The sequence below is a fragment of the Asterias rubens genome, chromosome 5 (assembly GCF_902459465.1).
Source record: "Asterias rubens chromosome 5, eAstRub1.3, whole genome shotgun sequence".
Lineage (NCBI taxonomy): Eukaryota > Metazoa > Echinodermata > Asteroidea > Forcipulatida > Asteriidae > Asterias > Asterias rubens.
This window is the reverse complement of record NC_047066.1, coordinates 21,507,475-21,579,563: the sequence shown is the minus strand read 5'-3', so window position 1 is coordinate 21,579,563 and position 72,089 is coordinate 21,507,475. Positions and strand designations below refer to the sequence as shown.

The window sequence follows — 72,089 nt, the reverse complement described above, 5'->3', positions numbered from 1 at the left end:
ACCATATATAATATTATTGTGTTATAATAACACTAATTCCTGTAAATATAATTACATTGGTGTTTGTTTAACACCCTAATGATGTTTATTTTGACTCTTTCTCGGTTCTCTATATTATGTGACAAACACCCATGAGTTCAATTTTAACACCGGTTTTTCCCAGTCTTTTTGAATGTAAATACTACACCATTAAATTGGGGTAACCTATTCATATATCATACGCACAGTATAGGATCCTATAAATAAATAGTGTAGTAAATATTTGTTGCAATTGTAAAATGAATACCTCTGTTTTGGGTGGTTTACTTAACTCATCTAGATTAAGTAAAAAATTACGAATAACTGTAAAACTTGAAACATCGTAGGTGCGTGAATGCATCTTGACATTTGACATTTGACATATTGATGAATATTGTACGCAATGTTATAAATTGAAGGTATGTACGTTTGGCGATCAGCACTCCTAAAATAAATGGCAATACAAACTGACTTAGAAAGTACAACAGCTCTCGATATAGTATGAAGAATTTGGAGAATCTTTTCAATTTGATGTGATTTTTTCTTAACCCCGGAATTTTGAATCTGATAAAGACTGTTCGTCGATACGTTTCTCAGACTGACCTGTGTATTCATATTAGAGAGTATTCATCTTGCGTGGACAAAATCGCTCCGGTCTTAGGCCATCTAAAAAAGAAAAAACGACAACTTTTTGAAATGAAACTTTCAAATTTCTGTTTTATTGTATATATTTTATTTTTAAGATTAAACCAAGCGAATGGTTCTATACCAAAGGTATGTCGGCTCCAGAAAGTTTATTTGCTGGTTTAAGGTGCATAATAAACTTGGTTATATAATATAGCCTTTCGCAAATACCCGCAATTTTTTTTGTATTGATAGAATTTTAATTGTTATGAACAGGATTAGTAAGGATAAAAACAGCATTGCTTAGTTTTATTAGCGTTCGTTTAGCTTCCCTGTGTCTACCCCGCGGTGCTCACTCGGGTGAGCCCCTGACAAGAGCTAAACGAACGACCACTAACCGCTCTCGTAGTGACGTCATGCACCTGGGGCCAGCCCCAAGTGACCCACTCCACAAGCAGGGCACGGGGGGGGGGGGGCTGACCCGGGTGAGCCCCGGAATGACGTCAAAGCTATTCGAACGGGTTGACACAGGGAAGCTAAATGAACACACCCACTGACTTCTACCTCTACTTCAACAGTTTTTTTTTCTTTTTTTAAAGCCAGCATCATAGACATAGGGACTTGTGGTGCTTCCAATAGTGGACATTGGGAACCAGTAGTGTTAACATAGATGCAGATTGATAAGGTGCAAACAAAAATCCTTGTATTAATTCTCGTGAATTGCCTCCTTGAACATCTCCACTTGGAGCAGCCACAAGGCTTAAGGACAAATTGTTCACTGTGTAGGGTTGGCCAACCCCCTTTTACTTCTACTCCAACTGTTTTTTCTTTTTTTTTATCAGACCATGTTTATCTAGATAAGGGACTTATGTGTGGCGCTTCCAATAGCGGACAATGGTGTCATCCAATAGTGTTAACATACATGCCAATTGATTAGGTGCAAAAAAACAATAAAAATCCTTGTATTAATTCTCTTTAATTGCCTCCTTGAACATCTCCACTTTGAACAGCTTAATGGCTTTCTAGGAAGTGCACCACCAATGCTTATGATCTACTAGTTACCCGCGGGGGTTTATAAACGCGAAGGAATACCACTATTGTATAAAAAAAAAAACCAATTATAAAACCATCTCTAGGGACTGGTACAGTGTGAGAAGCAATTGAAGTTTCACGGGCTAGCACTCTGTGTCGTTTTCACTTAGACATCAGCCACCATATACACCACCTAACACACCCAATTACACGGCTGCCATGGTCTTCACTTTGCCGTTCCATTTTACATGCATAATTAGTTTGTGTAGCACACGAAGTGCAATACTGTGGCTGTATGAATGTTGTGACAATTTATTAGTTAAAGACTTCAATGGCATATAGAGCTATTTGAATACTGATTGATGTACTACATGTGACAGATTGTAATTCTTAGCCAAACGGCTCTAAAACACTTCAGTTCGTGAAAACGAAGATTTTTTTTCCGCATGCCATATTCAATTTGTATCCATGCAAACGCAATAAAACAAATCTTATACTGATCAATTTGTATCCACGCAAACGCAATAAAACAAATGTTATACTGATCAATTTGTATCCATGCGAACGCAATAAAACAAATCTTATACTGATCAATTTGTATCCATGCAAACGCAATAAAACAAATCTTATACTGATCAATTTGTATCCATGTAAAAAATAGTTAATGGAGCCTTCGAGAAAGACTCTGCTAGGGTCGAAACGTCAGGCCATTAACTATTTGTTTGCATTTATACTCTCGGTCCATTTGGTTGGTAAGTTGTTTGCAACAGCTAATTCTATTTTCCCAATTTGTATCCAATCAAATACACGCAATAAAGCCATCTTAATATATACACGTGTGTATTATTTTGAGTGGTCTTCCGTTGACATAAAGCTTCATATTCCATACACTCCTGGGACCAATTTCATAGAGCTGCTTAAGCAAAATATTTTGCTTAAGCAAATAAATCCTTGCTTAGTAAAATCAGATTACCGGCCAAGACTCCGATCAATTGTTATGCTAAGTGAACAACAGTTAAATACCAGTCACAGGGAATGTATATGTCATGAAATTTTGGCCAGTAGCATGTGTAAAACAAGGGAGCTATTTTCGCGCTTAAGCAAATTTTTTGCTTAAGCAGCTCTATGAAATTGGCCCCTTGTCATAACTCATTGGACCCTGACGTTCAAATATTTATAATTTGACTCGTAAAAGGTGATCTCTGGCCTGATACTTTACGGTGGCAAACGAAGGCGATTGCCTACATGCCCCCTGGTCATTGCCTCTGTGCCCTTGAAATGTTTAAGTAGAAATTTGATGCCCCAAGGAAAAAATACCTTGGTGCCCTTACCATTTCAAAAACGAAGCAACATGCATGTAATATTACTAAATCATTCTACAACCGAAACCATTGCCTGTAAGATACCACATTAATTTGTCATTTTGGACCATAACTCGTTATAATTTTTAGCACATTAACATTTTTGTTGGCCTTGACTTGTAATAGAAAATACTCAAATTAATTTCCCCGTTCATTACCAGAGATAATGACATAAAATGTCCATATCCGTCATTAAGATTTTTCCGGCAATTTAATAGAAACAAAACATAAACGTTTATGGGTCTTGTGGCCGAGTGGTTTTAGAGTATCGAATCGAAGTGCTGGTGATTAAGTCACCGGGGTGGGGGCTCGAATCCCATAATGACGCATGTGTCCTCGAACAAGATAGTTCACTATGATAGTTTCTCTTTACCTTTTATAGGGGTATACAAAAGCACTAAAACAGGTTACTTCTTTTCAGCACTAAAATAAGTAGCCTCCCAGACTCCAACTCTACTGAAAACTGGATATTACAACTATGTACTAGTTTGTATTACATTGATACCTCACCATGCAATATCTTAAAAACCATAATAGAAGACAATGCACATGTCAATATACATTGTCAATCTCTTCCGAACAACTGTTCGATATTTCGCTAACCATAACAATAAATTGTAATATGCACAAAACAATTGATGACCGTCAAACTAAATTTTGTCCACCGACCATTTGAAGTTTACAGAGTCATACAGAGTGACAATATTGCTGAATTCAATCAGGGACTTATGATGGCATGGAGCCATTAGACTTGATGGATTACTGTAGGACACTTGTTCGGATATTGCCAAATGGCTTAAAATAAATTGTTTTGTGGCTGTGAGGACAGACGTAATTTTGCATGAAATGTGACAAGCACGACAACAAGCTTACGACCACAATCACCTTCACAGCGGGGTCGTTTATTGCAGTAATTGGCTAGGGGGGCGATTTCACAAAGATAGTCCTAGAGTTAGGACGAGTTAGTATAGGACAAGTAACTCCTCTTAACTCGTGGTAAGTCTATACTCGTGATATACTGTTATCTCTTTTTCAATTCATCCTGATGCGATACACTAGCTCACCTTACCAACAAACATATTCAAAATTGTAAAATAATTATTTAAAGTCCCTATCAAACAGAAAACAAATTATATACTATATTTTCTGAAGATAACTTCATTTCCCATTGTAATTTGGGGTTAGGTTTGCGGTTTGACTTTTTCTCTTTATTGAGTGTATTGATATCAATACTTTGATTAGTTAAACTAAATAAATTAAACCCAAAACATGTTTGTCAAGTAAAAGGTTTTGAATTCAGAGGTTTAGATGGACCATCGCGTGATGTCTCATTAAAAAAACAAATAATATTTCCGAGAAGTGTTGTGTACAAAGCAGGTCACGGGAAAAAATGCATACTATGGAATGCCTAAAACATCATCAGAATGACTTCTACATGTCCAGCTGTTGTGATGGTGTATTTTTACAGTCTGACATACTACACGCGATGAGTTGTACATCAGTTGCTTCTCTTTTTGTATTAAGTGTTTACGTTCACGGATCATAGAATCAAACATGATTATTTTTAATGATGACAGCACCAGACTTCATTATGTTCCGTAATGATTACCATTGGTACAGTGTCAATTTCTCTTCGGGAACATTGGTATAGTTTTTTTATTATACAGATGTCAAGACAGCGGAACACTTTCTATTTTTGTGTTTTTTAGCCGGGCATTTTTTTAATGATTTCTTTTTACATTATCTCAAGTGTCAAGTCCATGTGTAAACGAAACGCGTCAAGTTTGGCAAAAATGCCTGTAAGCGAGCTTGAACGTGAGCCAATTTGTTTGACTTCTACAAAAAAAAAAAAAGTCGAGTGATATGTTATTCAACTTTAAAAGCATCTTTTTAACCTCATTTCACAACAAGCGTCGCTTTTATAACACAAAGTGCCACCGAAGCAGTGTTTCCCTTTAACTAAAATATGAAATTGAATTGAGTTGAACCGGATTGAAGTTTGTTGATCTGGAAGATGAGACCATCCGGTTTGGGTCCGAGGTGTAGGTCATGACTAATTGAACCGATCATGATCAAATAGCAAACAAAACATCTTCAATAAATACACACATCTTTGAGCTTTTGGTTGGCGGGATTGCAATCAGTGTCACTGTAGATCCATCAGTCAAGCTAGTCAATAGACTTGACTCAAGTCCCAATCCCGTGCCATCGCTGCTTCTGCAATAACTACATGTTGACGATGGGGCGCACTTGTGTGTGACTGCTGGCGCGTTACATGTGTTTGGGACCTCCCACTAGAAAGGGACTTGAATCAAGTCTAGCCATTCGTAAGGCCTAGTTCTGGTCAAGACTGCTACTAGCGTCCAGCAATACTCCTAATGGTACGGGGCAATTACACGGGGGATTGGCTTGATTGATATGTATGTCATCCTGTGATGCTCACAGAGCATCAATGTCTCTGCTACTAGCGTCCAGCAATACTTCTAAGGGTACGGGGCAATTACACGGGGGATTGGCTTGATTGATATTTATGTCATCCTGTGATGCTGACAGAGCATCAATGTCTCTTCGGTACCTCGTGTGGAGTAATATTCTTGTAATGGTTATATTTAAACAGATGCAATACTGACCACTCATCTGCTCAGAACTAAGGTCCTTTAGTGCAATTTGTGTATAGATTTCGTAACGCTGCTTTTGTATATCATTGAGACCTTGGTAAATGGGTTTTATTGACCAAGAGTGGTCTTCAAACTTTTTGTTTGGCAAAAAGAAACATCATTTTCTAAGTAATAATCGTTTGTTTACGATTTTCATATGTAATGACCTTTTGGCCGTTACATATAGGCCTGAAATTACCACCAAGGACCATTATCTTAGTAAACGCACTTTGTTATATAGGCCTATCATTTAAAAAAAATGCTTTAAAAGAACCCAATGTTTTCTTTTAAGAAACCAGTGTGAGTAGATGTGAAGCATTAGAGTGTATAGATCATAACAATACCAATTTAAAACAGTTATTTCAATAACACAAGTTACTGACTACAGTCTTTTGTATGCAATGCTTTCGTTTAAAGCTGGAAGACATGCTGCAATATCTAATAAATACGACCAAATAAAATGTTCACATGTTAGTTTTAATGTATATCATCTGCATATAGACTAAAACAACCGAACAATAAAAAAGAAACAATGGTACTCCGCCTTTAAACATGGTCTGGCAAACAATACCGTCAGGGTACCAGTGTATATTTAAAACAACAACGGTGCTCATTTGAATAAATAGAATAAAATGCTTTCATCTGCAACGAAGGTCTGACTAAATCAAGAGAATGATATCAAATTGTGTTACTCGGGATAGCCATTCTTTCACGAGGAAACACACTTATTTCATGTTAAAAACATGTTATTTTGACATCATTATATGTTGTTATGGACTATTGATTTGTTTATATCACTCATTAACATCATCTCGGGAGATTAGCTGTGTTTTGATTTGTTGTCTTCCTGTATTATAGATGTATATTTTAGGACCTCCGGACTGTGTAAGCTAACCCCGTTCTGGTATAAGTATATCCTCGCTTGGTGTATCCCAACATTAAAAATAACAAACCTGTGAACATTTGGGCTCAATATTAGTCATCGATGTTGCAAAAGAATAATGCAAGAAAACCACCCTTGCTGCATAGAATTACATAATTAAAACAGCGTCATTTCTAATAGCAATGTTATAGAATCAACACCTCTCCTGCTAGTGCTATTTACCTAGTAAGTCTTTATTTTATGGGGAATTATTACCAAAGGTATGTCTTTTTCAACATTATAGTCTGTACATATTAAACATTAAACTCTGTACATGTACGCATTATCAACGTATGCCTGCACAAATTAATTTCCTAAGCCGTTGTTGTTATATTAAGCTAAAACGCAACGTACCCATTTTAAAGATGATTGCTTGGCCGTGCGTGTTTGTGTATACCCCTAGAGAATGAAAATTAATAATACAGCACTTCTATAAAATCACAATAACATCAGCGCTTATAGCTGCGTGCAAAACTCCCGATAGAGCATTTTGATGTAAACATTGATATTAAAATAATCAAGGCCGGTAACTTGATTCCATCGATATATAAAAGCCTTTTGATTGAAGGTACGATCGTACTTTGCTAATGACCACGAAAAATGTGTTATTTCCATCCGGAAACCCTACACACATCAAACAGCAAAATAACATAATTATGATCAGGAAACGAGGTCGAGGAATTGTTTGTGTCAAATTTATTTTTTACAAGGGAAGGTTCTAATGTTACCATCTCTATATAAATTTGTGTGTATATCTGTGAACACTTATTTTCAATCTCCCAATGTTATGTAAAAATTGAGTAATTTAATTCCGAATTCATCATAAATGCATTTAATATACCACTACCAATGTTATTACCATATGGGGGGGGGGGGGACTTCTGGAAAAGATAAGACTGTTACAAACGTTAGAGTATGGATACATTTGAATTGTGATGTGTGTTGGGGGGGGGGGCTGTCTATGTCTGCATCCGACGGGGTATATCTCCTGACCCAATTACCTGTTCAATGTTTTGTTACCGAATTCTCTATAAATCGTTCAGACATAATACTGGTCCTGAGGGAGGAGGCTTTAGCAAATGAAGACCTATTATTGCATTTCATGCAATCCATTTTGTGTGACTGATTGTTGTCTATCGTGAAATGTGCATAGCGCCCTCTCTTGAGTTTGTTTATGAATTGTAGGAATTCGACTCTGCGAAGACTATCTTGAGACGTAGCGATGTCGCTGATTTGTAGCACTGTGCATTCATTTTACACCCTCTAGTTTTCATTACATGCCAACAACTTGTTAGACTTGATGACAAGTCGTTAGGCGCTGCCAAATTGTCTGCCGTTCATGCAACAGTCACAGTACGATTACACACATACTGCAGGGATCGAGGGTGTGTATCGTCCCCCGTAGCTACACCGCGCTGTAACTACACACCGCGCTTAACAATTACCGTCTTGACTTGAAGACTAACAACTTGTGCAAATGTCATCACATTGGTTGTAAGGGAAGGTACGTTGTAATCATGACAATACAAACTTGTGGTTAGAAGCCCCAAGCAGCTTCGATAGAATAAAGCATTTTGAGAAACATTTCACTTCGAAGTAATGTGGTTGTTAACAAGTTTTTATGCCCCAAAATTTAAAGTCAGGTACCGCTTCTCAGATTGGGTTTTTTAAGGGATTATTCTTCTCGCGTGGACATTCGCTTCCGATTTTCGGCGATATCTCTAAAACGTTGAAATCTGAATTTAACACCATGTAAGTTTTGTTATTATATAGGATTCATAGAACGGTTGCAAAAACAAAGGTCTTTATTTTGCCTTTAAACAGCCATATAAATCGGCCCTGCAGCCGATTTCACGAAACGCTAGGATTAATCCTATCTCGAGTTAGGACGAGTAACTCGTCCTCACTTTTATAGGATTAATCTAAAGGTCTGCATGCTGCAGTGCAGGGTTGGGACTCGTCCTAAGTTCTTAGATTAATCTTAAGTCAGGAAGAGTTTGGGGAAATCGACGGCTGGTCATCACTTAATGCATCTGGTACATTACACGATACATTTAAAACACAAAAAGGCACACTTTCAAATTTATCTCCAATCAAAAAATCCATTCCCATGTTTTGATTACACCCAAGACACTCCGTTATACAAACATGATCAAGACAGCTTTTAAGCACGCACAGCTTTCAAGGTATATTATTGATTTTGCTTCCTTCCCGTTAATTTTGTTTTCAAACAAAGTGTCCCCCAGTCGGAAGTAGCGGTCAGTTGCATTCAAATTGTGATTGATGAATATTCGTTTCCGACGAGTGCAGCTTTCACAACTTTGATTAATTTTTTTTTCTTTTTCTGCTTGACTATAAAAAGCATGTCTTTATTCATCGATTTTATAATACAGGTTTTTGTACAAAGCAAATGTTGTCCCGTTTTGGACAGAGCAATTATTGTCCCCAAAACGTAAAATTAATTACTTCTTACAATAACTCACCATGGGTCACCATGAGGACAATATATATATGTTCCCTTCAGGGGGACAAATTTCGTTGAAATTCTAACCCAATACAATTTGATGAACAGCGCCCTCTCATTGTCTCAAAATGTCTTCTCCGGCTTCGTCCTACGCTGGTAATGGAGGGACGGAGCCTTATGTCAAGTCCAAGGTTAAAACGGCATTGGCAAAACGCATTGATTGGGTTGGCCTTTGCGTGCAATTTATTAGAAGGTTGTCATACAATATCTCAAAAATCAAAACGAAAACGAGTTTGTTGTGATGCAACATTGACAAACTCAACATTCGGTAACTTTCGGCAACTTTTACGGAGAAAAAAACACGTTCTTTATACCGGCAAAAGTTTTTCAATAGAGGGCGCACCAAAAATGATTTTGACTGCTTACGCACGCGTAAAATGTTTTAGATTGCGACTTCGGAGAGAGAGAGAGCATACTTGCCAGGTTAATATGTACATCGTTTACTCGGTGTGTGCGAGGCTCAGATATACGTAAACAGTTTAACCTGGTAAGTCTGCTGCCACCTAGCGTTCCAAATCTCCCATTACGAAGCTCGAAATCTTCGAAACCGTTGCACTCCACCCCTGATTCATATCATAATTCAGACATATATCATCATATTAGCCCCATATCATCAGTCAATTCTGCTGTACTAACCCATGTCTTTTTCTGACGAAAGATCCTATTTGTTCTCGTTAGACTGAAAACCTATGGGAATAGCAACTAATGCAAGAAAAGTGAACCATCGTTTTTCAAATTTGTAAAAAATTTTTAATCAACTTTTACCACAATATATTTACGTATATACACGTAGTTCAAAAATATTTACGTTTAAATTACAGTTATAGATTCTTTATAGTGTTAAATACAATTAACTACTAGGTTAATTATGTCTTTTGTAAAAAAAAATATATAGTTACTTTTTTTAACTGAAAATTAAGTTTGATGTTTTTTTTACAATAACAAACTGATTTATTGTTAAAGTTGTTATTTCTTGTTTTAAGATACGGTACGTTTACAACTTGACAAATATATAATTATATCATATAAAATGAAATTGAAACCATAAAAGACCATGATTATATTTTGATCCGATTTCAAGAAATAAAGTGCACGTACTGTACTGCGATATACTCCTACAGACAGACCAATAGTTAAATTAAAAATCATCTAATAGTCGCAGTCATTATCAATGACTTGCTGGCCGTAGATATCCAGTGGCGTCATTCCTTTGTCATAATCGGTATCCACACTTTTTAATGCAATAATACATCAGCGTACGTCAATGGGCATGAACAGTGGAGTGGGTTTCCAATATTGTAATGAAAGTGAGCAAGATCGAAAATCACACACAAGGGAGCATGTTTTCCTTTTTGCAACTTTTACTGCATTTGCGTCAAAGGAGATTGCCTTCTCGAGCTAGTGTCTCTCGAGACTGCGCACACTCTGAAAACTTCAGGGGCAGAATTTAATTACCTTTTAAGGTTTAAACATTGAATGTGTTCACTCACTATTTTCAAACATTTAGTTTTTGAATATTTTGGTGCTATACTTTCAAGTTGTTTTCCGAACACAAACTAGTGAGCTTTACCTCATCCGCAGGTTAACAGTATAGTGCAGTGGCTAAAACGTATAAGGTAATTCACTGCACGCAATGTATAGAATAACAAAAACGAGCTTACAAGTCACTGTTCGTTGATCTTAAAAAGGGCTTCAGCAATCTTCAGGATCACTGTGTTTGGGTTTACAGGAGAGCGTGTGGGTAACTTGTTGTGAAGCCGACCAAAAGCACACATGTGATTTGGTTCAAAATACTTCCATTCCAGCAAAACAAATTGTAAATTAATTCGTTTAATGTCACTCAGGCCTGATGACTTCTTTCACACTGTAGACATCTTGGCAGCTGTATGCCCTGTCAAGGTATTCCAACCTTATGGGGATACTTGGAAACCGCGGTACAACATTCGTATGGCGTCAAATATTCCCACAGCAAGATAACTACAACTATACTTCCTCATTTTAAATATAATACTAATACAAAAGTAAAGTGTGCAGACATTTCAAGCTTCAATAGACCGTATTGAATATGACGTCACGCGGCTCAAATATCTGACCTACAAGATGGCGTCTGTGCGTGTGCACGCGTTTGGACGCGCACACGGTTCGCCCTTCAAGATGGCGACTTTTCATAGCAAAAAGGGGCTATTCAATACGGTCTGTTAACATTCTAGGGGTCAATCCATTTCTGTGTCAGTTTGACAGAGTGTCCGGTCAATACACTTGACAGGGATTCCGGGTCATACTGACCTAGAAACGGATCAGCCCGTGGGACTTGGAATCAAGAGTAACTTTAATTTGTAGAGCATAAGTTGTGGTAATGCCGACAGATCTCCTAAACCAGCTGCAGGCCTGCCTGAGACCCGAAAGTCTACAATTCACATTTATATTGATAGTTACTCTCATACCAATACACTGACATTAAAGGCAGTGGACACTATTGGTACTTACTGAAAAATAATTGTTATTATAAAAACTTACTTGGTAACAAGCAATGCAGAGCTGTTGATAGTATAAAACATTGTGAGAAACGGCTCCCTTTGAAGTAACGTAGTTTTCGAGAAAGAAGTAACTTTCCATTGAATATTTGAATTTGATTTCGAGACCTCAGAGTTTGATTTTGAGGTCCCAAAATCAAGCATCCGAAAGCACACAACTTCGTGTGACACGGGTGTTTTTTCTTACATTAATATCTCGCAACTTCGACGACAAATTGAGTTCAAATTTTTACAGGTTTATTTTGTGCATATGTTGAGATGCACCAACTGAGAAGACTAGTCTTTGACAATTACCAATAGTGTCCACCGCTTTAAGTGAAATAATGTGACAAATAAATATTAAGCATGCAAGCATAAAATCAGAAGTAGAACCCGCACTTTTATGTTGCCCGACCTATCATTTACAAACTTCGTCATGATCAATAGTAAAAATAAAAACAATAAAAAACGATATATAAATTGTAAATGAATTCGCAAGATCAAAACAAATTTGTTACTCATTTTCTCAAAATAAATACAGTATTTGAAGCAAAAATATTTCAAGGGAAGTTTCCACCGTGATTATCTTTACAGCACGTGCAAATATGTAAAGTATGTAGGGTGTTTTGAATCTAAGCGATGTTTGGCGCACCCTCTTTTGTGCAGTTTCAAGATATACAATATACATCAAGTCATGTCACACGAGGAAATTTATAGGCAATCAATTCCAGGCAATCTCGCAGAAGAGAACCCATTCACACTTCAATGTTCACATAGTTGTTTTTCTATAGAATCGTAAGACATTGTGTGCAAGCAATGACTCATGTGCTACCGAAGCGTTCCTGCAGGATGCACTCCAGTCGATTGCCTCCAAGTTGCCTGTAAAAGTTGCCTCGTGTGGCAAGGGCCCAATTTCAAATAGGCCTACGCAGAAAATACTGATTGAAAAATTTATGTGCAGAGCAAAAATTAAGTGGGACACCAGCCACAACAAAGTAAACTGAATGTAATTTTGGCTGGTAACCCGTTTCTGTTAAGCAGAATTGTTCCATGTATAGGGTATTTAGTTACAATTATATACACTTACCCTATTTCTTAGCAAGTTTTCGTGCTTACAGGCTTTATGAAATTCGGCCAAGGCCCCTTATACATTGTACATACATCTATCAGTGCCTTGGACCAGCCAGTGACATTGTGTTCATCAAACTGTTACAGTTTATGTGTAAAGGATGAGTTCTTGTTATCTGACTTTTTGCTGCCGTTAATGACAGCGAGAGTAGAGCTGTCTAGCCTGGGTCTCCCACTGGTATCAGCACAACAGAATGCATCACGGAACGCCTGCCGGTAATGGGAACTTGTTGCGTTATAGATGAATGGATTGATGGCAGAGTTCACGAAGAGCAACCCGTGACTGATGACCAACATCCCGGCCAGAGACTCGTAGATCTCTATCAATTCGACACCTCCCAGATGACTGATGATGAATGCTATAGAGATACCGACGAACGGCGTGTTACACAGGAAGAACATGATCCCGTTAGCTATCAACATCTTGGAGACCTGGTTGCGTACCTGTTGCGCTCGCACCGGTAGAGAGGCTGGCTTATCCCCCTTGACGCTCAAAGCTGGGCGGTTGCTTAAGCGCCGGATGATCCCAACATACATGAAACTGTTTGCAATGAACGCACTGATGAATGGGATGGACTCGGTTAAATTAGCGATGTATAACCCATACGGCGCTATGGGGAAGCAGTAGCCAACAGTGACCGGTAAATTGGCGTATTTGGCGTCCTTTGGCCACTTGACGCAATGAAGTTGAAGGTTAAGGTAACGAAGCATGACCACACCACTTAGAATTAAGGACAGGAGCCAGCTACAGATGACGAGTTTCACTGCCCGGCCCTTTGTGTTCACTGACCGGTGCTTGAGCGGGCGACAGATTGAAAAGTACCGCTCAGCTGAGACTAGAGTTACAAGAGCCAGCGAAGCGTAGTAGGTGATGTATTGCCCGATAAACGAGCCGATACATCCCAAGGTCTGTGCCGTGCCGTAGTGACTCCTAACCGGCTGTGAAAAGTAAAACGAGTAGCATGTCACAGAGATAACGATGAATGCAATATCTGCCACTGCCAAGTTCGCTAAGATTAAATTTGTCGTGTTACGCATGTACGGCACTCGGACCAGTACGTAAAAGAAAGACACATTTCCAAGTGTTCCTATCACGAGAATAATGTACAGAATGGGTAGCATGAGATCCTTCAAAGACTCGCTGACAACATAGTTATCGGCTTGTTTTTTATTTTCAGTGAAGTCAAAGTACGGGTCAACGGGGATACACTTTCCGGGGGAGTCGGTGAAGTCCGTTGTTGAACCGTAGTCGGTGACGATACTTGGCCCGTCGACGAGCTCCGTTGTCCAGCCGTAGTCGGTGATATTGGGCCCGCCGAACCCCATTGTCGCTGTAACTGGATCCATCACGGTGGTACCAACTGCACCGTTCAGCACCAAGTTCCCTGATGTAGGTACCCACTTTTACGTGCCCAAACAGAATAGTATCCACCACAAACTTGTTACCGTACAGCTCTTGCAAGTTTGGCCGAAATTTGACGCTGGACGCTGTGTTCACTACAATGTCCAAAGAGTTTGTATTGCCATTGGACAATCTACTGACACTAGCGTGAAGCTCATCCTTTGTCATTCAGTTGTCATGTCTACCCTTTTCTCCACTCGGCTTTCCTTTTATATGGTAGGATGTTCAGGCTTCTTTTTAGTTTGTACTAATACCAACACACGTGTGGCTGCGTAGTCGTCGTTGCGAGTGTGTGCACACAGCTGAAGTTACAGCACTGAACTCTACGCAGTGACGTAGCTATAAATCGGTGACTTGCTATCTCATAAAGATAGCATGGGCTTGATACTCCACGTGTGTTCCTTTCATTTCACATCGCCAATAATTGTTTCTCATTGCCTTGTAGTCTACCGATGGTAATTTCAAAAACAATATCAAGTCACGATGTTGTTTTCGCAACAATTTCATTTTATGACACAGCAAAATTTACGGTATTAGATTCCTCATTATTATTAAGTTCTGATTTGTCCATTCCGTTCGGGTGTAACTGATTGATAATGTTACATTACTGTGATTTATCAGCACAGATGGATCTGTATCAGCCTAATATAGATACAGGTTAGTCTAGTCGCAGATATCACAATTCTGTAGTACGCACAATCATAAGAGTGTGTTTCAAATGCAATATCTGCATTTCACACACACACACCACCCTGCTTGCTCATTTAATTTATCTTTTGGATATTGCCCTGTGCTTGTCTCTACCCCTCCACTTGACCTCGACCTGATACTTATTAGTGCCCTTAACCTTAACACTATCAATTTGCTGATCCAACACTCGATGTTTGTACTAAATGAATACAAAGTTGTTGAGTCAATCTTTGTGCCGAAACAGCAGCCGAAACCACTGTAAATGTAACTTGTCAAGGGGACAGTGGTGTGACTAGACAAGTTCATTTTGGGGAAGTTGGGAAATACAAGGGCATGCGAGACATAGGGTGCGTTCGTCTAGCTTCCCTGGGTCGACCCCGGTGTGTGGCAGGTTTTTTCCCCCAGGACAATTGTGTGCAGATAATTACCCACGTTCGTCCTGGAAAAAAAAACCGCCACACACCGGGGTCGACCCAGGGAAGCTAGACGAACGCACCCATTAAGTTAGTAATTTCGCTAAAAGAATATGTCATTCAGTGTGCACGTTTGACCTCATGGGGGGGGGGTAAAATGTGGGGACAGGGCTCTATAAGGGGGTGGGCTGTTTTAAACTGCCTTTTTGGTACTACGTGTGTATATACTTGAGAAACATTTCCTGGGGAATTTCCTGGGATATTTTGTAGAAATGTTTACACTTAAGTTGCTGGCAAAACTCATAGCCATTTCATGAGAAAAAGCTGTCCCTACTTTGGAGTGAGTTACGTGAGATCAGGGAACATCATAATTATTGCGTTGTCAATTCGTCCTACCCATGGGAATTTACTGGGGTTACAATTCTGTGACTTGACTCGTTAGTGTACGGAAGGCTTAAAGGAAACCAACCACATTGCTTTAACTAGCACTGTCCCGCTTTCTCCAAAAACAAGAAACCTGAACACGTGAATACTTTTCGTTTTGAAATCAGTTACCTGTAATTTGCCACGCGTGATTAGACATGGTCAATTAATAAGAACGCACCTTCTTAATTCACAAGCTGTGGACTAAAAGTAGGTGACTGTCCTTACCTGTCAATGCGCAAAATGAAAACCCGGTTGAATATTGAACGCAATCGATCGATCCCGCTTTACTTGGAAACCGTATTATTTGTGTTCATTTTACGCGGCACGGAAGGGCAGATGACAGATGACTCCATTCCAATGTCCAAAATTTGTCACTGTAATTTACTATGGACACCAACACAAAATAAAATAAAATTGTAAATTAATGGTTAATTTTCTTGAACTTCGCAGCCGGCCCAGCTGTTGAGTTTAAAATCTACGTGTTCGGAATCCTAGTATTTCTATCATAATGCGTAGCGTGTTTACGATATCGATTTGAAGTATGCAGATTATTAAACTGTGTTTCACTTGGATTTTCCCTCGTCACAAATTATACAAATATTATTTATTTTCCACTAATTTGAACTGGATCAGACAGGCTGGCTGTCAGCCCCACCTTTCCCGCCTCACACGCGATGAGTGGAAAGGATATGAAGAAAACCTTTCCACAATACCTACGATGAACTTACCGTTACTTTAACGTTCAGTGAGATTTACGCGCTCAATGCTAATGAAGTGGCACACAGGGGTGTGAAAACTGAAGACTTGACTGACTCGAAGTCACATTCAACATTTATATTTACTTATATATATTACGGTTTATGTCCCAAAACGCAAATTATTTATACGTAAGTATTTGCGTATTGGGCACAACTGAATACTTACGTTGATACGTAATTTTCACGACACGAGCACTAATCGCAGATATGGGCGTTTATGTTGACGTGCATATTTGCGATTCTGGGCAAAAATAGTTACGTAGTTATTCACGTGAATTTAATGATATTCGAGTGTCCCTTTAGGGCCACCATAGGTTGATTTTAAATATTATGGACAAAACAGCTTTGCGTGTTTACTTTACCTTGTACCCCTGAACTAGTTTTGAAATTGAAAGAGTAATAGGTTCGGAGATCTTTATTTTGGACATTTCAAAAGCTGCTCAAATATTACAAAACGAAGAGTAAGGCCTTTTGTAAAAGAGTAGGGATCGTTTTCCTGCTTCGTAGCATTTCATATTGAGTATTATTACAAACTATTAATTTATCCTGTCTGAAATGATATGAGGGCTCATCGCTTTAATACCCCAATAAAAGAACCTTCTCCTTTGACAGCCCCCCCTGCTTCACATTTATAAAGGGGTTTTCCAGTGGAACCACTCTTCCAAAAGTAATCAACTCGATCAATTATTATTATTATTTATTCAGCCCAAGATAATAATTGAAGGAAAACATACCCTCATAATGTCACAAAACTAATTAAAAACTGTATAATGGTGTTTGTTGGAGAGCCGTTTGATTGGTTTTAAGTGAAGTCAGCAAATGGTTGACATTTTGATGATACAATTAAATTGTATAGGCTTCAAGTTATTGCTTTTCAGTATATCAGTTGAAGTCACGATGATGTTTCTTCTATAGACTAAATTAACGGCAGGATACATTTCTTTTGCTTTTAGAACCCCTTCTATTGCAGTACTTTATAGTATCAACAGCTCTCCCGCGTATTATCCTCCCTTTAGTACTATAGATTGTCTCATTATCAAACTCCCTGGTGTACATTTTATTGAATGCCTACTATGGCATTTTTGGTCCTGACCCCTCTGTGCTACTTCATGCCCCTCTTCGAAGCGACAATCTTACCAACGACCAGCGACAATCTTACCAACGGCCAGGAAGACATAACTCTGTCGGTTGATGATTACTTAAATCCGGGCGTGTATTCTATGAAGAAATTGACCCAGCATTTCCATCAATCCATTATCACTATAAACACTGCTAAACATACATAGTTTAACTGTCGCAATAACTCTTATAAGTTAATGTGGCTTTTGACCTACCTATAGCCTTGGTTGAGACCTCCGTATCTCAGTGTCCGCATACTTCTTTGATAATGATTCCTGGAAAAGTTTCATGTACATGTACAAGTTAATCCGTATTGCACATCAATCACTCAAAACGGAATTTCTTATTGATAAATGTTTACAAAGGGAAGCCATTCCAAGTTAGCTTAAGCTTCTTCGAATTAAAACATTACATGTGTTCCGGTGCTTGTTCGAGGTCAGTTAATTAAGTTAACATGCAACAACGATCAATAATTGCAATTGATTTTAAGCGCTGTTAATCGATGTGTTAATTCAACCTCGAATCAGTCATGAACCGTATACAGACCCTGAGTTTGGTTATTAAGCTCTGGGTTTAACACTCCTGAGAAAGGTTGAGTGCTTGGCATCGAATCAATTCTCCCCTAATTAAAAAAAACAAAAACAAAACGAAAGTGATGAAGGAGAGTACTTGACTGTTTTTGGAAAGTTAATTAAGTAATTGTCTTCCTCCGTGTTGTTGGGCCGTAGTAAAGTACGTTCTTCGGAAACCCGCAGAAACAGTCATAGCCTTTCGCTCGTCCCCCCAGCGTCCCAAAGGCGATGGGATGGTCAAACGTATCATGCACGCTCATTGGTTAATGCTCATTCCCATCATGCATCACACTTACACTGCCACCATAGGGTGCGTTCGTTTAGCTTCCTTTGGGTCTACCCCGCGGTGCTCACGAAGGTGAGCCCCTGACAAGAGCTAATCGAACGACCACTCACCGCTCTCGTAGTGACGTCGTTTACCTGGGGACAACCCCTAAGTGACCCACTCCACAAGAAGGGCACTGGGGGCTGACTTGGGTGAGCCCCTGTAATGACGTCAAAAGCTAATCGAACGCACCGGGGCAGACCGGGGATTACCCATGTCAGCTAAACGAACGCACCCGTTATTTCTATGCACTGCACGCATGACATACTTCCTGAACAAGAATCTGTGCAAGCTGATTAGCCCATCCCAGCGGTCCTGGATAGACTGGCCGCTGGGGTGGGGCCAAGCGAACTGTAGCCGTAGCCGTATAACTGTAACCATTACCGTAGCCGTTTATTACATCAAACATAACAAACGTAACCTACTCTGTGTTGCAGTCACTCTTGTGGACACTCTTCTGTTCTGTACACTGCATAGAAAACACTGTGTGGACATACGTAAGTCCACATAGTGTTTCAAATCCCTACAATATGTGGACCTCTTTTGTTCTGATATCCACACTTCGTATGTAGCTTTGAAACATAACACGATAATTATGTACAACAAGTCCACAAAGTGATTCAAACCCATATTATGTGGACCTGTTTTGTTCTTGGGTCCACACTTTGTATCGAGTAGCATTAACACAGCAAATACGACACTCGAGTGGGTGGTCAATGAGTCCAATTAATCATCCACAAGCTATCCATTTTGATATTAGGGCTCAGAACTGGGTCAGCTCTAACCCGGAGTTTTTTTAGTTTAGCAATAAACAGGAACATGCTCGTGTGTGATTCTTTTATCTCGCGGCAAGAAAATTATCTCAAAATGAGCAAATTGTCTTGGACAAAATAAATGTTTTTCTGCGAGTTGATTACGACCAAGAGGTTTTGTTCTAGTATAGTACTAGTAGTGTAAATTGTGTATATTATAGGTAATTCTATAAGTACCGTATTTACTTTCTAGAATTACACTTTCGTAGAATTACTTTATCACGTAAATGAAGGACGGGGGTTTCCGTTGCAGTGCCAACATCCCTTAAAGGAAAGCTTTAAATCTTGTTCGTATGAATTAGTTCTTAAGTCCATGCTGGGATTAACTTTGAGTGTTGTAGTTTTGCAACAACGGTAACCATGGCGGCGGTGGAAAGATGCTACTTTCCTTGAATACGCCTTGGGTCTGGATCAACTAAGCCTTTAATAAAAACAGCCCTCGGTACGGTCCTTCGATCCATCTGATGTACTTCAACGAACTACAAATCTAGCATTCCATTCCAACCTTTCATGGAAACTATACAGCACATACCCGCCTATGGGTTGATACATCATGCACCGATGATATTAAAACTTTCGGAACGGCAAGCTGTGTGTACATCTGATACGAGTAAGTGTATCTATTTCCAAATGACAAACAATTAAGCAGGGGGCTGAATCTATATGACAATTTTTAAGGCATACGAAAAAGACGGTCATGTATTGGAACAACTTGCATTTATATGTCATCCCCAATATGTGGGAAAGGATATCCCTCCACATCATGTCCACACACTTTAACACAATATTTTCCTCTTGCACTAAACTACCCCTATGGAAGTCATATTCTTTAACACTAGGCCTACTGCAAAAACTGTAGTGTTAATTTTACACCGTGGGTGTTGTCCATATCACTTTATAGATACCAAAAGGAAATACAATTTACACCTTAGGGTGTTAAAATAACACACATTTCTGCAACAACTGTTACATTGGTGTAATATTAACACCAGCCTAATCTTCGGTAATCTATTGGTCAACACTTCGTGTCATTTTTAACACCCCATTTTTCGCTGTATAAAAAAACACTGTGTGATAATGTCCATACAGTGTTTCAAGTCCCAACATTCTGTGGACGTGTACTGTATATACACAGATCCACCTTAAAACAGCATTAAAAGAAGGGAGTACGCCATACCCTATATATCGAACACCGAGTATTGATTTAGCATCGCCCTATGGACTTGCCAAGCTTTGAGAACCAGTCTATACACATTACCAATGTGAAGTTTATATTGAAAGGTTTGTCTCTCTCTAATGTAGAAAGTCTGAGGATCTTAAGTGTGAAAATCCATCAGTGAGGAACATTTCTAACAGATTGATCAGAGCGTCCATACATATTACCTTTTCATTTGGTGTGGCATACACGTATTTCCCTTGCATTGACTCAAGTAGCACATTGACGCTGAATGGTTTTACCCGCCAAAGGAGATATCAGACGATAGAACGCCTTGTTGAATGCCAACTAAAATCCGGTTAAAACTTCCCTGCGAATACGAAGTGAATTTGGGTGACGCAACGCGTCCGTTTCCCTTTGTAACGCAGTGGAATTCGCTTAAAACGAAGCATTCCAAGTCTATGAAAACGTAAAGATTAGATATTTTGGTCAGTGATTCAATGATTTAGAATTGGACCTGATACACACCCCTGATATCATGGTAGTCACACACCAGGAATCCCCACAGGCATTTCCTGGAAATCCGTTGTTGAATGTATTTACGGTATTAGTGCTAATATAACTTGATTTATTGGTAATATAAATTTGTTCAAGGGGTCGGGTCTAGCCCTGGCGGCCTTACACTTTCGTTTGTATCTGTGTACAGAGGAAGGGTCCTATGTAGGGCTAGGGTCGGGTCGTGGATCGCATCCCATTGAGTAGGGTGCCATCATGGTAAGACATGTTCTGTAAGAGAGATTGGGATCGTGAATCGAATCCCATCCCATTGGACTTAGTGGTAAGACATAATATTTTCATTCGAATGGAGGGGTCGTGGTTCGAGTCCCATCTCAGTAGTATGCCACTACTGGATTAAGTGGTGAGACATCTGATCTAAATAGAACAGAGTCGTGGTTTGAATCCCACCGCCTAGTAGAATGCCACTGGATTTAGTGGTGAAACGAATTTTTGTTTAGAGTGTCGTTGTGGTGGCCGTGGGTTCGAATCCCACTAGTTTTCTATCTGATATCTTTATACTTCTCACAGCCGATATAACAACTTAAAGCATATAACAATGAGCATCTGCTGCGAGAGGAGTGGGGCTATTTAAACTAGTTCCAACATTTCTGAGTATGATTTCTTGACATCACGTCGTGATGTAGGGCTATTTCCTTTATCCTTTTGCCTCGTTCCAAACATAGCAAAAACTGCCTGTGTTGTATTTGAAAGCCCGAAGGTTTATAACCTCCTCGTGAAACGGCAACGTTTACGCAAATACACGTGTGTCTTCTCATGTTTTCGTAATAAAGCCGTGAACGACGTGGTTAAACACTTCATAAAGTACGCCTGCCGATGTTTTGTATTAGATTATCCATCTTCCGTGTCTGTCTCTAAGTGGTTGACACAGTGCTTTCAGTAAAAGCAATCTCACAACGAGATACCCCTTTTAGCGTCCTTCGTTGAGAAAAAGGTACTTTGGTCGATAGTAGACGACATGTTACTGGAGTGCAACTCATTTTTTGGCCCTTTCGAAACCCCGACTTCGGCTTTGGATTCATTTCAGGTTAGCTTGACCCCGCGGTTGTTTTGACAATATTGCGCGTGCTTTGCGTACGCACTCAGGGCTGCTGACGAAAGATTGGAGCCTGAAGTCGAATCCAAAGCCAAAGCCGTGGTTTCGAAAAGGGCCTCTGAATCCGAAAGCCCAAGACAGTTCATTATAGTTCTTGGTACTGGCAGTATATAGAGTAGTTTGGCTTGAAGTGGCCGTCTGGCATGCGAGTTGAGCAATGTCTCATACAAAACAGTATGTGTTTTAATGGGAGCCTCAAGCACAAAAACAACCATCTAATTCTATCGCCATGCTGTGACCTAGGTCTAAGGAGAATAATGTCAACACAAACCCAAAGGTAAACCCATGCAGTATTGGTCAGGTATAAGGACTAAACACCCAAATCCAAATGCAAGGTTCCGGTCCGGGAAGTGGACGGCATGCAGGGAAGAAACCTCTAGGTCAACCTAGCGTGTATTTTTTAATACGCATGTCGCCTAAAGTGCTCATTGGGTGCGTTCCTTTAGCTTCCCTGTGTCGACCCCGGTCTGCCCCGGTGCGTTCGGAAAGCTTTGATGTCATTCCAGGGGCTCACCCGGGTCAGCCCCCAGTGCCCTGCTCGTGGAGTGTGTCACTTGTGGGTGACTCGAGGTGCATGTCGTTACCACGATAAGCGAGTGTGACCGTTTAGCTCTTGTCAGGGGCTCACCCGAGTGAGCAGCACCGCGGGGTAGACCCTGGGAAGCTAATCGAACGCACCCAATATAAAAACAAGTATAGAGTGGAAATGAGATGGGGCAGTTGATTGGGAAATGCAAATGGGCCATGGTCTGTAGTTGCTCTCTCTCCCTGTTGCACAAAAACACTCCAAATTGGAAATTTTTTTCTCCTTTCACAATTATTATGATTGGTGGAACTTCATTAAAAGCAGGACACTCATCAGCGTTCCAATCATCTTCAGTAATGAACCATTATAGTCTTGTTATGCTTACATAACTATAATGGGTTTTTATTCATAACTGAATTTTCATTACAGTAGTCACTCAGGAACTACGATGAATAACACGTATTGGGAGTAGAGTGAATTAGGCCTCTGTCATTATTAACCTTCAAGGACTCTTGCTAACTTAGTTTCATCTAATTTTACAAACGGTCCTTCCATAAAAATATATATTACAGGCTTTTGGAAGTTCCGAGTCTCGAAGGAAAACGAAAGCAGACAATTTTTTCTCGTTTTTAAATAGCTGTTTTACCCTTGGCCAAACGGTAGTTTGCTACACATTGTACTAATAAATACATTGCAGTACGTGGTATGCCCAAAGTCAAATGCACTGAGTTAGACTTTTCCGAAAGCAGTTATATTATTGGATTATCAAAAATACTGTTGTGAAAACCAAGCCATAAAAGTTTAACGTGTTTAGTTTGTTCCACATGAACGTTGGTCACTCTTTTCTACCTTCATTTGAGTGAAATAGTGGGTTTGATTAAATACAAAGAAGACGACTGAAATAGTTGTCCTCTTATACATAGGCTCCCTAAAGCGGACGTGTGTTGCTGTTTTGAAAGAAATCAAGCTCTTATAATGCCAGTAAGTGGTGACTTGAATGTTTTTCTTGTTAACTGGCGTTTTTTTCATTTATTTGTAGACCTAAATACTTTAGGTGTCCTGCTTATTATTGTCAAAATTCAATCACAATAAGTAAAACTTTACCTATTTTCATTTCGCATCCACAACTCACCTCAGTCTGGAAATCTTATACAGACGTGGACTTTTTGTTTCTGAACAATTACTTTAAAATCTACAATTTGATTTGATTTTCTTCACTTTTAAATAGAATTGTGATTGGATTTCTCCTGTTGTATTAACTCCAATATTGACAAGTAATCTAATTGAAAGGACCGAGAAATGGGTGAAACTTACTGGTTTAAATCAACTTTAAAAATATTGTAAAACCAGTATCCGAGTAGGCCCATAATGGGTCAGGCACTATCTAGGTCAGTTTTTATTCGGGAGTCTTTTTGTTTGTTTGAAGTTAATAGTTTATATGATTAATTTTGAGGCATTGCATGGTGAGGTATCAATGTATATTTGGTTTGCGGTATAACACCATGGTGTATAAGGTAGAGTTTGTTCTAAGAGAACTGTCTTGCAGGACAAACTGAGAAGTCTCCCGAACCCCGAACATCTACTCCGCGGTAGTAGAATAAAGAAAGACATTTCTCTCAGAACAAAATCTACCTGGCAAGTACATACACACATGGTGTTACCGCAAACCAATACAAGTAGTTGGTTAAGAGAACGCTCTGTATTAGTTTGTCGGCAAAATTTCAAAGGTGCGTTGTTTTCGTCTTTGTCAACAACTAAACTGCTCTTCAAGTTGAAAATGCTCATTTAGTGGAACAACAAATCCGACCACCGTTTAAATAAAATGGACTTCTTCTTGCGCAGTTTGGCGGAACCAACATAAGAGAAGGTTTATCTTTCGATGCAAGCAATTATTTAAATTGCAGTTGCTTTTCACGCGGTATATAGACGCCAGATCCTTTGCTCACTGCACTCGCTCGAAACCAATCGATGTTTTGTAGTCTAAAAATTTGATTAGATTTACTTTCCAAGAAGCTATATGACGAAAACCGAGACGGGAGTTTTCTAGTTCTTTCATGCCGTCACGGATGTTAAGTTGGGACGCGCTATGCTTGCTGAAATTAACTAGCGAGTGACACACGTAAGCACGTAAATCAAACCGGTTTAGAAGACAGTGTTGACACTACATCCTACAAACGTGATTTTAAATCAATTCCTTGTAGAATTATTTTTTCTTTTTGGCTGCCCTTTATAGAAAGCGGCTCAACAAGTTCAAGTAATAAATGATGTTTGTTGCACTTCAATAAAAAGTGTGATTACTGGGGCCAAGTATGTAAATATTAGTTTATAGGTGTGAGCCGTAATACGGATGATGAAATGGTGGAAGTGTTTGATACGTAAAGATAATTTTACTCAACTTCTAGCACTAGAAGTTGAGGTTTTGTTTGCAAGATTAGAAAGTGACCATCTTGAATCATGTAACTTAATAATTAACCCACGACGGAGGTTGCTTTTATCCGAGTTTGTGCTGTCCTGTCACATACAGTATTCAGTGATCGCTCGAACCGTGATGGAATCAGTTTTATGACCTATAATTTGAGCTTGAATAGCGCCAGCAATTCCAAAGAGCCAGGCTCTGCAATTAATGTTCCTTTTCAAGAGACTGCTGGTGCACTCGGCGGTTGCTTTCTTGAAACGTAAAAACCGTAAGTTATTCTCTCGCATGATAAGAAAAAACACTTACGAGACACAGAGTGACTTTTGCTCGATGCTATCCAAAAAGTGCGTGCTTATGGGTCGATTCGTCTAAGCTTTCCGTGTTATTGCAGGCTTAACTAACTGCCTACTTAAAAATAATTATTGATGTCGTTTTTCTGTAATAGGATACAGAATAAAGAGAGCAATGCTAGGACCCACACGATCCAGGTAAGTATCAATTTATATGATCTGAAATCGGCATCTGACAGTTTACTCACGAATTCACGAATGTACATGGTCTGCAAAAAGGACAAACATAGTCACAGTAAACAGCCAAAGACTACGGAAGCTTTAAAGGGACAACGAACGTATTTTACTATAGATTCTTGATTGTTTGCTTCTAATCGCAAATATTCACATAAACGTATAATGCTGTCCCTATAGCCACAATAAAAAAAAGCCAACCTAAGCAAACCGAGACGAAGTGTAGAGTGACTTGTCCACTGTACTCTGATATTGCTATGTGTTCAGTTCTGGCTGAAACATAATAATTAGCTAGTGTTTGGACACGAAAAGAAGAAGAAGACTGTTCTCTTTGTTGTCAACATATTGATCAATGGGACAGATATGCTATCCCTTGTTTAATAACTAAAGGCAAAGTGACGTGTGGGAAACATAATCAAAGTTACCACACTACGCTTCATAAGGAAACCGATGGCGGGGACCAGACCAATTGTATGGTAGCACGACTCGTTTTCAGAAACAAGGGCCCGCTAAAATTCTATTTACCCTTTTATCAAGACCGTTAACTACATGCATATAAACAGAGTGGAGTTTCTTTTTTAAGGCAGTTTTTGATATCTGCTTAATTTTTTATTATTAATGGCCTTATGGTTCTTAATACAATGATGGATGGTGATGCCATCTTATGAAAGACATTTGATCTATCCTCATCTCATCAAAGACTACCTTAAGACGTTTCACAAGGAAACCTCGACTAATGGTCACGTCTAATGGATTGGTTAAGAAGGACAAAACGGGCAAATAGTGCAAGGGAAGCGGTTCTGAAACGCAGTGCACGTAGTCTCTGCTAATTAATGTTGTTGTTCTCGAAGAAGAAACACGTGGTTGGTATAGTGACGTCAGAGGCTCGCTGAGTGTCCCAGCCGTGACGTCATTTCACGACCGTCGGATACTGTTTACTGAAACTCAAACAGAGTAAACATTTGTACTAAAAAAGAAGAAAGAGTTAGACTGAGTCAAAACCAAGTACTGCATTTGGATGTTAAAGGCAGTGGACACTATTGGTAATTACTCAAAATAATTATTAGCGTAAAACCTCACTTGGCAATGAGTAATGGGGAGAGGTTGATGGTATAAAACATTGTGAGACATGGCTCCCTCTGAAGTGTCATAGTTTTCGAGAAAGAATTAATTTTCCACGAATTTGATTTCGAGACCTCAAGTTTAGAACTTGAGGTCTCGAAATCAACCATCCAAACGCACACAACTTCGTGTTGCAAGGGTTATTTTGCTTTCATTATTATCTCGCAACTTCGATGACCGATTGAGCTCAAATTTTCACAGGTTTGTTATTTTATGCATATGTTGAGATACACCAACGATGAAGGCTAGTCTTTGACAATTACCAAAAGTGTCCACTGCCTTTAAACGGTTCATACATCTAAGAAGGATTTTGGTGAACCATTGACCTCCTTATTCAGGTTATTGCCCGCACGCGAGTCTCCTCCTTCGATCGATACAAAGAGCATCCTTGTCAATAACTACTCTCCATCTTCTTATTTGACCTTCGGATCGCCCCGTAGCGTGCACGGAACACCTTCCCTTCCAACACGCCTCCAACACTAAAAGAATCAACGTGAACCCTTTCACGCCAATTTCTAGAAGGTGCCGAGTGTCCGAGCGTCGGTCTTGCCTGACCGAGCCGGAGCACTTTGCATTATTTGATAATGGGTGATGCTTCCGGAGCCTAGACCATCCCACTCAGATTTAGAGCAAATTGAAAACATTCCGGATACAATGGTAGTTTTGTTTTTAGTGAACTTGATTGGAAGTTTTTCATGTATACTTTCAGTCCTGTTTATTACGAGTTTAAAGGAACACGTTGCCTTGGATCGGACGAGTTGGTCTATAAAAAAGCGTTTGAAACCGTTTGTTATGAAATGTATATGGTTGGAAAGATGCTTTAAAAGTAGAATATAATGATCCACACAAGTATCACTCAAAATTGCACGGTTTTCATTTTACGTCGCGAATTAACACGGTCGGGCATTTATGGGAGTCAACTTTCTGACTCCCATAAATGGCCGACCGTGTTAGTCAACGAGGTAAAACGAAAACCACGCAATTTTGAGGCATATTTGTGTAGATCATTGTATTCTACTTTTACAACATCTTTCTAACCATATCAATTTTATAACAAATGGTTACAAACGCTTTTCAAAGACCAACTCGACCGATCCAAGGCAACGTGTTCCTTTAAGTGTGGACTCGCAGTATACTTTTGTAGTCATGTTTTCTCAAGTTTTCTGCATGAACAGTAATAATATGATATGATTGATCATCACGCGAAGAGAACCTACTGTTTTATACATCCAGCCTCGACGGCATGATGCAAGTCTGGCAGTATAAGCACTTTTATGATGTAATAGAGCAAGTGTGTCAAGCGGGTCCCCTTGGCATCCCCCCCCCCCCCCCGGCAGCCGATTTCTCGAAACGCTAGGATCAATCCTATCTTGAGTTAGAACGAGTAACTAGTCTTAACTTAGGATCAATCTTAAGGTTTAGACATTACAGTGCAAGGCTGGGACTCGTCCTAAAGTCAAGATTAATGATAAGTTGGAAAGAGTTCGGTGAAATTGACACGGCAGTGCGTCCGGGTGTCCTCGCGCGGGGGCATGCCCCCATAGTGCGTCTGGGTGTCCCCGGGGGCATGCCCTGACTCGTTTTCGTGTCGTTGGGGGACGAGTGAAAAGAACGTTGGGCCGGGTTGTAGCATAGACCTTATCGCAAATACCAATGCGCAAGCGCAGACTGTTGAATGAGGTGCATTGTGGGATATATATGGATCAAATTTGGATACCAGCAAGACCACAATGCACCTAATTCCAAGCTTTACGCGCGCGCCCCGGTATTTGCGAAAAGGTCTATTATCTAGTCTACCCTTCTATAGTGTTCTGGGTTCAGTGAAAACGATGTTGGTGTAACATGATAAAGGTCGTCTACGATATAATATTATGCTTTAATGCGTCAGCGGCCAGTCAGGGGACCGCGGGGGCAGGGGGGTATGGGACCGCGGGGGCAGGCAGGGGGGCATGACCCCAGTTTGTTCTTTCGTGTTGTAAGACTATTCTTGTTTTAGGGAGAAAAGTAAAGGTTTCATGAGAGGGGGGGTGCACGTTTGTAAACACGTGACACAAGTTTTTTTAAATTTATATTTATAAGTGTTTATTTTACATAATGAGGCCCCCGTTTTGTCTTCGCTCATGGTAATTATTGTGACTTCTAGGAACCATAGACAAAACCCACGCCGGTTGAAACTTGAAACTCGAAATCTTAATTAAATTGAGCAGACGTTTTATTTGCATTTGCTAGCCAAGGTAAGAAAAGGTGTTGGGCACATAGGCATTGAGCTTCATGGCAAATTTCGTATGTTTTAAAGGTATATAGGTCGTCTTTGTAAAGAATCAAAACATTTCTAAGAAGGCGGCCAAATTGTGTCCAGAGTGTCCGTTCAATGAAGAAATTGAGAGAAGGCGGCCAACATTTGTCCAGAGTGCAGTACCCATTCATGATGAAATTGAACGCTGGATCCATGAGACGCCATAGTCATTTGTTTTTCTTCTTCAATACCTGACAGTGCATTTTTTCCTATAGCCTTGTTTTCTCCTTTGGTCTAGTATCGTGTGTCCATGATACATGCATGAAGCTTACCGCGCCAGAAAGATTTAGTTTTCAAATGAATATTTCGGTTAACCGGAATCGTGATCCTGGTGTATTTACCCTCATCCCCAGGGGGCTTTACGGCTTAAATCGCGAATATCCCATACCTAAAACCATTTGTTGTCTCATCAACTATTCTGCTACGTGATCGGGGTCGATTTTATTTTAATCCACGGGGGATAGAGGTAACAAACATGCTCGAAATTGTACACCAAATGAGAGGGATTTGCGTGTGTGTAAATCTGGTATTCGTGTGGCACACTTATAAACTGAAATGTGATATCGGCTTGGTGGTATTCTTTACACACGGTCCTGCGAGTGCTTGGTGTCATAGACTTGTGGACAAGTCGTTTATGGTCCCACGCGGTGTGAGATGTCGAGTTGCAGCGATGCTCTCCGCGCGAACTACGGGTTGCGCGACTACTGCGCGCTGCCCGACTTCTACTCCGTTCACACATGAACGACTTGTCCACAAGTCTAATGGTGTCACCGAGAGATTTCTTTTCAGCGACGGTTTTGATAGAGGATTTATCAAGAGCTAAATATGGAACGGAAAGTAAGTCCGAAGTCACGGTTTTGACCGGTAAGGATTTGTCACATAAGATGATACCCTGTTTGTTTATCTATCGAGCAAGGAACTCTGTTTGTCCAGCTCATACTTGACCGAGAAGATTTAAGTTGTATGTGGGTGTCTGTGGACTGAGGTACTGGGTCATCAATGACCAGGAGCCCGGGGGTCAGCTTGCTCTCTAAATACAAAAGAGTGAAAAAGCACTCTTTGAAGAGCCATAATAATGAGGGACAACTCTTTTCCGAGTGGTCTTCCACTCTTTTTGGATTTGAAGTTTGCATCTTTTTGAGTGATTTTTCACTCTGTCCTTCTGGAGTGAAACCCCTTTAAGAGTGATTGCCACTTTTCTGTTTAAAGAGCCACCGTAGAGGGACAACTCGAAATGTAAAGAGTGGTGTTTTTCACGCTTTTACATTAAGAGAGTTATGTAGAAGGGATAGCACTTGTGTAAAGGTCCACCCATCTGGTAATGAAATCTGCTGAGAACAATCTGTTGGGTGTGGTCAGCAAAATGAGCCAGATTAGAAGTTAACCTGATGAAACCTATTGTACATCGTTTGGCATAGTCCCAGGACCCGGGTTAAATGCCATTGTTAGCAGTGGCGTGCTTGTAAGACTTGAGCAGTACATATCCCTTGAGCTAGATACCTGAAACTCTGGAAACTATACATGATGAATATTTTGTGAAGAGGGTATCCCAACACAAATGCTCACATACTTTAACACACTAGTTTCCTTTCTTCATGAGTATAGCCTCACCCCCTAAAATCCCCTGAAGAATGCCTGAAATGCCAAGCACGCAATGAAGAGATAAGTGGGGGTACACCATCAGTCATGGTGTACCTTTGATCACACATTCGCAAGAACCATTCCCTTTTCATTTGTTCTTGTATTCTATTTTATTTTTTAGTATATCCTTCCTTTGACATTCTCTTGCAAAAGTTCACAAAAGTTCATTGTGGGGGAAATTCTTCCCTTTGGTTGTCCCCTTGTGAACACACTTCGTGGCTATTGTTCTTGGGTCTCCATGATAAGGTATTAGAAATGTTACAAGCGTTTGTCTTTCCTTGTGGTCTATAGTCTCCCTTTTACTGCTTTGCTTTGGGGGACAGTCCACTCATCAGATCAGTAGGAAGGTCTACATTCCTAGCATTCTACCTATCAATGGGAAATCACCGAGGCAAGGCATCTACAGTGTAACTTTCACCACTCCATCACATCAAGCAATTACGGTTCCTCTTTTATGTCACACCACTAATGAGTGCCCAAGGACTTCATAAAGTGTTTCAATTATGGCATTGCCGGGCGCAAGGACCAAGTGTGACCATTATCACGCGTCATGAGCAATGATCAATACTACAGGTATCGAACTTGTTCCATAAAACGTAATTGTTTAATTAGTTCCAGTATTACAGTGTTGTTTAATCCCCTTTACCGTTATTAACAGCTGTATTAGTTCTCGAAGCTCTCACTTATTTTTGTAAAAATTATCACAAGTTTTCCATATGGCTACTATTGAATGTTGAAATGTGATCTTTAACTTTCTGTAAAAGCAAAGTATTTAGTGAAAGAATTGTTTTGTTGTGTTTCACAATGTATAAATAGTATGCCAATGTGAGAAATATTTGGAAGTATATGTGCATAAATAGTATGCCGGGGGAAAACATTTGGAAATGTCTATTCTATACATGAGTTTCACTATGACCTCGTTGTGCAAATAAAAGTAGGTTAAATCTAATGGACATTTCGTTGTGACCGCTATGGTCTCTAAAATGGGTGTTCTTTTAATTCAGTTAAAATATGTGAAAGACTTCAATATTTGGATACATAAGGAAACCACCATGACCGTATGCCGGAGCTACCATAGCACTTAAGCATCGAAAGATCAATCGCAGATACACTTTGGCACGGCTGGATTAATTTGGTATGTTTTGTTGTATTACTTTCTCCCTTTCCTTTACTTGATTACAGTTCTACGTGATATTGCAATTAAGCTTGTTGCTGACGTACACTGGTCAAGCAGTCCAAGGCTCTTCACTACGTGAGCCGTTTGTGCAGAACGCGTGATATATAGGAGGAGACCACCCTCAACTCAATAATTGATATGTGTGCGTTAGTTTCTGCAGTATCAACACCCCCCCCCCCCAAAAAAAAAAAAAAAAAAAGTCAGCTTAAAAAAGAAAGAAGGAAAAAGGGAAGTATTTTGTTTTAAGGGGAATATTTTTGTGAGTAAGACGTTCTCGGCTTCAGGTCCAAGAAGGGCGCTTCTTTGGCCCGTTGTTGAAGCACAGTTTTAGTGACAGGATGACGTCAATGCGTAAGGTCTTTTAGCGAGCTGTCCACGGACTAAAAATACATCCACTATTGATACACGCAGAACATAAATCATAATATGTTTGTTCGTAGATTATTATTATTACCACAGTTGTAAATTATTATTGCCAATCAGTCAAAGGCTCTGAAAATTGGCCTGCAATGAGTAATTACGACAAACATGTCAAGTACAATATTTATTGTTACAATTAAACAGTTCATTGCGGATGGTTGACGACTACCGGTCTCATTTTGTGTGTCCTCTTCAAGACTATAACTACAATAGAGAAGTCATAATGAGCCTCTGTTTATTGAGAATGAACTGTTTGTTTATGAGAAGAGGATATATATATCTCTTGTTCTTCATTGCGCCTGGTTGTCGTTCCAGCGTGGATACCGTAAATCGACAGATGAGGACAAAATATTTCATGCCTCATTTTTTGTTGAGGAAAATTTTGTATGGTTGGCTCATAATTATTTTACGGACTCTACCGGAGATTGAGAAGTAATTTAACAACCCTCACATACCAGCAAGAGATGAAAGACTGCATTTATAAACCGACCCGTTTTTTTTAAGTGAAGTTTAAGAAAGAACATAAATATGTTACGTGTTGTTATGTGATTCTCAGTTGCGTCACCACTCAATATTTGACCGGTCTTCATTAAGGTCTTGCTCAGGTAACAAGATTCCAAATCGTCATCACTCGATCGCCTTGAAGTTCAGTAATCTAATTTGATCTGAAGATATTAACAAATCCATGATAGACCGCGAGGCATGTGGCCTCGTGATTAATGTTTTGTCGCACTACAGTTGGTATTAGGAGTTCCGTATGCTTTGCCATCAAACTTGTTGCAATGATGATGTTGTGTTTCGTAGTCATTACAAGGGTGAAGATCTTGGGCAAAACCCACAATTTCATCTATAACAAACCCATGGACCACAAAGACGTGTGGGCTGTTGATTAAGTTGTTGTCGCATTGTATTTGGTAGTTATTTGTAAGGATATTTGAAAGTGCCATTGCAACACTGGTTGAAATTGTGACATTTGGGAAATTGGATGTTACGTTTCTTTTCTTAACGAGAGTGTGTCGTGCCAAAACCCAATTATACTATGACACAACTTGCTTTTGTACAGATCCATCTTAATTCTTTTAGTTCGTTTCATTTTCCTCATTTCATTAAAATGTGTTGGGAGATGGTTGACATAAATAGGGCAGTCTTCCTAATGTATGTAAAACTCAACGGGCATGTCAAGTAAGTGACTTTGTGTTTTCGGTTTTATCACATCAGTGTCTAAAGTTTCTTAATAGATATCAGTTTATAGCTGAAATTGTAAATCTGCCTGGGTCTGCCTTGGGTCTCCAGGAAGATTAGTTTACGTGTCACCTGATCGCTTGATAAATTACAAAACCTTTCAGAGCATGATATTAAAATTGGGAAGAGCGAACCGTCCGCTTATTCCCTCTCTAATTTCTGGCTGGAATGGGCTTTACAAGTCCGGCAATAATGTTACAGTGTAGTATGTGTGGAGCAGAAAACTGAGTAATGTCGGGGGTGCATGGTGTTGCTCATGCGGCGGCGACCTTCGGAGTGGCCTTCTGATGAGCGGATCTCCTGGGGTGGAGCTCGGAATGGCTCTTATCGATGATTTTGCGATTTCATGCCTTTTCCCAGCTCTTTTTGCTTGGCATTTTAATATATGATGTAGGTTTGAAAATGTGGCCATTACCAGCACTTGCATTTTTGCAAAAATTTGCCCAAATTGGACTTAGCATGTTTGGGGTAACAGTTGTTTTGGTGTGAACACGTCCCCTTGTTGACAGTTTCGCAGTTTTGGTTACGAGCCATCCCTACATACCGATGCGAAACTCCGATCCTGATAAAATCCCGATCCCAATGAAATCCTGACCCCGATGAAATCCCGACCCTAATAAAATCCCAATCCCAGTGAGATCCCAATCCCACTACCTCCCGATCCCGGTGAAATCCCAATCCAAGATATTTCTCTCCTGACAATAACCCATAACCATGACGCATGTTTTGGTCACCAAGTATTTGTTTGAGCAAGAACTCACTATGCAACGTGAGAAACAAGTCATTAGAAACACCCGCTGATTGAAACTACTAGCCCGATGTATAATGGTTCATGACAGCCATAATGCGACTTCGCGTTACAAATGCATCACTTTAAAGGAACACGTTGCCTTGGATCGGACGAGTTGGTCTATAAAAAGCGTTTGTAACCGTTTGTTATAAAATTCATATGGATAGAAAGATCTTTTAAAAATAGAATACAATGATCCACACAAATTTGCCTCGAAATTGCGTGGTTTTCCTTTTACTTTGCGAACTAACACGGTCGGCTATTAATGGGAGTCAAATTTGACTCCCATAAATGGCCGACCGTGTTGGTCGGCGAGGTAAAAGGAAAACCGTGCAATTTCGAGACATGTTTGTGTGGATCATTGTATTCTACTTTTACAACATCTTTCTAATCATATGCATTTTATACCAAACGGTTACAAACGCTTTTCAAAGACCAACTCGTCCGATCAAGGCAACGTGTTCCTTTAACATTGCACTTTATATGAAAACTGTTGAGGCAATTTTTGAGGTATGTATAGAGACATCAGAAGCCTTAATTTCCCGATTGGATTACTTTTGGTTCATACATGAATCGAACTTTCAAATTTATATGCAATTACCTATTGTTGGAATAAATTAACTGGGTGTGTATTCCATGAAAACTGACATTAAATTTAATGCAAATTCAATATTAGAATTAACATAAGAATAACTTTACTCGGAAAACAAACCGATGGGGTGTTTGAATAAATTGTTGCTAAAAATGTAGCAAATTATTAAAGCCAGATGACACACTATTGGTAATTGTCAAAGACTAGTCTTCACAGGTGGTGTATCTAAACATATGCATAAAATAACAAACCTGTAAACATTTGAAGTTGCGAGATACTAATGAAAGAAAAAACACCCTTGTCACACGAAGTTGTGTGCTTTCTGATGCTTGATTTCGAGACCTCAAATTCTAAACTTGAGGTCTCGAAATCAAATTCGTGGAAAATTACTTCTTTCTCGAAAACTACGTCACTTCTGAGGGAGCCGTTTCTCACATCGTTTTATACTATCAACCTCTCCCCATTACTCATTACCAAGTGAGGTTTTATGATGATAATTATTTTGAGTAATTACCAACAGATACTCTCATAGTTCAAATACAGTTTTGTGATGCATTCATTTTTAACCTAAAGAGGGAGGAAATTACAATTTCTAATGTTACATTGAAATGGTGCAAGCCTAAAATTTCATTTTATTTTTTAATACTCTTTCAGAGCGAAATTTCAAACAAGAAGGCTGTAGATATCAACAAACAGTCTGTGCATTCCACTGAGGATGTTGTACGCCAATGAAAAGGTAAACTTTTTGGTTAAATACCATAAAAATTCAGAAATAAAGATACCATGGTTAAACCTTTGTGTAGTTATCTACCGTAGTGGTATGTATTTATTTATTCGTCTATTTAGTGCTGTTTTCCTGTTTTGTTCTGTAATCTTGTAACGGGCACATCCGCCACAAGCCTTGGCTTTTAGGATGATGCCTCCATGTGATGTGAATGTTGAAATAAATGTTTTATTGATTGATTGATAACAATTCAGAAATAAATTAAAATGGTCTGACCCATTTATTTGATTTGATTTGATTTATTAGGTTTTCAGGATATTGACAATAGAAGGATATCAAATACAATGTCATTGTACACTTTTAAAATAAATTAAGAGACATGCATTTTTTTGCCCAGTACCAAATGAGGTACATGTATAACACAGTCCATTACAAACCCAATTTTGACCAGATTAACCAACAAGAGATAAAACGATCCGACACTGAGACGACAAAAGCAAATCAACTCATGTTCAAAAATCCTCATATAATAAATCAAAACTAATCACACAATATAAAATGCAAAGGTAGGCATTAGGCAACATCCTAGCTTTTGTTTTCACAATTGTTGATTAAACAAAATGATTGCATTGAATGGTAATTTATAACCCTAATTACTCCTAACCCGGAGTATAGCCAAGACGAGTTTTAGGCCAACTGACAATATCATAAACTCATAGCAATAAATTAGTGACATATACAGGCTTACAAGTGCTCCATTCAATGTATGTAAATTTTAACCTTAAAAGAACTGATGGCAATTAGCTGTTTTTACTGAGAGGCTATTTTTTGTTTATGAGTTACCACTTTTGACCAAATAAACAAACAGGTTAATGATATTCTGTTGCCACAAAATTAAAGGCACTAGACACTATTGGTAATTACTCAAAATAATTGTTAGCAAAACCTACTTGGTAACGAGCAATGGAGAGTTGTTGATAGTACAAAACAATATTTATCCCGCTGAAGTAACAAAGTTTTTGAGAAAGAAGAAAATTTCTCACTTAAATATTATTTAACAACTTCAGGCTTAAATTAGGCTTTTATTATGTTTTGTTTTGGGGGTTTTTCATTGTTCTCCTGCAACTTCGATGACCAATTGAGTCCAAATTTTCACAGATTTATTATTGTATGTATAATGTTGGTATACACCAAGTGCTAATTACTAGTCTTTGAGAACTACCAAAGGTGTCCAGTGCCTTTAAAAGATTAATGCACCATTCTGGCTAATTATGCATCAAATGTTTCAGAACCTGGGGAGGTTCAAGGACTCGAGGGTTCAGTTATTAATGTTATTTGTGTGTGCATTCATCCATAACGATTTCATCTTTTGAGACACATGTACATCCACAACCAGGTGGCAACTATAATTTGTTACATTAGGTGCGTTCGTTTAGCTTCCCTGGGTCGACCCCGGTGTGTGGCGGTTTTTTCTTCCCAAGACGAACGTGGGTAATTATCTGCACACGTTCGTCCTGGAAAGAAAAAACGTCATACACCAGGGTCGACCCAGGGAAGCTAAACGAACACACCCAATGATACCATACTCTCCAAATAAAACAATTTATAAAAGTTCCTGGAAAAAAACAACCTGGGAAAATTTGTATATATTATAAAATGTACAAAATTTGATATAGGACTGTATCACTCATACAAAGTATTGAAATATCAAACCTGTAAAAGATAACATGTGGAATTTGTTTTAAAGTGCATAGTGTTGAGAAAACCCCAAAACAGCATTTGTAACAAATCAATTTGTTCAGATGTTTGTATATTACAAGTCCATATCTGAATCAAGGCACTTTGGCTAGTCTATGTTCGTTGACACAAAGGTCAAAGTTCGAGACATCAAGAGTCTGGTGGATAGAGTTTGACGAGATGACTGAGTTTCGATGGGTAGCTGGTGACTGGACAGCAGTGGTGACCTTTAAGTCAACTGTAGATACATGGGTAGCAGAAAACATATCTGCAATTGAAAACAAAATCATGATGATCAACCGTTTTGTCCAAACTTTGCAAGGTGTCGAGTCCAAGATTTATACCAAAAATCATGTCAGCATTACCCAATTAATATCACAATAAACAGCTAAAAAAAGGAAACTAATAGAGCAATTTAATATTAATATTTTAGTTGTTTCCATCATTTATTATTTTATAGGTTTTACCTGACTGCAAGCACAGGACCTAAGGGGAGAAGCTGAAAATCCCATGGAGGAAATTTCTAACCAGTTGCCAGATATTCAGTTGTAATCACCCCATAAAGGTAGCAACTTCATCAGTTCCTCATCATTTCAGGGTAAGATCAGGGGCATCTTTCTACTCGCGCAACGTTTATTGCTAAGATTGTGCTCCATTAACACAATCAATCTCACCCAAATGGACTTGCACAGTTGCGCAAAGTTATGTGAAATCGACTGTCTGATCAGTTAACTTTTAAAAGCACTGCAGCTAGATCCCAATTGCATGATATTACTATAGCATCCTGCTCTTATGGCACCCTGTAAGTGCAGAATTCCATGGTGGGCAGCATCATGAAATTAGTCTGAGACAGTTAGGAGTCTCTTAGACTGTATATACTAAGCGCCTTGAGTACTTTGTTACTAGATATGTGTGCTGTATGAGACTTTGATATTATTAGACTCACCCTGATGTTGATAATGCAGTATCGTTCGTTCTGTGCTTGTGACACAGAGGACATAAAGATACATCTTCAGGAACTGCGCTCTTCTCTTTTTGCTCAACCTTTGATCAAACAGAAAAGAAAAAGACAGATTGATGCCTTTCCAACATAAACCTCTTATTCCCCTTGCCAATATTTCGTTTCCAGTTTAAATTTCCTTAAAATTTGGGATGTAAATACAATTTTGAAATGGATAAAGAGGGGTTCTAAGGTCACTTTTATAACGAACTAATTTTTCAATAGAAAGTGGAATGTTGGCAAATACAACATTGAAAGGGTATCAAATACAATGGCTCCTTATTATGGGTGTGCTCGTTTAGCTTCCCTGGGTTGACCCCAATGTGTGGCGGTTTTTTCCCCCAGGACAACCGTGGGTAATTATCTGCACACGTTCGTCCTTGAAAAAGAAAACGCCACACACCGGGCTCGACCCAGGGAAGCTAAACGAATGCACCCTATGTGAGTTACAAGACACTTGTAAGATTTTGTCTAACTTCACAAGGACTCACTGTAGCCCTAGTAGAACCCAAGACTGCTTGGAGGAGTCCAACCTTGGCTACATCTATTGGAACACGAGTGCATCACAAAGCTAAACTTGACCACTTGACAGAGCTGATATGGTACAAATAATTTATGTTACCATTCAGGGAAAGTTACTGTGACATCAACTGATACAACCAACAAGTGAAAGGGGTGGATTAATTCCATTTTATGAGGACAAGCAATCAAAACAGCAATCCATTACTGAGAAATCCACATTGATTTAATTGAGCATCTCATTTAACCGTTATAAATGATTGCAATTAGACTGGGAACCCATGTCGTCAGTGTTTACTCTCTAGTCTAGTTACTGTATGCACAAGTCATTAGGGGGAATAAACTGACTCCATAGCTAGGTATGTCTAGAGTGTTAATCTATAAACTTCCTCCTATAGTTAATTAGAAGTTCCGCATCGTCAAGTGCTTGTTCTAGTTCTCTTTCCTTTTTCTTGAGAAGATGAATCTGTTGACGTCTTTAAACTCATGATTTATGTTTGAATATAAGGGCGCTAGAATCTGTGATACTCCAGTGCCTGGAACTACATGGAGGCAATTATATGTTCCCCTGGTTTTGATTTTGGTGCCCCTTCAGAAATGTTTTCATTTTAAGGTATTACAAGTGAAAATGGCCTTGCCCCGTCAAAGATGAAATTCCACTTAAAGGAACACGCTGTCTTGGATCGGTCGAGTTGGTCTATGAAAAGCGTTTGTAACCGTTTGTTACAAATTTGCCTCGAAATCACGTGGTTTTCCTTTTACTTTGCAAACTAACACGGTCGGCCATTTATGGGAGTCAAAAATTTGACTCCCATAGATGGCCGACCCAGTCGAGGTAAAAGGAAAACCACGCAATTTCGAGTGATACCTTTTTATTTTATAACAAACAGTTACAAACGCTTTACAAAGACCAAATCGACCGATCCAAGGCAGCGTGTTCCTTTAAAACTCATACACACATTTACTTTACCTTAGGTGGTTTAGGTATTGGTAATGCAGTAACAGCCAGTCTACTCTGATTGTCTTGACTCATGTACCACCATTCTAAGAACTGTAGGAAGAAGATGCTGACTGAGAGACCCTGTGAGATGGAGATTGCAGCAATGCCGATGCCTCGCTTGCGATAATGCCACAAACCTGACGACAGACTATAGAGAGATGGGAGAAAGGTACAGAGACACTTTAATAGATGTTAACTATGTGGGGGTGTAGTGGCCGAGCGGATAAGAGCATCGGACTCAAGTTCTGGTGGTTCATCGGGATGTGGGTTCGAATCCCGGTCGTGACACTTGTGTCTTTGAGCAAGACACTTAGCCATTGCTTCTCTCCACCAAGGGGTAAAATGGGTACCTGTAAGGGCAGAGATGGTTTATTTGAATGATTAGCTTGGAGCGCGGTAACTCGCAGCACCGGCTGTACACTCCCCAGGGGGCTGAGATGGTTTTAGGAACGATTAAATGGCCCAGTGACAAGGGGTAACAATGTTGGAAGCGCTTTGAGAAGCTCTTAGAACTGTGATAAAGTACGTATCAATATCAATTATTATCATTATTTAATAAATAAGCATCAGGGATAGAGAATATTATTTAATTTTAAACATACACCGATTGTTGTAAAGCACTGTACTTTCCAGAGTCCTGTGAAGAAAAAAACGACAGGCATCAGGTGGGATTCAAACCCACTGACTTCTGAGACATTGTTAGTGGAACCATGATCTCTACTTGTGTCTTTTCAGATTGCTCTATGTGATCTATGTGAACGGCCAACCTGTGATAGCTGGTAGGAAAACTTCTTCGTTGTTCTGAAACAGTTTTAAAATATCTTTACTGTGTCGTTTGTTAGCTTATTGTGTTTGTCATTATAATAAATACATGCATACAACTTGCCTCCTTCATTGCTACAAAGGCTTGTAATTAGTTAGTCTTTAAGTACTACTTCAACCTTCCTTGGTAAATACAATGCAATATATAACTTATAATTAATCAAATATTTTCATAGATTGCGAAACGTTTCCACGGTATTCTAACTGACAGCGTGCTCCTTAAGGGTAGAGCAAACACCCCACTGCTGCTTGGCAACGCACTCCCCAGTATCATGGTGGCAGGGTCTGTGAGGTTACCGTTCCAACTGATTTAACCTTGTTAGTATAGTCAAGTAAATTTATATATTGTGGTGTATGCATGGCCCCAATGGAAGTAATTTGAAGTGTCTGGGCATACCCTTGTTGCTTCCCAGGGTTCACTAACAGTGTATTGGGGACTGTCCAAAATTGTCAACATTTTCCAGGTTGCTGACGATGACTAGAGCAAACTAGTCCGTTAAGACCAACCCAAGAACTGACTCCGTGGTAGTACAGTTAATTACAGTAGTCCCAACCTATTTCTTTACCATCCGCCTAGGTAATAGTTAATAAGCAGGACAGTTCTTTTCAAAACTGAGAAGTCTCCCGAACACCCAAACAATCTACTCCGCTGTAGTAGAATTAAGCAAGACAGTTCTCCAAGAACAAACTCTACCTGGCAAGTAGATGGTGTTACCACAAACCAAATACATATTTTCTAGGTTGAAAAGAGAGTTCTACTTTGGTCTCTCCTCATACTCTCTGTATGATTGTAAGTGTTTTAAGCTTTGGACGGCCCCATAAGTACATGAGCCTGGACTTAGGATGCCTCAAACTACAAGCCCTGTGGTTTTGTTGTGGTGTCCTTTGCAAAAGTTCAATACAAATTCACATTTTCCTCATAGAATTGCCGCTACCAGAGGAAAACCACCATGCCCCTTCAAGAGTGAAGTTCAAGGTCTGAGGACATACCTGGAACTTGGTCTTTGAGAGAGCAAGGCCATTTTCATTTTGCAGAGGGCACTTCCATTGGAAAACGTAAAGGTTAAAGGTTAATGGGAACTTTTGAAGGGGCTCCAAGGCCAATACCAGGGTAATAAAGGTCATGACCTCAGTGCCCATCATTTAAATCCAGGTTTGCAGGGAATGTTAGGATAGCTCCCTCGCTGAAAGCTCGGAACTTAGGGGTTATTTTTGATTCATCAATGACACTTCAGCCACACATCAACAACATTGTTCGTTTATCATCATATCACATCAGGAATATAGGTAAGATTCGCAAGTACTTGGACAAAAGTGCCACTGAAAAGGTCATTCACGCATTTGTTACTTCTCGTCTTGACAACGGCAATGCTCTTCTCTACAGTCTTCCTAACAACCAGATTTCCAGACTTCAACGGCTCCAAAATACTGCTGCCCGCATTGTGACACTGTCTAGAAAATCGTGTTCTATCACCCCCATTCTGAAACAACTACACTGGCTCCCTATCTCTCAACGAATCATCTTCAAGCTGATGCTCATTGTCCACAAAGCTCTTAATGGCAAGGCTCCCCACTATATTTCTGAACTGCTTCAAGTTTACACTCCATCAAGGAATCTTCGATCAAGTTCTATGCTTCTCCTCATTGAACCCAAGTCTCGACACTCATGGGGTGACAGGTCTTTTTCTTCAGCCGCGCCACGCATCTGGAACTCTCTACCACTTAATCTTCGATCTTGTCTTTGTACTGCAAAATTCAAGTCTCTTCTCAAAACTTATCTTATGTCACAGGTTTTCAATGACTAATTTTGTTGTGTCTGTTTTTTCTTTGTGTTGTGTATTGTTTTTGTTTTGTTTTTGGTTTTACTGCGCCTTGAACACCCAGCAGGGTGGATATGTGCGCATTACAAGTCTTATTATTATTATTATTATTATTATTATTATTAGGAAATAGAAGTTTCATGTGAGTGTAATGCAAGTAATTTGAAACTCAAGTGAACTTGTTGGAACCTTGTTTAAAACTTGTGAAGGAAGCCTTAGCAATTCATAAGCTGTATGGTAATGAAGTAATTCAATAAAGCCGTCAACAAAAACAATGTTACCTTTACAGTGACAATTTTAAGACTTTGTAACAATAATAGAAAAGTCACCTTTATCAAATGCTTCATGGCCGGTCGAAGTGTACTCATCAAACTTTCTTGAGCAAGAACTTCAAAAAATGAAGGTCTGTTTGAGACTGTCGTTGATGTCAAGTGAGCACCAAATTCCGCCATCTTGTCTGTGTTTTATAACTGAGTTAATAAAAAAGAAAGAGTTCAATCAGAAATAAATAATTAGTTAGTTAGTCTTGACTTATTATGATTAAAGTTCCGGTCCAGGGAAAAAGGAATCCCGTTGCCTCTTCCATTTTTCTAGTGAAGGACCAGTTGTTCAAAATCTTACCAAAGTTTGAACCATATTTTAGCATCAATGGGGGGGGGGGGGGGATTGAAGAAAACTGGATGGGGATGTGGAGCGTCCAGGTTGCTAAAAGCAGTACGCTTTACAGTCAGCTTCGCAACAATGGTAAAAAATTGTTGCAATTTAATCTACAATAAAACTGACTGAGTAAGAAAGGGTGCTACAACCAGATTTGCCGGTTTACATAGCATTTATTATTAAATCTCAGCCGGTTCTAGCAGTATATCCACTAACTTATTTATTTAATTCAAGTTTAAACAAATAAATTGTCAAATTGTCCATCATGATTTATGAACAAGTAGAAGTACTAAGTTCTAGGCCTACCTACCAGCATTAAATTAAATGGCATTATCATTATGATTAGCCGTACGTACTTGTCGTACTTGTTTGTTTGTTTGTTTGTTTGTTTATTAGACAATCTCCACAGAATTCTATAAAATACAACAATTGGACAAAAACAGATAAAAAATACAAGGGAAAAGACATTTGAATCTGAGGAATTGTCGAGGATAACACAAAAAAGCTAAAATAAGCTTATTTCCATTGTGGTCCTCTATACAAAATAAAAATGCAGAAACACTGAATCACAGAATCACAGACAGAATTGCAGATAGTCCAGAGCACATTCTAGCCTATAGTAGAGCACTTCCTACCACTACATTCCTGTTCAGAAAGTTGGTGTAGCTAGTTGTACACACAAGAACTTGAGAAGTGCATGCACTCGGCAGCTGGCTGCAGCAGCCGGCCCACCCAAAATTCACACTTGATTGTAATTTTACAAACCCACAATCGCCCCATCTCCCCTTACCTTTTTCAGTGAAGGAATCAATTCCAAAACGAGTGCCAGCTACCACAGACCATGCATAGATATGTTCTTTGTGTCTTATTTCTTGTTTTATATCTCTAATTTGCAGTTAAATATGATAACTTTACCTGCGAATGAATGTGCTTTCTAGCAGACGACGATGTTGATGTAATAAGAAATAATTCCACTGGTAACCGCAGTCATTATATAGAAAGACTACGGGAATACGTACGGAGAGGTACCAGTTAAAAATCTGCTTCTTCGCGCAATGCATGCTGGGATATGCTGACAGGGCAGCGCCATCTTTCTCTAGCCCGTCGGACTTCCGATTAGTCTGCTAAAAAAATCACACGAAATCGGTGTTTTTACAAATTTTATTGTAAGTATGTATGCAATAATTGATACTCTGATAGTTGTTTTATATGACAAACTTCGTTTGAGTGTTATTCTTGTTTTTCGTAGATTGAAATACGCGTTTTAATGCAAGGGTTTGCCGGTTCTGACTTCCGTAAACAGCCAACATAATTTCAGTGTACCCACCCACTTTTGATTATTTTTTAAATATTATTTTTTGCACACACCCGCTTCCAAACCAAATGAAATGAATAAAAAACACGGTTCCCATTGGAATATCGTTGAATAAACCATTTATTGAACATGATCTGGCTTTAACTTAAAACCGATTTCAAGGTTAGTTATTTTTGTACGTGCACTCGTACTCGACTCGCTCGGGTATTATGGTCGGTATGTTACGCGTACGAGACAGTAAACAATACAAACAACTGCGTAGGTTGGTCAAGTCGACCTACATGTAGCTTACGGTGGAATATCACATTCTCGCGGTATTTAGCGCAATAGCTAGCAGTTAGCACTTTTCTTTAATAAAATGAAACATGTCCACCGAACTGTGATGATTGTTTTTGTTTATTTTGGGAAGATTTCTGTATCCTGATACCACTTTTTTTCGCTAATCTTTTAATTTTAAACATCTAAATGAATGATCTATCTCACCGGAGTGTGGGTTCGAATCCCGGTCGTGACACTTGTGTCCTCGAGCAAGATACTTTACTATAATTGCTTCTCTTCACCCAGGGGTATAAATGGGTACCTGCGAGGGTAGAGGTTGATATTGTGAATGAAAAGCTTTCGGAGCGCCACGGCAGCTCGGGGCTGTATACTCTCTAATGGGAGCTGAGAAAGATTAAAGGAATGCTTATTGGCCCAATGACCAGGGGACTAATGTAAAGCGCATTGATACGGTTTATTGTGAAATGCACTATATAAGAATTTGTTATTATTATTATTATATTTCATTACGATAAAGATAGAAATAGAATAGATACTCATGATTTATGATGACCCTTACATTGTATTTCTCAACAAAATAATAACAAAGTTGTGGCAGGATACAGAAATCTTTCTGCTGATTTTGTTTGTTGAAACTGGATTTGAAATTGGAATTGAACAATTACTTTCAAGTTTCAGTCACATTTTGACAATAAAATGCATCATAGTCTGATTATTTCGTTCATACAAAGTCCCTAGTCTTTATGTTTGTAAGTCTAATAATGAGCGTTCGTTAGCCGTGAACTCTGCCCTGGTGCTATTAGTATTGGATTGTACGTGTAGTGATCATGCATGGAGGCGAGTCTCCTAGTCGATGTTGTCATATAGTACTGAGGATTTTTTTTCAATGGCCAGCTTATTTTCCCCTTATTCAATTTTGTTTAATTCTCATTATGACAGCTTCTTCCCGGATTTAATTACAAAAGTTCATCATGACGGATTCCAAGTATTTCACAACGACCAAGAAGGGTGAGATCTATGAGTTAAAGGCAGACCTGAACAGCGACAAGAAGGAAAAGAAGAAAGAAGCTGTGAAGAAAGTTATCGCTAGTATGACGGTCGGCAAGGATGTTAGGTGAGAAGAAAAAACACTTCAAAAAGATCCCAGTTTTTGTTGTTAATTAAACACAAAACATTGTTATTTGAAACATTTTTTTGAGAAACTGTTTTTGTAAGACTATAGTACCTCTGGCCAAAGTCTCAGAAAAGTTTCTGTATGGCGCCACCACTTTTTCATTTGAAATTAAATAATATAGTATCTAAATTACCTCAATGAGATATCCCTTTTAGTAAAAATGAGTGAAAAAGTGGTGGCGCCATACGGAAAGTTATCCAAAGTCTCTTGTGTTTGAAATAGTTACTTAAGGCAAGTCGTGGCTGAGCGGTCCAGTGCACTGACCTCGACCTCTGGTGTTTCTGACTAGCAGAGTGTGGGTTCGAGTCCTGGTCTTTACATTCCTCACAGTGGTGTCCTTAAGCAAGATACTAAAACAATTATTGCTTTGTCCTTTGGATAGGACGTAAAGCTGAAGGTCCCGTTTGTATATAATGTAAAATAATCCAGTACACTTATTGTTAAGAGGAAGGGTTTGCCTTGGTGTTTTCTGGTATTTTTGGCTACAGATTGCGCCACAGCCCTCGTAAACTGTTACTTGGTGCTTTGTAAGGAAATGGGTCTTATATCAATATTATTTTTTGCACACACCCGCTTCCAAACCAAATGAAATGAATAAAAAACACGGTTCCCATTGGAATATCGTTGAATAAACCATTTATTGAACATGATCTGGCTTTAACTTAAAACCGATTTCAAGGTTAGTTATTTTTGTACGTGCACTCGTACTCGACTCGCTCGGGTATTATGGTCGGTATGTTACGCGTACGAGACAGTAAACAATACAAACAACTGCGTAGGTTGGTCAAGTCGACCTACATGTAGCTTACGGTGGAATATCACATTCTCGCGGTATTTAGCGCAATAGCTAGCAGTTAGCACTTTTCTTTAATAAAATGAAACATGTCCACCGAACTGTGATGATTGTTTTTGTTTATTTTGGGAAGATTTCTGTATCCTGATACCACTTTTTTTCGCTAATCTTTTAATTTTAAACATCTAAATGAATGATCTATCTCACCGGAGTGTGGGTTCGAATCCCGGTCGTGACACTTGTGTCCTCGAGCAAGATACTTTACTATAATTGCTTCTCTTCACCCAGGGGTATAAATGGGTACCTGCGAGGGTAGAGGTTGATATTGTGAATGAAAAGCTTTCGGAGCGCCACGGCAGCTCGGGGCTGTATACTCTCTAATGGGAGCTGAGAAAGATTAAAGGAATGCTTATTGGCCCAATGACCAGGGGACTAATGTAAAGCGCATTGATACGGTTTATTGTGAAATGCACTATATAAGAATTTGTTATTATTATTATTATATTTTATTACGATAAAGATAGAAATAGAATAGATACTCATGATTTATGATGACCCTTACATTGTATTTCTCAACAAAATAATAACAAAGTTGTGGCAGGATACAGAAATCTTTCTGCTGATTTTGTTTGTTGAAACTGGATTTGAAATTGGAATTGAACAATTACTTTCAAGTTTCAGTCACATTTTGACAATAAAATGCATCATAGTCTGATTATTTCGTTCATACAAAGTCCCTAGTCTTTATGTTTGTAAGTCTAATAATGAGCGTTCGTTAGCCGTGAACTCTGCCCTGGTGCTATTAGTATTGGATTGTACGTGTAGTGATCATGCATGGAGGCGAGTCTCCTAGTCGATGTTGTCATATAGTACTGAGGATTTTTTTTCAATGGCCAGCTTATTTTCCCCTTATTCAATTTTGTTTAATTCTCATTATGACAGCTTCTTCCCGGATTTAATTACAAAAGTTCATCATGACGGATTCCAAGTATTTCACAACGACCAAGAAGGGTGAGATCTATGAGTTAAAGGCAGACCTGAACAGCGACAAGAAGGAAAAGAAGAAAGAAGCTGTGAAGAAAGTTATCGCTAGTATGACGGTCGGCAAGGATGTTAGGTGAGAAGAAAAAACACTTCAAAAAGATCCCAGTTTTTGTTGTTAATTAAACACAAAACATTGTTATTTGAAACATTTTTTTGAGAAACTGTTTTTGTAAGACTATAGTACCTCTGGCCAAAGTCTCAGAAAAGTTTCTGTATGGCGCCACCACTTTTTCATTTGAAATTAAATAATATAGTATCTAAATTACCTCAATGAGATATCCCTTTTAGTAAAAATGAGTGAAAAAGTGGTGGCGCCATACGGAAAGTTATCCAAAGTCTCTTGTGTTTGAAATAGTTACTTAAGGCAAGTCGTGGCTGAGCGGTCCAGTGCACTGACCTCGACCTCTGGTGTTTCTGACTAGCAGAGTGTGGGTTCGAGTCCTGGTCTTTACATTCCTCACAGTGGTGTCCTTAAGCAAGATACTAAAACAATTATTGCTTTGTCCTTTGGATAGGACGTAAAGCTGAAGGTCCCGTTTGTATATAATGTAAAATAATCCAGTACACTTATTGTTAAGAGGAAGGGTTTGCCTTGGTGTTTTCTGGTATTTTTGGCTACAGATTGCGCCACAGCCCTCGTAAACTGTTACTTGGTGCTTTGTAAGGAAATGGGTCTTATATCTTGAGCATACGCCTCTCTTAATATTTATGCATGGAGTACATGACAACTCTAACCCAAAACGAGGCCATAGGCGCAGCCACTGCAAGTGGTGGCGGACGTGCGCCTATGGTCTCATTTTGGGTAAGAACTATGACGCCATGCATAAATATTAAGAGAGGCGTATAGCTGTGCATACCTTGGAGACCAAGTAATTAGTGCTTTCAGGCGCCTTTGGTTGTGATAAAGAATTATGTAAGAACTGCATACTATTTTTATGATACATTTGTATTATTTCAGCTCCCTCTTTCCTGATGTGGTGAACTGCATGCAAACTGACAACCTGGAGTTGAAGAAACTTGTGTATCTCTACTTGATGAACTACGCCAAGAGCCAGCCTGACATGGCTATTATGGCAGTCAATACATTCGTCAAGGTAAGAATAATGAAATAGCAGAAAAACTTCAGCATCCCTCCTACTGTCCAAGGTGTCAAGGTTTTCAATAATAGATTATTTAGAGTCTGTAGAACTTTAAAATGTATTTTAAAAGGTATTTTTGTCAGGCATTTTTCATTTTCATACAATTTGTTGGGCTAAAACTACAAAACGGTGTTAAATGTGAAATATAGGGATTTAAAGGCTAACAGAGCAGTCAAGTGGAAATAGATAATAAGCAACAAAAAGGGGAAGGGGCTAGTTTGACCTGAAGGAGGTAGAGAACACAAATAGAATGTTTAGCAGGAAATCATCGACATCCCTCCTCCTGTCTGAGCATCTAAGGTTTTGAATAATAGACGATGTAGAGTCAGTAGATCTTTTATAAGGTAATATTCTGTATATTTAGGTAGCTTCATCTCCACACAAAATCATTTAGATCTACAGAAATTTAGGTTTTGCGAAATGTGAAATATATGGATAAAAAGACTAACAGAAGCTCAACTGTTATTTCTCTTTGTCCCTTTGATTAGGTCTATTTGTGTAAGTCTCACTCTTTTTGGTTAAGTGCTGGTTGATTGTTTGTTGTATTGATTGTTTGTAATACTTGCTCATTATCTATTGTGTGTTTTAACTGTTTAACCTTTAGCTCTTTTTAAGGAAATTTTTATGCTGTACATGTTCTAGTGCAGTTCAACCATATCGGTTGTCATTCTGTTCATTTCTTTGTAATGTTTTTATGAAACAAACCAATAAATATAATATAATATATATAATATATAGGACTGCGAGGACACCAACCCACTGATTCGTGCTCTAGCAGTGTGCACCATGGGCTGCATCTGAGTGGATAAGATCACAGCATACCTGTGTGACCCGCTGCGTAAATGCCTGAAGGATGAAGACCCCTATGTGCAGAAAACTGCCGCAGTATGTGTAGCTAAGCTGTATGATATCAACCCACAGCTTGTTGAGGATCAGGGATTTATTGATCAACTGAGGGACCTTTTGACTGCATCAAACCCAATGGTGAGTAGTCACACCTCTTATCGAAAATTATTCCACTCATGTATAATAACAATTATTTCAATTAATTTCAATTCACTTTATTATCCCTGATTATCATTTCGGCCTTCACATCAACTTCACAAAAGTTATGATAATACTAACCGCTCATTACCTGCAAGGTATTGTGGGTTAGGATTAAAGTACGAGACCTACTCCTTTTTACATAGCACAGGTAGGCCATGGGCCGAAGGGAAAAAAGTCCTCTAGAAATAGGAAAATGCTGCAGGGTCATGCGTGAAGGGGAGATCTATACATCAAAATGTAGGGAATGGTGCCCTCTCCAAGAAAAAACAATGTTCTCACAAAAATGTAGGTTCGCAAGCGAGAAATCCAAGATGACGGCCAAAAATCAAGATGGCGGCTATTTATTTGTAGAAACGTACAAGAAACACCTTAAAATGAACAGCTTTATACAAAAATTTTGACCTGTTGCATAAAATTATCATCTGGAAGGATTTCACAAGAACATGGAAAGTGCCTGTTTACAAAATGGCTGCCATTTTGAAGTTAAATAGTGCATTTTTAGCCAAAAATTAACAATTTACTATAAATACAGTCATTACATGTACAGCTTTTGCATGCAGTGATGAAATTTTGTCGAGTAAATCATAAAGTAGTTAGTTTTCCCTAACTGGCATACATGAACTGGTTTAATATGCTTTGAACAACCAGAAACTGTGGGGATAATGAGCCCCCACTTAGCCCTGGCTAGCCACGCCCCCAAAAAATCTCAAAAATGTCAAACATCACATTACAAATGTACAACTTTCCTGCAATATAATGACATCAACTCATGGACCTAGTTATTTCAAATCTGTACATTATTGAATATCCACTGTAGTTATGTTTGTGACCAAAAAATAATACCGTATGCTTGCCCGCCATTTTAAAAACCACTCGCCAACACCTCAGAAATGTGTTCGTGTAAAGTTTCCAATGTTCGCCAACGGTCGCAACGCACAACTAATTCCACTTGAAATTGTACCTGCAATGCCTCAAATCCCATCTGCAAGTTACCTCAAAACACTGGACACTATTGGTAATTGTCAAAGACTAGTCTTCACAGTTAGTTTATCTAAACGTATGCATAAAATAACAATCCTGTGAAAATTTGAGCCCAATCGGTCGTCGAAGTTGCAAGGAACGCAATGCGAGATATTAATGAAAGAAAAAACACCCTTGTCGCACCATGGTCACACAAAGTTGTGTGCTTTCAGATGCTTGATTTCGAGACCACAAATTCTAAATCTGAGGTCTCGAAATCAAATTTGTGGAAAATTACTTCTTTCTCGAAAACTACGTCACTTCAGAGGGAGTTGTTTCTCACAATGTTTTATAATATCAACCTCTCCCCATTACTCGTAATCAAGAAGAGTTTTATGATAATAATTATTTTGAGTTTTTATCAATAGTGTCCACTGCCTGTAATAAGCAGTTGAGAACATCAGCTGGATTACAGAAAACTCTAGAAGGTGAGAATGGATATGTGGTTTACAAAACAACCGATGTAAGATCCCTTTAACAAACAGTGTCAGGGCTCGAAATTGGAGGGAAAACTCTACAAAACCACAGGGCTTCTCGCTCAAAATGTTTACTCGACCAAAATTTAATTAAATTTATCGGGGATAAAGATTGTTTGTGTTTTTGTTTTAACCATACCACTGATGTATGAGATAAGCACTCTACACTCAGTGCTTTCCCGAGTTCTTTGAAAACAAATCAGTGGCAAATTGCTTGGGTGGGTTCGAATCCCACCCAAGTAATATAATATGCTTGGATTTTTTTGTTCAACCAAATAATGTTTTTTTTTAAACAGAAGTTGTCAAGTTTGCACTTTGTTTGTGTTGCAGTAAAAGCTCACCATATCCAAAGAAGATGAAGAGATCTAACTACATGCAAGACTGCTGAACCCACTCTCCAATGAAAGGTAAATTCCCGAAAACATTTAAAGGAACATTACAGAATTTGTTTTGCTAACAAAACAGTTGATGGCAGTGTAAGCACTCTATGTAATCCACCATAAACATAAACTGACAAACCTGTAGAGTGTAGAAGTTTGAGATCGATCGACCATCTGGGTCACGAGAGAATAGTGAAAAACTGATTACACATTTTGCATGACATCGATGGAAGAAAAAAAATGAATGAAACGCTCACTGAGCAATAAACTCCAAATGCGAAATTAGATTATTTATTTCTCACCAAATATGACATTTCAATCATAAATATTTCAAGGGATGTTTTCTTTAACTGTCATCATCATTAGACCGTGTAAGTTTGATGAAAATCTATGACCTTTTTATTTTGTTACTAACCAATTCTGTTAAGCTCCTTTAACAAAATGTTATGTGTCTGTCTGTCTGTCTGTCTGTCTGTCTGTCTGTCTTTATGAGCTTCCCATCAAGGGAACTCGGCAAACTCCCACAAGAGAATATAAACACCAAGCTAGCAAAGTTGAAATCTCAAACAAACATTGATTTATTGTCTATGATTATGAGTTGCATAAATCAAGATATTGTGATTCAGTAACCAATCAATACATTAACCAGACAACATTTATTTCCACCAGACGACAGTACTTATACTAGACATTGTGAAATCAGCTTTTGAGTTTGTAGTATGTATCATCATCATTCGGCAAAGACTTGCGTCTGTGGCCACCTTATCCCCAATATTGTAATATTCCCGAGTTTGTATAACTGCTTTTTGTTGTTGATCGTGGGGTTTAAATCCGAGGGCAGAGGTTCATATTGTGTTTGAAAAATCCTTCTAGCATTAGTGAGTTGACAGTCCTGTCAAGCTTTTAAAAGTCACTGTATGCTATCTTATGAAAACATCAGCATCTAGTCATCAGGACACCCTAGATGTTTACTGTAGGACAATCCAATAAATTTTCTTAAATTTTGAAAACTATTCTAGATGTGTTCATGGTGTTAGTAACATGTTTTGGTCTTTTTCCCTTTTTTAAACAAACGGTTAACATTTTTGTAAATAAGTGCACTATTGTAAGCAGGCACAATTATGCGTTTTTATGCGCTACTTGGCGATCTTAGGGCCTTTGTGGTGCGTCACTCGAATTGTTTGGAATCCGGAAGTACAAAGCATGGGAAATTCCAAACTTAATTGCGAAAGGGGACTTGGACACATGCACGTGGTATGTGGGGTCTCAGCCCGGCCGGTTGTTTCACAGCTGGTGGTTGATCTTAAAGGTGCATCATCTTCCTCAGCGGGTAGGATGCTCTGGTGTTATCACAATTACATGTATGGTTGACCAAACGGGTTAGTTCCTAGTCTAGGCCATGGGACTAGGGACTGTGTCTCGGGAGTAGGGGGTGCCCCCCTCAGACGGGGGCATGGACCTGGGCGCTCTGTAAAAAGAGTGCAAGGGACCTGATGATCTCCTTGGCCTGTTTTAGGGACGTCTTGTAGTGTCGGGGCTGGTATCCTGGGACCTGCACGTGGTGGCCCTGCTTTTAACTAGCCTTACCAGGATGATATGAGCAAAATTAAGAAATTAATTAATTAAACTGCTTGCAATGGTGCACTTATACAACACCTTACACTTTACTTTCATGAATTTAATATCCAATGTACAATGTAATACAGGCACAACTTTTCAGGTCATCAGCTTATTTCCTCATTGTGTTTTCTCAGCTGTACTGACTAAAAATAAATTAAAGTACATTGTTGTGCCGGCCAATTTTTAAAAATTGGCCTTTTTGAGCCAGGATTTTTTGTTAAACAAACTGCAAGAGGTTAAACTTGTTGTTTTGACTGCATTTGGGCCATTTTATCTTTCGGCCAATTTTTAAAAATGGGCCTTTTCGAGCCAGAAATTGTGGTAAAAAAAACTGCAAGGGGTTATACTTGTTCTTTTGACTGATTTGGGGCCATTTAATTTTTCGGCCAATTTTTAAAAATGGGCCTTTTTGAGCCAGGATTTTTTGTAAAAAAAAAAACCTGCAAGGGGTTAAACTTGTTCTTTTGACTAATTTGGGGCCATTTTATTTCTCGGCCAATTTTAAAAAATGGGCCTATTTGAGCCATGATGCTTTGTTAAAAAAACTGCAAGGGGTTAAACTTGTTCTTTTGACTGATGGTGGGCCATTTTATTTTTCGGCCAATTTAAAAAAATGGGCCTTTTCGAGCCAGGATTTTTTGTTAAAAAAACTGCAAGGGGTTAAACTTGTTCTTTTGACTGATTTGGGGCCATTTTATTTTTCGCCCAATTTTTTAAAATAGGCCTTTTTGAGCCATGATTCTTTGTTAAAAAAACTGCAAGGGGTTAAATTTGTTCTTTTGACTGACTTGGGGCCATTTTATTTTTTGGCAAATTTTAAAAATAGGCCTTTTTGAGCCATGATTCTTAGTTAAAAAAACTGCAGGGGGTTAAACTTGTTCTTTGGACTGACTTGGGGCCATTTTATTTTTCGGCCATTTTTTAAAAATAGGCCTTTTTGAGCCAGGATTTTTTTATAAAAAAACTGCAGGGGGTTAAACTTGTTCTTTGGACTGATTTGTGGCCATTTTATTTTTCGGCCAATTTTTAAAAATGGGCCTTTTTGAGCCATGATGCTTTGTTAAAAAAACTGCAAGGGGTTAAACTTGTTCTTTTGACTGATTTGGGGCCATTTAATTTTTCGGCCAATTTAAAAAAATGGGCCTTTTCGAGCCAGGATTTTTCGTTAAAAAAACTGCAAGGGGTTAAACTTGTTCTTTTGACTGATTTGGGGCCATTTAATCTTTCGGCAATTTTTAAAAATAGGCCTTTTTGAGCCATGATTCTTTGTTAAAAAAACTGCAAGGGGTTAAACTTGTTCTTTTGACTGACTTGGGGCTATTTTATTTTTCGACAAATTTTAAAAAATGGGCCGTTTTGAGCCAGGATTTTTTGTTAAAAAAACTGCAAGGGGTAAACTTGTTCTTTTGACTGATTTGGGGCCATTTAATTTTTCGCCCAATTTTTAAAAATAGGCCTTTTTGAACCATGATTCTTTGTTAAAAAAACTGCAAGGGGTTAAACTTGTACTTTTGACTGATTTGGGGCCCATTTAATTTTTCGGCCAATTTTTAAAAATAGGCCTTTTTGGGCCAGGATTTTTTGTTAAAAAATTGCAAGGGGTTAAACTTGTTCTTTTGACTGATTTGGGGCCATTTTATTTTTCACCCAATTTTTAAAAATAGGCCTTTTTGAGCCAGGATTTTTTGTTAAAAAAACTGCAAGGGGTTAAACTTGTTCTTTTGACTGATTTGGGGCCATTTTATTTTTCGCCCAATTTTTAAAAATAGGCCTTTTTGAGCCATGATTCTTTGTTAAAAAAACTGCAAGGGGTTAAACTTGTTCTTTTGACTGATTTGGGGCCATTTTATTTTTCGGCCATTTTTTAAAAATGGGCCTTTTTGAGCCATGATTCTTTGTTGAAAAAATTGGAAGGGGTTAAACTTGTTCTTTTGACTGATTTGGGGCCATTTAATTTTTCGGCCAATTTTTAAAAATAGGCCTTTTTGAGCCAGGATTTTTTGTTAAAAAATTGCAAGGGGTTAAACTTGTTCTTTTGACTGATTTGGGGCCATTTTATTTTTCGCCCAATTTTTAAAAATAGGCCTTTTTGAGCCATGATTCTTTGTTAAAAAAACTGCAAGGGGTTAAACTTGTACTTTTGACTGATTTGGGGCCATTTAATTTTTCGGCCAATTTTTAAAAATAGGCCTTTTTGAGCCAGGACTTTTTGTTAAAAAAAATTGCAAGGGGTTAAACTTGTTCTTTTGACTGATTTCGGGCCATTTTATTTTTCGCCCAATTTTTAAAAATAGGCCTTTTTGAGCCAGGATTTTTTGTTAAAAAAACTGCAAGGGGTTAAACTTGTTCTTTTGACTGATTTGGGGCCATTTTATTTTTCGCCCAATTTTTAAAAATAGGCCTTTTTGAGCCATGATTCTTTGTTAAAAAAACTGCAAGGGGTTAAACTTGTTCTTTTGACTGATTTGGGGCCATTTTATTTTTCGGCCATTTTTTAAAAATGGGCCTTTTTGAGCCATGATTCTTTGTTGAAAAAATTGGAAGGGGTTAAACTTGTTCTTTTGACTGATTTGGGGCCATTTAATTTTTCGGCCAATTTTTAAAAATAGGCCTTTTTGAGCCAGGATTTTTTGTTAAAAAAATTGCAAGGGGTTAAACTTGTTCTTTTGACTGATTTGGGACCATTTTATTTTCGCCCAATTTTTAAAAAATAGGCCTTTTTGAGCCATGATTCTTTGTTAAAAAAACTGCAAGGGGTTAAACTTGTTCTTTTGACTGATATTGGGGCCATTTTATTTTTCGGCCATTTTTTAAAAATGGGCCTTTTTGAGCCATGATTCTTTGTTGAAAAAATTGGAAGGGATTAAACTTGTTCTTTTGACTGATTTGGGGCCATTTAATTTTTCGGCCAATTTTTAAAAATAGGCCTTTTTGAGCCAGGATTTTTTGTTAAAAAAATTGCAAGGGGTTAAACTTGTTCTTTTGACTGATTTGGGGCCATTTTATTTTTCGGCCATTTTTTAAAAATGGGCCTTTTTGAGCCAGGACTTTTGGTTTAAAAAACTGCAAGGGGTTAAACTTGTTCTTTTGATTGATGACATGAATTTCAAGCCGGGGAGGGCGCTCTACAAAGTATTTTGGAGGCTAAGTTCTTCCGCACTCAAGAGGGCGCTATAGCAAAAACTTTTAGGAACTTTTGGATGCCGAGTACTCACGGCCACTAGAGGGCGCTATAACAAAAACTGTTAGGCAATCAAAATGATGGAAAACTTTACGTTTTGTAAAAACTGCCCTAATGATCCCCTCTCCGATCCTGCACCCAAATCCATCCACTCAAAAAGGCTCATTAAATTGGCCGAAACTTAAAATGGTCCCAAATCAGTCAAAAGAACAAGTTTAACCCCTTGCAGTTTTTTAAACCAAAAATCCTGACCCAAAAAGGCCCATTTTTAAAAATTGGCTGTAAAATAAACTGGTCCCAAATCATTCAAAAGAACAAGTTTAACCCCTTGCAGTTTTTTAAACCAAAAATCCTAGCCCCATTTTTAAAAATTGGCCGATTTTTGTTTTCATTAAAAATCAGTCAAAAGAACAAGTTTAACCCCTTGCAGTTTTTTAAACCCAAAATCCTGGCTCAAAACGGCCCATTTATAAAAATTGACCGAAAAATAAAATGGTCCCAAATCAGTCAAATGAACAAGATTAAATAAAAAGACAGACTCAACATGAATTTAATAAACTTATTGAGCAATTTGTTTACACAAAACAAGACTTCAGATGTATTCATGACAATGCACTTATTTTATTTTTTTCTCAAGTCCTCTCAAACGCCCTTTTCCTCTTTTGTTTATTCATCGTGAGAGCCAAAGAGTGAACTCAAACACGTTTTTTTCTGTTGACTAGTTGCAACAGGCATGCAACCAAAATGTAATGAGCAAAAGAGTGAATGTCTGGCACAGCAATGTACTTAAACCTATTTTCAAACAGTACAGCTGAAAAACCACAATTAGGAAATTGATGACCTGAAAAGTTGTGCCGGTAATACATTGGATATTACACTCATGAGAGTATAAAGGGTAAGGTATTGTATAAATGCACCATCGCAAGCGTTTAATTTATTGGGTTCATAATTTTGCCTATATCATCCTGGTAAGGCTAGTTAAAAGCAGGGCCACCACGTGCAGGTCCCAGGATACCAGCCCCGACACGCCCGGGAGATCATAAGGGCCCTCATACTATATTAAATCAGCGCCCAGGTCCATGCCCCCGTCTGAGGGGGGCACCCCCTACTCCCGAAACGCGGTCCCTAGCCCCATGGCCTAGACTAGGAACTAACCCGTTTGGTCAACCATAGTTTGTGATAACACCAAATGATGCACCTTTAAGATCAACCACCAGATGTGAAACAACCGGCCGGGCTGAGACCCCACATGCCACGTGCATGTGTCCAAGTCCCTTTTCGCAGTAAGTCTGGAATTTCCCATGCTTTGTACTTCTGGATTCCAAACAATTCGAGCGCCGCACCACCAAGACATCCCTAAAACACGCCCAGGAGATCATCAGGTCCCTCGTACTCTAATTAAAGAGCGCCCAGGTCCATGCCCCCGTCTGAGGGGGGCACCCCCTACTCCCGAGACGCGGTCCCTAGTCCCATGGCCTAGACTAGGAACTAACCCGTTTGGTCAACCATAGTTATGATAACATCAGATGATGCACCTTTAAGATCAACCACCAGATGTGAAACAACCGGCCGGGCTGAGACCCCACATGCCACGTGCATGTGTCCAAGTCCCTTTTGGCAGTAAGTCTGGAATTTCCCATGCTTTGTACTTCCGGATTCCAAACAAGGCCCTAAGATCGCCAAGTAGCGCATAAAAACGCATTATGTGTGCTTGCTTGCAATGGTGTACTTATTTACATAAATGTTTTAAGTAGTTTAAAAACTTTATTGAAAAACACCATTAAAACATGTCAGGCCTAATAACACATTTAGAATAAATGAAAAAATTTAAGACAAATTACAGTGTTCTTCGTATTCGTTGCTCTCCTTGTGCTTTGTAGCCTTCAGCAACGTCAGTGGAGCTGATTCCCTCTGCACTTGATTTCGGGGAACAGCTGAATCTCTGGCTCTGAAAGAATAAGTTTACAGATACAAAGTTGTATGGATGCCAAAAAGTTAAATTAGCAAAATATCCTGCAGAGGTATCAAATCTGGCTTAAAAAACAATGCATAATGGTAACTTGCAACTTGCCATTTCGATTTTGTGTAAAATATACATCAGGTCTTGACGAATTTGCTTTTAAGGAATTTACCTTTTACTAGAGATAGAGTTCCTTAATCAAAATTGAAAGCAGAAACTCACCAATTCCAGAAGTGACAGATCGTTGCTGTCCAATGAAGGCTCCATATTGACAACAGGAGTAGAGGTCTAGGTTTAGGCTGAAGCAGACACCGATGAACTCATGCATCGTGGTGACCTTAGCAGAATGCCCCGATGGGCCGCGATTCTGCAGCTTAGGTATACCCATGGAGCTATAGCTCCATGGGTATACCAACCACCACATTCGATTTTGGGGCGGCGGAAATACGCTTTGAGCGGCAAGAATTTGCATTCACAAACAAAAACAATTTAAGCATGCACACAAACAGGAACACAACAACAAACTCATACAAATTGCAAGCGAAAATATAAATCACAGGAAAGGAAGCAGAGAGGTGTTTAAAATTTAACAAAACTGATTTTCTTAAGCACAAGAAAAAAAAGGTAACACTAGGACTGCTCAAATAACAGTGAAGTGTATCTTGCCATGTGGAACGTCGAAAGCCTTCCTGTAACAAAACAAACAGTAGATGTAAAATAATTAATTACTTTCAATTGAATTGCTTTCACTTTAGAACTTTTATCAAAAATACTTGCAGACCCCCAACAGTTCAAAAAAAACTACTCCAAGAAACTTATGCGGATCCAGTTTATTTTCAGTGTTGAATGTCTTGATTTGGATCAAATTGATATCTTCCTCGAACAAGTTTCAGACTTACAGAGAAATGTGGCACATAGTGGCCCCTTTGTATTTTCCAAAGTTCTAGAGTTATTTTTATGAAACTTGCCACAATTGTACATTTTACAACTTGTCCTTACTTGAGATAAGACTAGTCTTTACTCTTCGTGAAATCCACCCCAGGTGACTAGCACTGCCACTTTCTTTGGAAAAACACGTGGAAAGTTTGTAGTAAAAGACCCCAAAATCATTTGTTTTATTTTAATCAATTGTCCCAAGGTCAAGCAAATGCTTGCCATGCTGGCAACTGATCATGATAAGAACTATTTTTTTTAACAACTATTATCGTAGATAAGTATTGCTTAAAGTAAACAAATGTGGTGGTGGTAAGATGCAGCAAGAAAAAGCTAGACACAATATATTTTGGTAGTGGGGATCATTTTCTTTTTGGGAAAAGAGCAATAGGAATTTTTAGCCAGCATGTGGCATCAACGTTTCCATATCCTCTTCTTATATGTCACTCCACAAATTGGTTGAACTTTATAAGATTGGAATGAGACCCTACTGGCCCAAGTCCTTAATTCTTCACTTTGGACACTGGAGAAAGTATTGTGATTGTAGGGTTTCAATTAACCTGTTTATAGAGAAGGTAGTTCTTTGTGCCAAGATGTATGATGATAAGTGGGTCTCAGACATTCATGTTGAACTTTTGGAGACTGGAGCTGCAGGCAGGAAAATGAAACAAAAACATGTTTTGTTTAAAAAAGAAACTAATAAAAATCTGACAGTTATTTCATTGTATCACAACTAAAAGTTTTTTTTTACAATCTAGAAAAAAATAAAAATAAAACAAAGGTATTTTGTGCTTACTCTCAATTTTTCTGGAAACAATACAACCTTGATTAATAAGGAGGAGAGCGCAGAACCTTTATTAGTTTAAAACGATCTCTGCTTTTCACCCTTTAAAAAGATTGTAAAAGAACTGCTGGATCCTTACCAATATTAATATGTCTTGATTAAAAAATGTAAGGAAAACTGTTATTAAATATCTTCAAATTTGAATTAAAATATGTATTAAAGGAGTAATTTAGTAAAACCCTGTGCCTCATCAATGTGATTTATCAATGTGATTTACTGTTAAGTGGAGCAAACAGCTTTAGGCTGAAAAAAACAATATGTTATGTACTCCAGACATTTGTTGTTATTTTTTGGGGGTGGCTAAACTATCACAAAATGTATAACTGGGTTGGCACAAATTAGCCCTTTGTGGTAAGGTTTTACAAAATCTGTAAAAAAAAAAAGAAGAAAAAAAGGCTTTTTACTAAATGATTTGTTGTACTTTTTGAAGGAAAGGCTGCCAGTATGCAATCACTGGTTGGCAAACATAACAACTGTGCCGTGGCAATTATTTATATTTAACCTGTCGTGTCCAAGTCATTAAATTCATTCAATTTATGGTTGATATTACAAACAAATTGCAAAAAAGTTGCAGCATCGACCTAATTGAAAGTAGATTTACAGTAAAAACTAACCATGTGTGCACTTTCCACAAGTTTCGTACAGATTTGTCTACAACTATTCAAATAGTGTGTGAATATTATTTTGTTAACGCACATGCAATTATTTTTGTTAGAATACATTAGCCCAAAAGGTTAGAATAGCTAAGAATGTCTGGAACTAGGTGTGGCCTGTGTGTGAGTGTGAATGGAATTGAGTGGGCCAGGAGGGTGAATGTGGTTTGACCAAGAAACACCCTGCATGCATCTCAATTTCATAAAGCAGACCAACTACAGAACACTGCTTAGCAACTTTGCTAAGCAATAAATGAGCGGGGCATCAGTTGCTACAATGTAAATTTTATAGAATTTTAGCTGGTAGCCAGTCTCAAGTAAGACTTTTTCTGCTTACAGACTTTAAGATGATGGGCCCTGATCTATGACACTACATGCAGTGGTTTCACCTCTCTCATGAATCATCCCATTTGCTCATTAGCAGTGCGAGACAAAGATTATTGAGCCTAATGGCCCAAGTCCTTCTGAATCCTTCATTTTGGATACTGAAGGAATTGGGGATCCTTCATTTTGGATACTTAAAGGAATTAGGATTGTAAGGGTATCAATTTACCTGTTTACAGAGAATGTTGTTCTTGATGCCAGGCTGTATGATGAGACTGGAGCTGCAGGCAGGCAAACAAAACGCACCTTTTTGTTAAAAACATCTAGCGGTCCCAGAAAGTCATTTTGTACAAGAAAACAGACGAGGAGAATCTCCTAAAGAGGAGATTGAAATTGTACCCAGCCAGTTTGCCACATTGTTTACAGTTTGGTATTCATAAGTTTTGGGGTCTTTCAGGTTTTTTTCGTCTCAATTTTTGTTTCCACTTTAAGATTGACATTCTCAATGGCGCAGGGTTTGTAGTAAGACCAAAATACATTAACCTGGAGGCTGTTGGTTCAAATCTTGTAATTTGTCTTTGTTCAACCGAACAATTAAAAAAAAAAACATACATGGTTTGCATCATGTACAATTGCTTCTCATTCCTAGATTTTGTGTAATGTTTACATCAGGCCTAACTGATAATACTAATTTGCTTTTTAGAAACTAACCTTTTACTAGAGAGAGCAATTCCTTTAAGGGACACCCTGCCTTGGACCGGGCGAGTTGGTCCACGAAAAGGGCTTGAAACCTTGTGTTATGAAATGCATATCATGGTTTGAAATATATTTTAAGAGTAGAATATAGTCCACGCAAAATAATATGCCTCGAAATTACAGGGCTTTCCTTATACGTTGTGAACTAACATGGCACGCCATTTTGACTCCGCAAAATGGCCGACTGTGTTAGATCGCAAAATAAAAGGAAAACCGTGCCATTTCGAGGCATAGTTGTGGGGCTCATCTATTTGTCTTTGAAAGCATTGTTCCAACAATATTCATTTCATAGCAAACGTTTTTCATACACCAATCCAAGGGAACGTACCCATTTAATCACAGCCCATCTTCTTGTTGAAGTGTAGACATCTTTGGAGATGGCAAGCCTTGCTGTAACAAAAACAAACAGTAGACTTTGCCAAATTAATGTTTCCATTACAAATCATTCAATACTTTCAAATAAATTGCTTTTACTTTAGAACTTGTATAACAAAATCTTACAGAAATCAAACTTCATGAAACAATTTTCTTGAGTATTGGTGTTGGTAGAACTTTATTAGGCCAAACAAAATAAATGTTGTGTTTACGGTAATGGCCCGAAAAAATTCCAGGTAGGTAGGTAGGAAAATAATTTTATTTTGTAATTTTATTTTTATATTTAAGTTCTTGAATTTTGAGTTATTTGTTAATAAATTTTAAACCCGTTACCATTATACTACAGCCCTGATACTTCGGCTTTTAAGGGGCACGGCAGTTTTGCCTAGACTTTTTGTAAAAATTTAGGGCACCAAGGCAATTTTCAAAAATTTGGAAGGGCATCACGGTAATCATAAAAAAGTTGCGAAGGGCACGACAGCAGTTTAAAAAAAACCCTCCGAGTTGCCTGCAAAAAATAGTTCTTCCAATTTTTCCATTTTCTAACTGTTACCCAATGGAAAAAGAAAGCATTCATCTAACTCAACAAAATAAACTACTCACAATACACAATAAATAATTTTTGTTCATACGTAATCCTGCTATTGGTCATGCACGTTGAGTAGTTTTTCGTAGAGACGCTAAAATTCCCACGTAACTGCTCCATTTTGACACGATGTTGACAGAATAAATGCATGCGGTGCGCGACGACTATGCTGTATTATAACACCCCTTGCAAGTATTCTGCCTGCTCATTGGTTTAGAGCGCGTCACATGACATGTCTTAGTTTCGCTAGACGACGGCCGTGTGATAGTGCGTCGGTTTGCCATGCGCTAGTCCGAAGACTAGCACACGGCGTGCAGTACCCAGACGTCCGTTGCGTGTACGAGGATGATAAATTAATAGTCTGTAACCATTTCGGATTGCACGACACTACATGCAACACAGTAAGTAAAAGTGTTTGCAATCTGTATTCGCGTCGTCCGTGGATTGTAGCATTCAGATCTGTAAATTAATAATAATAGTACAGTATTTAGAAATGTTTGGGGTGTTATAAAACAAATATTGACTGCTTTTACTCGTGCAATGGTTAAAAACTATGACTCCCTTGGTGATCCCCAGGGCGTTCTATTTTCCCTCGGCTTCGCCTCGGGAAAATAGAACGCTCCGGGGATCACCTCGGGAGTCATAGTTTTAACCATAGCACTCGAAAGCAGTCAATATTTGTATACTACACCATCACATGTACCAAGCATGGGGAAAACCACTATCCCAGCATGCACAGACACGTCGAGTCTTCGTCTCAAGGCGTTTAGCGTTGGTTCGCGTAATTTTACCACTAGAGGGCGTTTAAACTCACGCTATCGCTGTTCCAAAACGCCCTCTAGCGTTCGATGTTTCAAGTATTTTTTTGTCGCACGCAAAGAACAACGACTAACGGGCCTGAAATTTGCTGTTGTGCATGCCTTACGTGCGTGAAATTGGGGTATATTTCTTTGCGTAAAGATTTACACAGACATCGGGACTTTTTGGCTTATTTTCGAACTGGGCAACGTTGAATATAATTTTTTTTCGGGAGGAAGGGCACGGCGGCAATGATGAGAAAAGGGCACGGCAATCATTGCCGTGAAAAATTGTGTTTTTGAAGGGCATTGCGGCAATCGGTAGGGGCAATGACGAATTGCCGTCGTTGCCGTCGTGGGTGAAGTATCAGGGCTGATACTAACCTTGTTCGACTCATCAAGTTTAACAAAACCCTCATGTTGGAAAGTGGTAAAATATAAAAGTTTCTAAGTTGTCATTTTAAATTTTACCAACTCACAAAATATTTAGAAAAATGTTTTGAGGTCGGCAATTCGGCCGCAAAAAATTCAGGTCGGTCGGGTTACCGTAAACGCAACATTTATTTTGTTTGGCCTTAAAGGAAAACACAAATTTCAATTATACTGGGCAAAGTTTAATAAAGCTGTCTGAACACAGAGAATTGCAGCAAAAAAAAACATTATGGAATGTTGGCTAAAGTAACCAGTTTCTGTCAGGCATGATTTTTCTGTATATATAGCAAATTTTTAAGCTTACACTGACACTAGTGACAGGCTTTATCAAGTTGGGCCCAATTTAATAAAGTTGTCAAGTAGAAAGTACTACTTGACAAATTTCTTTGCTAAGCAAAATATGAGATGGGCACCAGTCAAAACAATGTTAACTTGTCATGGAGTGGCTGATAACTTGTTTCTGTTTAGCAATACTTTCCTGCGCTAGGCTTTGAAAATGGGCCCACATGGGCGGCACAGGCCACAGCTCCATTGAAATACTTCAACTTCTTCTGGAAATGTGTTTTAAAATATGTTTGTAAGATATAAAGAGCTAAATCGTTATGACAATATTAATGTCCAATTATTTTAACAATTTTCAGCAAAATATTGTTCTTATAATACAGTGACACCAGGGCCAAATTTAATAAAGTCTGGTCATTGCTGGGTGAATACAAAAACTTGCTAAGCACAAACAAATCTTGCTTAGCAGGAACAGGAATACCAGCTACTTTTCCATAAAGTTTATATTGTTTCGACTGGTGCTACACCAACTATTTGTTTAGCAAAGAATTTTCTGCTAACCGGCTTTATGAATTTTAGGCTCAGTTTCAGAACAAACTCGCTTTGGACGGGTTGTCATGGACGATTGTGCAAAAAGTAAGTTTTCAAAACTCAGCCTCCAAAAGTTTTAAAAACAAAGACTGTATAGCAAACTCACACAAGCGGAACACAGTCCTTCTTTTCTAAGGGCCCGTAGCACTTGGGCATGCTTTTAAAAGAATTTTAGTGCATAATACGTTTCAATTTGGAAAAGTTTCGGACGACATAATTCGGTAGTTCTAACCTGCACATTTCAACAATGTCGTCTGCGCACCGAATAATTTGAGTCAACACATGTGTTTTTTATTTTACTTTTCGGCCTGCGGGTTGTGTTGTAAAATCCAACGTTTCTTCAAATTCTGCGAATGAAAATTCTTTGCAGCACTTTTATTTTCAAGACAACTAAAATCTCAACTCACCATTACACTTTTGTAGTAGTTTGAACTCGGAAATCCTGTGAAAAGCTGAATTTCTTGGAGATAAAAGACACGGAAACTTTTCAAAGTCCAAATTTTGTTCTTTGAAATTTGCAAATCATGCAGATTCTCACCTACGACCCCAGCCGGCGTCCTCCGTCCAGCCCCCAGCCAATCAGCAACCAGCTTTGATATTTGCATAATAAAGCCGGACCTTCTAGAATTTTCTTGCCCAACTTTTGTGACCATATAAGGTACTAAATGGGCGGGCCTTGCAAGGGATGAAACTATTTATTTTAAAAGGGGTGATCTGGTACGTCTTCTTGCATGGGGTAAACTCGTTTAATTATAAACCAGTGTTTACATGGTGAGATTATTATTGACTGATAATTAAGTGAACAATGACCCTAGCAGAAAATAGAAGACACAGAATAATAGAACTGAGATTTGTTGTCTTAAGGTATGGAGAATTTAGAAGTTGATCAATACCACCATCCGCTGAGAAGTAGGTATAACACCTGTTTTGATAGACACGTAGTGAGAAATTAAAAATTTATCAATTGGATTATACTATTTGTATGGTTTCAATATCCCAAATAACTTTTCTTTTTCCAAGACAGTTTTCTTCGCTCTTTACATAAAATAATTACTTTTTTAACAGATCAATCTTTAGTCGCTATCTGCCAATTTCCCAATTTGTTTTCGGGTAATTTCGTCAGTTTCTTTTCACCCCGTTGAACCCGACTCTTCCCTGCCATTGATCCCCATTATTATTATGGAAGGATACCCTTCCCCACGTGGGTGACCCAACGCTTCTCTGTCCCTACCCCCTACCAAGTAGTCTGTACACTTTCTGTACAGCCTTTTGTTAAGTTGTGTTAGCATCTGAGAAGTCAGGGAAATGATCAACCAATGTTGTTGTTTTTGTTTTACACGTGTTTGACATACGATCGAAACAGGGGACTGATTTCATAAATCTGCTAAGCAGAAAAAAATACAAACAAATTTAGTGGGGCACCAGTCAAAACAGTAACCTTTTCTGTGATTAGCAAGATTTTTTTCTTCGTAAAACAAAAGTTAGCTATAAACTAGGTCAAAGATCTACTATTAAAGTTCAAGTTACATGACGCCCGACGATAGTTGATTATTTATTTATTACTTTTATTTATTTATGTAAGAACAATATTATTGAATGCCGGAATAATGAATACTCGAGAGTTCCAAGACTCCTCGAAATTGTTTTTATCAGAAAATACATTCAAATAAACTTTTTTTTTAACAGCCGTGTTGATCCCAAGAGGGCGCAATACCGAGGTATGTGCACTTTCGTACCTAAAAGCACAACCAAATGCTTACCAGAATAAGGTTACCAGTCAAACTATTACGTGAGATGTACTATTTGTTGTGACTGGTACCCTGCTCATTGCTGCCTCACAGAAGACATGGGCTTTCTCATTGATATTCCTTGCCGAAACAAAAAAGGGTCGATTTTTGCCTAGAATCGATTCCATGTTTTGTTATCTTTATGCTACTTTTGCCTATCGATTTGCGTTATGTTTTCAAAATTTAGTGTTCTTGAAAATATCGACTTTGGTAACCGGCGTGTGTTTCGGTTACTTCTATTATTCGGAAATCGGTATCATTGGGTCTGTTCTTCGCGCACTGTCTATTTCCAACGACGAGGCGAGTATCGATGCGAAGTGAGCAATTTAAGGCCGAGGTAATGTCAATTATTTCTTCATTAACCACCACTCTTCCTTCTTCTAAATGAATCGAACATATCTTCAGGTATTTCTCATTTGAAAAATTTAACTGATCTTTGTAATACTTCAACAAATTATGAGTTTATTTTTTAGGTAAGCGCGGATTCACTTTTTAAAATGGCGATTTTACCCACGCCGTATAGCCTACGTTGCTTTTTTTCTAGAGATATCAATTGAATCTTTAAAGCCAAAAACACGTAACGACAAGCAAAACATGTCAGAATCACAAAAAGATACCACCCTCCCCCCCAAAAATAAAAAAATAAAAAAATAAATAAAACATCAATCATCAATGACAATGTCAATACTTAATGACTATCAAATAACTAAACATAATTAAATAGAATGAATTAAACAATAGACAGAAAAACTTCCAGAATGTTATGAGCAAATTACCAGCAGCTGAGCTCATTCTCCATCAACTAACGTCCTTCGATGTCAGTTTTTTTAATAACCAATATATCGAAAATTCAATAGCGAGTATACTCATGTCGATATATCAAAGGATGAAGCCAATTAAAAACAGTTCTAAAAAACAAAAAACAAAGACCGACAGTTTAATAATTGGGTTTATACTTGACGATTTTTTGCCCCGCCATGCTCCGTTTTTTTCTTCTTCTACCAACAAAGAAAAGACGTGATTTCGTTGCCGCTTCTGCTCTCTAGGCAAAGAGAGAAAGTTAGCTCCCTGTATGATTGACACCATGTCCATCGGCATGCTCCTGTTTCGGTATAGTTTGTTTACACACAGAGGTACCAATAATATCATCTGCGGCTAAAACAGTATCTACATATTTTGATTAATATTAAATGAAATAATTATTATATATTTTTTTTTTGCATGTTACAGGAACCAAGTAGATGTCTGAGACCTGGAGTTCCTAACAATGTACCAAGAGTCTGATAAATGAATTGCTCACTCCTTGATAAAAGGTAAGGGGAAACTCCTGAGTCCTGACATTAGAACAGCTGTTAGTTCATAAATCTATCATGGTTTCCTTCATTTCTTGGCAAACTTGCCACCTTTCTTCTATTGTACCTCCTACTGGCCACCGAACTGTAAAATTGAGTGAACTTTATGTTGTGGGTGGGAGAGGGAATTAATAGTGTTTTTGGGAAAATGAAATATCAAATTTTCCTTGCATCAAAATTTAACACCAAGAGTGATAACTAGTAAACACATAATGGTGGTGTGGGGGTTGTTTTGCTTTGCAAAGTTTGTCATAAAAAACAAAACAAATGAAACCAAATTCATTTTTACCTTTTGGTTGTGTGGCAGCTGATCAAATTTGGGCAGCTTGTTGCAGCCGCTTTGAGCATTATTTTTGGTACAAGCTGATTCCGGTGTAATGGTTGCCATTATTCTAGTACACGAAGATTCACCCGAAAACGAGTGGAATTGTGGAACCCTTGCTGCAGATGAAGAAAAACCAGAACACACCTCTTTTACATAATTTTGTTTATTCTTGTTAGCTACAGACAGATGCCAATGTCGGATGAAGACTACCACTCCAAAAGTAGATGCATGATGTCCATGCTGCCCAGTGTCAAAGTACAACGATGTCTTCCAAAACAAAAGGTAAGAACCAGTTTCAACATGGAGGTTCAATAGTGTTGCTTATTTGGACTATTTAAATTCCTGGCCCAACATAGACCACTGAAAAAATGGTTTTATAAACATACATGTTAAAGAATCAAGGATGTCTTCATCAACAGTTAAATTGAACAATATCAACAACCACATAATTTGAGATGCATCATTACAAGTGTTAAGTTCTTCTCTCTGTAGTTGTTATTGAAATTTGATTAAAACAAAACTTACCCACCCCCTTCAATTTTTTACTATTGTTTTTTCTTGCCATTGGTGGCGCTTTTCAAGGTTCCCAGCACTAAAGACCCATAAAATCAAAAAGTGAAATTAACACTGAATTACCACTTCCTCGGAAAACCAGTGTAAAAGCAGTATGTGTTGTGATGTAAAATTTGTCAAATCATGAACTTGAAGATTGTTTATCTCCGCTAATGTGAAACTTCCAATGCGTGTATCCAGACCTCACAGCGCTGTTTTGATGAAAACTCTGCATTTTGGCTGAGCTTGACACAAATCAAATTAATTGTTTTTTGTTTAATTGTGAACCCATTTTTAGATATATAGAAAGGAAAAAGAGTGTGTATAATTGTAAATCATTACACACTCAATTTTGTTTTAAAACAAAAGAACAAACATTTAAATCTTGCTTGAGGTGATCTTTATTGATAAATCTCAAACTACCCTTGTGCTTATTACTTGTTATTATTTTTACTGGCTAAATAAGGCGTTATTGTTTTATTTGTTTGTATGATACAGCGAGAGTTGTCATCTCCACAGAGATCTACTCATCAACCAAGTAGATGTCTGAGACCTGCAGTTGATGAGCTTCCTAACAATGTACAAAGAGTCTGATAAATGAGCTGGTCTCTCCTTGATAAAAGGTAAGGGAAACTCCCGAGTCGTGAACATTAGAACAGCTGTTAGTTCATAAATCTATCATAGTTTCCTTCATTCATTGGAAAACTTGCCACCTTTCTTCTATTGTACCTCCTACTGGCCACCAAACTGTAAAATTGAACGGATTGGGGGGGGGGGGGGGTGGTAAAGTATTCTAACACTTTAAAACCTGTGCCATTATTCTAGAACATGGAGTTACATAATAAAAAAAGAGTATAATCATCACCTGTTCGATTGCTCAACCCCCCCCCCCCACCTCCCTAGAACAAAAAGCAAATCACAGAAACATGGGCCATCTTTTTCATTTTGCTTGAACTGTTGAAATCAAGATGACTTGAACGCCGCCCTCAAATTGTAAAAGCCTTATCAAATTGTTGCCACAGATGAAGATGCACAACAACACACCTCTTTTACAAGATATTGTTTATTTTTGTTTAACTACAGACAGATGCCATTGTCAGATGAAGTCTACCTCTTCAATAGTAGATGCATGATGCACATTCTACCCAGTGTCAAAGTACAGCAAGGTCTTCCTTATCAACAGGTAAGAACTAGTTTCAACATGTGGGTTCAATAACTAATGGTGCAAAGTGTTGCCTTTTTAGACTTTTTATAATCTTGGCTCAACAAAAACCACGGACAAAAAGGTTTTATAAACATACAAGCTAGAGAATCGGGGCTTTCATTGTCATTAGTTAAATTTAATTATATGAACCAACATTAATTTGAGATTTTAGACAGCTCAAAATAATTTTGTTGAAACCAATTTGATTGAGTTTTACTCAATTGTATGTAATTATTACATGTGGCACTTATTATGTCCTTGAGCAAGACACTTAACAGTAAGCTTCTCTCCACCCAGGGGTAAATGGGTACCTGTGAGGGCAGAGTTGGTTCTTGTGATTGATTAGCTTAGTATTTGGCAGCACAGGCTGTATACTTCCCAGGGAGCTGAGATAGTTTAAGGAATTATTTATGGCCAAGTGACCAGGGGTGATAATGTTGAAGCGCCATGAGCGTCACTACGTGACTGACCCGAGCGCTGAATAAAAAGCCTTTATTATTATTATTATTACTATTAAAAATGTTGAAGTTGATCCTTAATGGTAAATGTTCAAACTGCCATTGAACTTTATTACTTGCTCTTACTTCAAAGCTTAATAAAGCGTATTGTATTTTTGTTTGCATTGATAGCTGGGGCAGTCATCAGACAGCGAGGGCAGTCATCTCCACAGAGATTTACTCATCCACCAATTAGATGTCAGAGACCTGCAGTTGATGAGCTTCCTAACAATTTACATTGAATCAGGTAAATAAACTGCTCTCCCCTTCCTTTATAAAAGGTTGCAGAAATTATTTTGCACATTACGAAGCTGATGGATCAATCATGAATCCTTTCCATTTTTGTTTTCATTACTTTTTTCACTACTTTGTCTTGACAATAGACCAATTCATAAGGCTCCGCCCTCCGTTGAAAACATTTCGCTCACGTGGCTGTTAAATATATCTACACAAACTGAAATAATAACAACTTTTCTTGGGGGGGGGGGGGGGCGGGGGATTTGGGAAGTAAATAATTTGAAAACAAAATTTACACATACCTCAACATAATGGCTGTTCCTTCAAATGCTTACATCTCATTGTTCGATCTCGATCATCTTTATCTTCTTCTTTTTTGAGTACATGAAAAAGTCAAATTACATTGTTTAATGTCACAGTCTAAATATAGCTTAATAATAAACATTTGTTTGTCTTAATACGTAGATGGTGTCTACCTGTCACACATTTCCGAGACCTGCAACTGCGTGTAGTCAGCCCACTGTCTACGTATCACCTGTTAATATGTGTGAGGGTTACGCAAGAGGAAGGTAAAATACCTGTGGTTGTTTTACACTAACATCAAAGGGTGGTCTGTTTTTGCAGCACTCATACCAACAGAATATCTCGTCACATACCACAACATTTTTGGGGATGAAATGCTGGCACCAGCCTAACCCGAAATGAGAGGTCTGTCCCTACAGATTGATTACAGATTTAAAAGATAGGAAACATGTTTTTGATTAACAAAACCCCTTTAACTGTACAAAATTACGATTTTAAATAATTAAAAAGGTTTTTAGTACAAACCATTGATATTTCTTCTCAAGTTAAACCATAAACTAGGAATGAAATTATTTCGCATCGTATGATGATAAGTAAAAGATCTGGAATGTGCTGTACACCATGCCTGACCTAAAACAAATTTACAAAATTTAGTTCAGGCAAATCGGATCCAATTTATTTA

General features: G+C 38.5%; 3 protein-coding genes across 3 annotated transcripts; 1 reads left to right on the top strand and 2 right to left on the bottom strand.

Moving 5' to 3' along the window:
• Nucleotides 1-11,908: 11,908 nt before the first annotated feature.
• On the bottom strand, nt 11,909-14,440 carry LOC117289953 (allatostatin-A receptor-like). Its single transcript, XM_033771160.1, has one exon. The coding sequence runs from the start codon at nt 14,124-14,126 to the stop codon at nt 12,861-12,863; it is 1,266 nt and encodes a 421-aa protein (XP_033627051.1). The 5' UTR covers nt 14,127-14,440; the 3' UTR covers nt 11,909-12,860.
• A 22,774-nt stretch (nt 14,441-37,214) lies between these two features.
• LOC117290491 (peroxisome assembly protein 12-like) lies at nt 37,215-44,660 on the bottom strand. The gene is made up of 7 exons (XM_033771908.1): nt 44,644-44,660; nt 43,940-44,270; nt 42,822-42,962; nt 40,477-40,487; nt 39,821-39,998; nt 38,278-38,375; nt 37,215-37,599 (listed from the first exon to the last, which is right to left on the bottom strand). Exons 3-7 carry the CDS (start codon nt 42,942-42,944, stop codon nt 37,566-37,568), a joined length of 444 nt encoding a protein of 147 aa, XP_033627799.1. The 5' UTR covers nt 42,945-42,962; nt 43,940-44,270; nt 44,644-44,660; the 3' UTR covers nt 37,215-37,565.
• A 2,969-nt stretch (nt 44,661-47,629) lies between these two features.
• On the top strand, nt 47,630-69,786 carry LOC117290327 (AP-1 complex subunit beta-1-like). The gene is given in 7 exon segments (XM_033771653.1): nt 47,630-47,827; nt 48,713-48,848; nt 49,632-49,877; nt 51,767-51,843; nt 68,168-68,250; nt 68,791-68,896; nt 69,665-69,786. Coding segments are annotated over 4 exon segments (528 nt in total). The 5' UTR covers nt 47,630-47,684; the 3' UTR covers nt 51,770-51,843; nt 68,168-68,250; nt 68,791-68,896; nt 69,665-69,786.
• The last annotated feature ends 2,303 nt before the right edge of the window (nt 69,787-72,089 follow it).

Bases quoted from the DNA above. Each gene is read 5' to 3' on its own strand.
- LOC117290491 (XM_033771908.1), bottom strand. From the start codon at position 42,944: ATGGCGGAATTTGGTGCTCACTTGACATCAACGACAGTCTCAAACAGA. The intron at 38,376-39,820 runs GTAAAGTAAATG...GTTTGATCAAAG, and splicing joins CAATACCTAAACCACCTAAG to GTTGAGCAAAAAGAGAAGAG. The intron at 37,600-38,277 runs GTGAGTCTAATA...TTTCAATTGCAG, and splicing joins ACTGCATTATCAACATCAGG to ATATGTTTTCTGCTACCCAT.
- LOC117289953 (XM_033771160.1), bottom strand. From the start codon at position 14,126: ATGGATCCAGTTACAGCGACAATGGGGTTCGGCGGGCCCAATATCACC.